Genomic DNA, 72,089 nt, shown 5'->3' on the forward strand with positions numbered 1-72,089 from the left:
GCAGAGAGGCTATTTCCTTTACTGGCTCTTTCATATTTTCAGCGCACAAGCTACCTCTGTGTCACGTCAGTGCTTGATATTCCTTAAATGTAGTTTCCCCTTTGGTGCAGCACTCCTCATATCATTAAGCATTCTGAATTGACTTCCATTTTCAATACAATCACCTTTATATCAAAGTGTTCCTTTAGTTTTGGGGTTCAGTATGTACCCTTATAGCATAAGGACAGAACTTCTTTCCTTATTCTCTTTTTAGTAATATGACTTTAAAAACAAACCAAAAAAATACAACCCCACTAGATTAGCATCACTCACAATGCCCAAGTCAGCCAACTTTGGCTGTTTGACACTATTTAGACAGAACACTTTTACCCTAATCGTTTCCTCCCCCCGCCCTCACTTCCAACTGCATCTTCCCTTTCCCACTCTTTTCCCTTCACCCCCTTCAATTGGGCTACCACTAGTAATCTTTATGTAAATAAACTCTAGTCTCCAGTTCTCCTACTGGTGCTTCTTTGTATGTCATCCTTCAGAGATGACAAATCCCATGCTGCTTCTGCCAAAAGAAAGACTAGATGCCTCAGCATAAACATTTCAAGCCAGACTTTACGGACTTGCTCCCGCTATATAATGCCAAGGGGTTTTTTCGTTTTTTGGTAGATCTCAAGGGAATTTGCAAAGATTAGTTTGGCTGTGCCTGTTCCACTGAAGGGGAAATTAAGGAAGTGACTTGCTGAAGTTTAGACAGCAGATAAGTAACAGCGAGGAAGAGCACACAAATATCCCACATTTGCAAGTATCAACCAGCCAATACTGCCTGAAAAAATTATTTTTAAATGATGCTATCACAAAGTAATTTGCTAAACAAACGTATACAAGAGTTTATTCATTTTGAACCATTATTAAGTACAAATACATGTGGATAACTATCTCCCTATACAGATTAAAAACCTCTCTCCCTCAACTAGGCTAAGGCAATGAGCTCTCATTGTCCCGGACGTGCATCATGACAGTGCAGCATCCTAAAAGAGCAAATCCTATGATGCTTGTATTACTTTGTAAACTTACAAATAACATAAGGTAATTCATAAATACATTGGGAGTTCCACTGAAGTATGCCAGGTAATTTATCATTAGAAAGCTGGTAGACTAAATTTTGATTATATTTCCTAGGAAGGATGGAAATTTTATCAGGTTGCCTCCATGGGAGACAAAATGGGAGAACAATCCAGGACACTGTCATAAAACTTGATGGCTTTTTCATGCTGCAAAAGTTTTTCTTCAGGAAGACTTCCTCTGAACTCTTCGGTGTACTCCTGATTCAGATTGTTGTATCTGGGAGGGGGGATGGGGAAGAAAAATGATAAAGCAATCATCATCCTTTCTGGGATTGATTTCACACATTGTTTTATTAGGTAATATTTTGCAAGTTGCAGTGTCTTCTCAGTCCTGGGTTTCTAGCAGGGTACCTATATGGACTTTCCTAGAATCAAAATCCTGAAAAGGAGTTAAGGATGAGAAGTGCTGAACTGGATGTAGGTATTACTATTAGTAGTACTGTGCAGTTTTAATAAATTTTAGAAAGAAATAGGAATTAATACCTGGATAGGAATTAATACCTGGGATAATGCTCAACAGTACTCAATGCTTTGCAACCATGATTTTCTCAGAGAGGTTTTGGTAAATTTTTTCTAAGTCAGAGTTCTGAAGGCTGATTTTTATCCCGAAGTTAGTGTTTACCTGAGAACCCCTCCTCCTTCTGCCCCCCCATGCAAAATGACAAGCAGGAGAATTTTATTTGGCACAGAGTTAAACAATTACATATGACCTCAAACAATACATTCCACATTGGTGTTGGTTGCCTTCTTGAAAAAAGGGATACATTGATTTTGAAGTGAAATGTCATTTTGATTTTTTTTTTTTTAATTTGTTCAGAAAGACTTAAGAGGAAATTTGGTAATTTTCAAAAACCAGTTAATTTGTGGCTAAATGTGTAGAATTCAAGCCAATTTCATGACCACTTTTTGACAAGCCAAAACTTCAGCTTTCAGCAGTAAGCAAGCCAAATGAAAGTTTCATTTTACAGAAGAATGAAATACCACTATATGAGAGGAAAAGACAAAGTACATGGAGGAGAAACAGTTCTGACCACGGCTCAAGTCACAGTCAAAACATGAAGGAAAAAAAAAAACAAAAACACCACACGTGAATCAAGAACTAAGCGCTGGAATAAGTCGATAGGGGTGTCTTGTGTTACATTCAAATGATTGACAAGATACTATGGTAATCTTTGCTGTTGCAAAGTTAAAGCAACACATAGTAGGGAAAAATCCCAATATTTTTCCTCAAAATTCCAATTAAATTTTGCCCTTGGAAATCCTCCATTTTGGTCATTGTCAAGTCATAACTCCATCAAAGTTTCTGAAAGATTTTCACAAAACTGCAGCACTAAGCCTGAGACAGAATGCCTCTTTAATATGCCCCTTTCTACCTGTAATGCTATCAGTTGCTTTCCACTCTGTTATTTGGTATTATATACACAACGGATAAAAATTAGCTGTGATTAAATATTGTAAGATACATTAGGCAGGTGAACTCTCAAACCATCCTGGATGTAAAGGTGATTGCAAATGTGAATCCTTGCACTATACAGTCTAAGCTCTATAGGTGGCTCAAAATCACTTCCCACATGGGAGCTAATAGAACAATGCCATTTTCTCCACCAGAAAGCTGCATTTATCTTAGCGTCCAGTATTGCATCAGGAAATATTTGAGCGTTATCCTGTTGAGACCACTGCATACAGTATTGACCAGTAGTGTTCTACTGTCTTCTTGAAATCCCCTCACCTGCTGTCCTATGATTAAGATGTATGATCTTGGGGACAATACCAATGTTTACCATGTATTTGTACAAAGCCAAGTGCAGTGGAGTTCAATGCTATCACTAAGATATCTTGGCAATTCTATGACAAAGATATCTTAGTGCTATGGTCTTAATTCCATGCCAATATATTTATGAACTTCCATAAAATCCTCTTTCTTCAAGATATTTTTGTATTAATAAAAACCCTTAAATATTTAAGGCTAATTACACAGTCTTTTTTTTAAATCTTACCACATCATTTTTACTGTGCAATTTTTCTCCTCAAGACAGAAGAAAAATACTGAAATCTGAAACCTGAATGATAATGTATGATCTATCACTACCAATTCTTCATTACATTAGCTTACAGGTTTTACAAGAATTTATTTCTATATCTGCAAATGAAACATCAAACTTTCATTTTCTCATACATACCTGTGTGCAATGGTCCAGAACCCCAGGGTGTTCACCATCATTAAGGAAGCCAAGAAGAAGAAAAATCTCTCCAATTTACCTTCATGCAACAAATGTGGAAACCAGTTGCCTTGTAAAGTAGACATTTGAAGCAGAATTAGTTTATCTTGCAGGATGAGATATGGCTCACATGAAAGACAGGAAGATAAGTTTGCATAAGAGACAACCACACACATACAACACAAAGCACAGTAGGTGCTTTGAACTCCTTCTGCATCTCTCCCCCCCCCCCACCAGCTATTCATTCAGACTTCATTCTCACAGCATCTATGTTACCTGTCTGCAAAGCAGGAGCTAAGTGCTACGCTTTAGACTCAGGAAATAGAGATCCAGAGAAACAAAAGAATTTTCCTAATAAACATGAAGCATAGTGGAAAACCTAGATTGGCACAGATATCACTTTAATGATGGGGTCATCTTCCCTCTTCATTATCCTGTGCACATAACTAAACAAATGCCAAAGTGTAAACATTAGGAAAAAGCAGAAGTAAGGTCACCTGTAGAAATCCTTATTCATTCTCCTCATGCTTTTAATAGGCCCTTTTTAAAAAAAAAAAAAGTTTTTTTCAGAGCCTGGGATGGTACCCAGTTACCAAGATGCTTATTTTACCTTCCTTCATGGCCTTCTTTAGCCATGAGTCTGCAACAAGTTATCATCAGACTTTTGGTTACCAAGACTTTTGCCAATAGAGCATCTGAGACATTTTGGCAGCTTAAAATCCATTCAGTAGAGGACATTGCCACCTATAAACACCCAGAATCTTTCATGCCTATATTCTTGCATGCTTCAATTTCCTACTGTATTGCTTTTGATGCTGCCCATTGCAAACTCTCTACAAATAACGAGCTCAAGTAGTAAATAACCAAAGTGATGGAAATCAAGGTGTTTAATGGGAAAGCAGGTCCCAGTCCCTCTGCATTGGAAGACTCAGTACTTGAAGTATCACAGTCTACCACAGCAAACACATAAAACCAACATGAAAAAAATTACAGTGTACATAGTAAGCTCTACAGTGAGATAACAAGCTCTTACACTATCTGAAAACATAGGCTGTGTATTGCCTTGAAGAAGACAGAAAGACTGTCTACGTAGCAAGTAGTGAAGTACAAGTACGTAGAGTGAAAAAGCTGGTGCTGAGAATCCAAGGCCCACACTATACACTGCTCAAGGGGGTTTACATCAGACATGTACCTCATGTGTTCCAGCTATTAATGGGGACTAGCTTTTTTTTTTTTTAAATAAAGTTTCATCCAAAAGGAATGCAGTTTTTGGGCTCCAAGATCACACTGCGATTTAAACTGATATACAACTACGCAGAGATGACCGGGAGATTCAATTCAAAAGCACATTTCTGGTCTGAACTAAACCACTAACACAGATGAGCCCAAAAGCACTTTTCTTGGCTCCCTGAAACTTCAGCATCAAATCCTCCCCCATCTAAATAGAGTAGCTATTCACCACTTGGATGGGCTAAAAGGAAGGGGAGGAGAATTACACTTCTTTGGCATAACTGCATGATACAAACCTGATAGTCTTAATTGATCATTAATCGACAACAAAAGCCATCCACTGCTATTCTTAGCTTCTCAATGTTTTTCTAATTAGATTTAGAGAAGAAACAGTTCCTCGACTCAGGACGGCCACCAGTCAAAGGATTACACCTAAGATATTTACGTTTTTCTTTTTCGTCCACATCTCAGAGCTGTCAACACATTTCTTCAACTCTCCTGGGATTAACACAGAATAACTGCCAGCAGTGCAGTAGTTTTCCCCAACTCCTCCAGAGTTTGTTCTGTGCCACGTTACCTTCCTGCCTGTCACAGCACCACCTCACCTCTGCATGCGCAGTTCCTTTTCCAGCATTATCTCAAAGCAAGTTTTAAAACTTATCATTTAACATTGTCAGTTGACTGAGCTCCTAGGTACTATAACTTCATTTTAGTAGCTTATAAACTTTTACTGTCATAATTCACAATCAGGTAGTTTTTCATTTTACATCCCCCAGTGGCCAGTAGAACTCAAGGAGAAGGAAAGAGTCTATCTGATGAAAGAGAAAGCAAGCATGGGGCTCTGCGCTACAGCTTGTCAAAGCAGAGTTCACACTGTCTGTTAGATTACTTCCATCAGCTAGTCTAACTATATGAGCAGCAGGAGTTTCATAATGGAACTCAGTTTACAATGGAAGCTGAACAGAAAATATGTACTTAAATAGTACTGAGCTGTTAAAAAAAAAATCTAGCAGCTACCAAGAGAACAGAGTAAAACAGACCTTTGAAACTGGCTTAATGCTAAGAAAGACACCATATTAAAGTGTCAAAAGTGGGATTTTTTTTTTTTTTTTTTTTTTAAATCAATCAAGGTTGAATGCCAACCTGGGGATCAGGAGATCTGGGTTCTGCTTTTACCATGAGCCTTCTCCACGACCTGGGAGGAAGATCATTGTTCCGTTTCCTCTCTTTTTAAAATTGGCAATGTTTAAACATTAAAACAAAGACAATCATACAAAGCCTTTGAAAAATTCAGCATTACAAAGCAGCAACAGCATAAGTAGCAGCAAAGATTTACTTGAGCCAGAACTAAAGTTGGCATGGTAAGATTCCAGCTCTATATCTCATTTATTACCCTAGTCAAGCAAAAGGTTGAAACAAGGCTTTCTTTTCCCTTTTGTGAGGGATAACGATGTGGTGGTAGGGTCTCCTTTCACTACAGGCAAGCAAGAGTGGCAGCAGTACTGAAGACACCCAGATTCTTCTCCTACTGCCAAAAACATATCTTCATGAGTGGGTACAGCAAAGATTAATTTAACCATTTCCCAGTTTCAACCAAAAATATTTACTTCGCACTATTTCTTTAATGGAAGCAGGGAAGACCTGAACTACATTTTCTTCTATTTACATTTGTTGCACAGGGAATCCTCCACTGGCATGAAGTTTATAGGATAAAAGCCACTGGTGCTGAAACTTCAACCGCATGTTTCAGGCAGTGTAAACTCCCTTTAGACACTTTAGCACCTTAGCCCACTAAAAGCTTTCACAAGCTGTCTACAGACTCCAGCACCTTGCGTTGCTTGGGTTTGGTTCATATTTTCAGGTTTTTACTCTCAGCCATGAATCCTAGGAACTTACTGGGCCAGTTTGTTTTTAATGGAATAAGATGCCCTGGGCACTACTGTTCTGAAGAGTTCAGAACTTTCTCATCCTTTAATCAGCCTGCAATACGCTAACAATTCATTTTTCCCCAAAAGATACTGCCTTTGGGTTCTGTCAATCCTTTACTTTTCTATGGAGATTGCCAATGGAAGTGTCAATTACAAGGTTGGTTTGTCACACAAATAATTGCTCACTGGGAATTAACTTTCTAAAACAAGCTCCTGATTTCCATTTTTATTCCAACAATGCAAATGCTGCATGAATCACCACAGGGAATCAGAAGCTTCCTTCAGCTGTGTATATTTTAAAGAGCCTTTAAGAAGCCTTTTGGTTAGAGGTGAATTGGCTATGCTTTTCATGGCAAATTTAGAACAGATTAGGAGACAAAGATTAGGATTGGTCTGAGGTCTTCTTCCAGCCTGCTGCATACTGCTGAAATAAAGCATCTGATAAACTTTCACTGACATTCTGCAGTCTCATCAGATTTGCAAAGATTCTCAGGTAGTATGAAATATTATAAAATTATTATAAAACACCCAGAGAGAACACCTGATCCTACAAACACAAGGAGAAAAGTAGGTGAAAAAGTGATTGGGACATGGGCAAAAAACTCTTTCCTGTGCTGCTCCTGGTGGATGACTGACGATGACCGAAAGATAGTGACAGTAGCCACAAAAGAGGATGTTGAAAGGATTGCAAGCCAGTGTTTCTGCATATGCTAGTGCACAGAAAGTATCTATTATTATGATGGCATCCTTAGAGTTCTCAAGGGATTCACAATGAAGCCCAAAGCTGCACAGGCAGGTGTTTGGTCCTGCTACCTAGATAACACCATAGTATGTTAGTTTTGGGAAAACACAGAAGGAGCACAGGAAGAACATCCTACAGGTAAGCTTATTCTCTATGAATCCCACATTTTACTGCTAACCTGCAACTATAGACTGTTCTTAGAAAAAAATTGTAATTCAGACCTTAGAAAAGGATTGTATCTCCTTCAGTCATTTCATCAAGTTAGGGGATACATATTGAGTGTTTAAATCATCTCCAAATTAAAAGCCTCAGTCTGCCTCTAATCCTTATTAGCTAAGTAGGCACTGGTGGACACTACCATCTGGACTGCAAGAAATATTCTTTAGCTTTATCATCTTTGGTATTTAGAATCACACAAGGCTCCAAACTGGAAGGAGGTGGGGAACACAAAAAAACCCAGTTCCCTGAAAACAAGCAAAAAAAAAAAAAAAAACCCACAAAAAAAACCACCCACAAAACCCATGTCTGGGGCAATTTCCTTCCTCTGACTTCCCCCTCCCTTACGTATTTACATTAATATTTTTAGAGAAACTTGTTCTGAAATGATTGGCATAGGAGGACAGGTTTTGCCTTGCATCTTCTTCAGTTAAAATGTTAGGAGAGGTAAAAACTAAAAGAAAGCAGTTTCCCAGCCTGTACTGAAAATATCACTGTCACCCATCATCTGTTTGCACTCGTCAGATTTAAAAAAAAAAAGTCTTATTTTATCATATTCACACCATCCTCCATAGATGCGTTAAGTGATTAATGCAGCTTAGACTGTGACTGATATTTGATCAACTTTGCCAATAAAAAAAACCAAACAAAACTCAAGCTAGTGACACGAAACAGGGTATCAAGAGGTTTAAATAAGTTTGTCAACACCCTCCATGCTTCAGCACTTCACAATGCACATTGGAGGGTCTACTTTACTGTATCCTGAACTGCTTCATGATAATCATGGTCCCATTGCTTAAAGATGGGAGAATCAGAAATAGTCTTGGCTCAAGTTCTAGAGAAACAAGTATAATGGAACAAGCCAAAAGCAACCATAGCCAAAGAGCCACACATTGAACCTTGTTATATTTTACAGAAGTATTACATAAACATTGCCTTCTTGTTTCAGCAAAATAGAAAGAACTTTGATCTTCAGGTCTACTTCAAAAAATTTTAACTTTTTAAGGGGGGGGGGGGGGGGAACGTTTCCCCCGCCTCGGCCCAGTTCAGGGAGGTTTGCTTTCCCTGCCATTCCATAAATTGTTCAGATACTGTGTGTTTTACAAACTCCTTAAACAAAGTTGAAAAAAAATCCAAACATGAGTGATGAGAGCTTAATCTGTGCCATTACCTAAGAGAAGTCATCAATCTATTCTCTGAAGTGCTGTCATTTTTAGAAGGCACAATAAGTAACCACCAGGTTTTATCAATTAAAAAAGAATTATGTTGTTGATTCCTTCCTTCTCTCCTCAAATCACAGAAACATCATGAGAAGTATAATGGAAAACTTGGAAGAAATATAGTGTTTGACATCACTAACAGAAGGGACATTATACAAAATTTTCTTGTTTTGTGTTAAGTGTCTGCTTTCAAAGCAAACAAACCCAAAACTTTTTTTTTTTTTTTTTTAAATAACCTATACCCAGCTTCAGAAGCCTAATCCCAAGCCTACTTTGGTTTATGACTCAGCAAGACTAAAGTCTGGCAAGGGTGGGCAGGGGAGAACAATATTCTAAGCCTTCAGCCTGAGGGATTATGGCAAATTAAGATACAGAAATATTTTTATTTACAAGTGTGCTTTGTGTAAATTATGGTAACTTATAAAAATTCATCTGGTTCTACCAGCAAAAACTGGGAAAGAGAGCGCCAGTGAGATGCCATATATTTGTAGAAATAAATTGTGAGGATCCGATAATACAGAAGGTAATCTCTAACGGTTCTAACTAGAGAAGAGACATAATTTTGAAAAAAAGACTTAATTTAAGCAGATAACTTTGCCACATAGCTTCTTAAAAGTTAAAGAAGTTTTCTGGTTAAAGTACTTCTCACTTAAGAATCTTAAGCTAAATAGGAAAGAACATGGCAACTCCAGCCTGTGTGGAACAGAGTTCAATGGGTATTTTTTTGTCCCAGCCAGGATAAGAACCTGAAGCCTCCAAAACAGTATTTCTGGTAAGAAACAAGTATTTTCTTTTTGGTCAATCAAATATTTTCATCCAGATTAGAAAAAAATTGCTTTGATATAAAATTAGAGAAAAAATTAACAAGTTACTGAATTGTAAAAAAAAAAAAAAAAAAAAAATCAACTTCCCATTGTACTTGGTATAAAACAATGCTATAAGGGAATAAGTGATATATACATATAGTGGCATGACAGTCAAAAAGTTTTGATGCTGACATTATGCGCAATTATATTCTTAATATTTAATTATAACAAAAGTCAAATTGAAGCTTATAGTGAAGTAAATACATCAGCTTTATCAGAACAAAATATTTCAGCCTCAAAATTAATGATTGCCGTACTTAGGGGGAATGGGGGGAAAACAAAAAAGTCAGCGATGCCTTGCTTCAAGTGTTAGTTTTGTTGAACTGTTATTTTCTGATGAAAAATCTGTTCCATTGCAGAAAATTCAAGCAGCTCTGCTCTCCACTATGATGTGGCAACTCATAGTTCTTTGCCTGATTCATTTGAGTAAATATTCTGCTTATTGTTTTATTTTTTTTTTCCAACCCATCTCTAGGTGAAACTTTCATATCTAGTAATCAAATTCTCAGTTAAGCGTTAACTTAAACAACAACAGCATTACAGATCAAAGGACCATTCATTTGTTAAGACCTTAGGAGAAGAATTTAAAATCTTGCTATACTTTCACTTTTCCTTGTTTTTCTGCTGCACTTTTTTTCTATGTAAAAAAACAAGCAAGCAAACAAACAAAAACAGAAAAACCAAAACCTAACCATGAGCAGTTCCAAATCCCTGCAGCAGTTGTAATTGCAGCTGTCTTGCATTACAGCCAGCAGTTGTGCTCTGTAAGAAAACAGAGCTCTGTAATGCAGTAACCATGAAGCTTATGAACATCAAGCATCTTTAGAAGTACTGTTTCAACCAGGGGACCTATATTTTACATACATAAACATAGGAATTCCTATGTTTTGCTTAAGTATTTTTTTCTTAAATATTTCATTTTTGCTTTTTACTTACAAAACATATTTTACATATTGAACAAACATTCGTCAGCAGAGGGGGAAAAAAAAAAAAAAAAAGGGAGTTAACAGAAGAAAAAACAAACTGACCTCTCTTTAAAGTTACCAGCCTAAAGAAATCGCCAGGTCAGGGCTTACACTAAATACTCCTCCTCAACAGACAATCTCAAAACTTGTTTTGAAAGACAGCAAGTTCCCTGGGAATCACAGTATTTTTTTGGAAAGAGTAAAAATACAGTGAAACTATATTGTCCCAGAACCTGAATGTAGGATTTGGGGTTCTTCCAGTAGCTGGGCAAAGGGGGAAGAGTAAAGAAGTAGGTCGAGGAGAGTAAATCCCTTTGAAACTCTCAATCCAACCTCCTTTGCCTTAAGGTACTGAAGAACATACTTTTCCTTCTATTTCACATTCTTTAAAACATCCTTTAAAATCTTGCTCTCATGGCCAGAGGATTCCATGTAAATGTGGATAAGGCACGTGTACGAGTATATTAGATGTTTTAGTGGGCAAAGGGTACTACTGGTCTCTCAGAACAGAAGTAGAGATTGGAGGTGAGGGCTTCCTGCAAGATGCCTTTCTCTGACTACTCTACCTACCAAAAATAAGACGACTCATTAAAATTGGATGAATACAGCTGCAAGTCTACCTCCTATCTTAATTGTGAAAGCAAATCGATAAAACTTTGGCATCCTCTCTTATTCTGCTACATTCTTCTCCAAATTAATAATTGATAGGATCAGAAAACTGCTCAGGAACACAGCTCATGAGCATATTCTTACCTCGAGTGCCTGTGTGGACTGTTTGAACAATGAAAGCTCCCACAAAGCAGCCAGCTCCATTGAAGAGTGCTAAAAAATGCATGGAAATTCCTCGAATTCTTTCTGGCACAAGCCGGAACGATAGTAAAGAACCTTTAGAAAGGAAATAGCTACAGTTACGTGTTTAAAAAAAAAGTTAGAGATGGCAGAAGATAGATAACATAGGAAAAAAATCCCAATGTGTCTGTAACAGGGACTTAACATATTTTAAACATATAACCTACTTGCTGCAGAAGGGTAACTACACTTGTTAGCATGAACCCTATTAACCATGAATTCTCTAAACTATTTAAATGAATCTCTCTAAAAATAATCCCATATAAAACTAGTAATATTCCACAAGTATGCAATGTCCTTCCATCCAGACAGTTCCTTTCACCTTTTAAAATCTCAGGCATAACAAGACAAAAAAAAGCCACACACACAGTAGTTACAGAGCATGAAGAAAGCAGATGTGATGTGTAACAACTGCAGGACAGTGGGACCTCATACGCCAAAGCCAGTGCAGCAAGGCCACTAATAAATACTTCTGAAATTCGGAGCGCTGCCTTAACTTGTTTAAGATTGGACAAAGCTCCTCTTCCCCAGAGGGCAACCCTCAAAGTCACTACCTAATATTGAAGACTCATTGTTTTCCACTTTCTTCCCGGAAGACTAAATCAGAAAAAGAACAAACACAGGAAAAAAGGAAGATGAAACTGTGCTTCTAATATGGGTAACTATAATCCCACCTGTTGCAATTTAGCTAATCTATCCTTCAGTAACAAGTATTTATAATAGCTATCTGTTCCCTGGCTTACTTTCCTGAGTTATCAAAAATCTCATTTTCCTAATGCAAGCATCTTGAGCTCTCATCCGCGCTAGTTCTCCAGGCTCCAGTGTCTCCCATTCTGCTAGATCAGCTGAGTTTGAATGACCTCCATGTTGAGAAACTTCTTAACAGAAAACCCCACTTGGATACTAAGTTGCATGAAGCATCACTGAATACAAACCAAAGTCTGAAAAAAAACATCTCCCACTCTTTAATCTGGAGGTCCAAACGAGGGCTTTGGAACCATATTAAAGAAATAAGGCGGGAGGGGGGAACAAAAAAAAACCCACACACAACACACACACCAACAACCCACAGTCAGCACTTTCCTCATTCGCAGTAGGAACCAAAAGCCTGTGGGCCATAGAAAGGAAGTGATCACCGGACACTCTATACAGAACTGTACAGTCTGAAGTGTTGCAGAGTCTGAAACATTGTGCAGTCAGTGCCCTAACCCCTTTTAGTCACTGCGAGCCTGTAAAGTTTTCTTCTTCTAAAAACAGGGGTGCAAAGCATGCATGTTGGCCAAATTCAGCCTGGGTAACCGTATCTTACTTACCTAAGTCACCCCTGCTGTTTCAACTGCATACTCTGTTCCTCACTTCTCCCAAAGTGCTGCTGTAAACTATTAAAGAGCTGCTGCATTTCACCCTGGAGACTATTGCATTTCACTGGTGAATGAAGTGATTCCCAATATATCCTTTAACTAACAGAGCTGTTTGTTACGAGGCTTCTAAGTGATCTGAAACATTTTGATGGGCAGAGAATATTCTTGCAATACTTTAACAATCACTGCAAATCTGATAACAATTTGAAGGGCAAAGCAGTTACAGTATACCAGATCATTTGTTCACCAGCAGTGTAACAAGCCTGCTGTGGCTGGTAGGCTGTCACTGACAAATTCATAAACTCATGCATTGTGGGGACATACGACTGCTAATATTATCCCACAGAATGGATTTTTTTTTTTTTTAAAGCATTGAGCTTCTAAGGAGTAATTTCCTACTTTAAAGCAAACTAGGGTTACAAATTCAAGCTGTCAAAGGCCTGTGCATTCTTATATTGGCCTTCAGTTACACTGTAGCATTGTGGGGAAAGCAGTTTATTATATGTACATTTTTAAACAAGACCTCATTCAGAGCTAGGGGAATGTTAAATGATGCTATTAATTATTTTTTATGAGATGCTCATGCCACCTGAAGCATATGTTTCTGTAAAAACTCTAGTAAAGAGATAATGAAATATACTATGTAAGTACAATTATAAGTATCAGGGCTCAAATTTAGATAAAGCTTTCAGTATACCAAATCTAGCTCTTCTAACCAAGCGCTCCAGAAGTGAGATACCTCCTCTCCTCCCTCCAATTACAAGTGTGAACATTTCTGTCTTCTACTTGACAGGACAGTACATGATCTGAGTTAATTATGCTAATCTGATTTGACCTTCTGCATAACACAGACAGTAGAATGTCAGCAAAGGTGAAACAACGATTTAGGTGTCTAAATAGTTTATATATTTAGGTTTAATGACATTTAAGTGTATTTACAGATTCTGAAGATCCACTGAATTGTTCCTGATCAGCAATTCGGTTCAAACTGAAGTAGAAATCTAGCGCTCAATTCAGTGGCCTGAATACTGATGCCCTGTATTACTTGAAATGCTCCAGTGCGCCTGCATGGAGCTGACTGAAAAGGGTGCAGGCCCTATGGTAGAACCATGCTCTTCTGCAGCAGCAGCTGGCGGCCAAGCAGGCCTCCTGCAGAGCCTGGAGTGCCCCCTCTGTCCCACATATCTTAGATACTCCATCACAAAAGGTGCCAGACACCGATGTGTGGGCAAACTGAGGCCCTGATCTCCACTGGATACCGCAGTAGCCTGCTCTTTTTGATACCTACCTTTATTTCTCTACTTGCAAGTCAAACTTAGTCTTATTTCCACTTCCCTGGGTTCTTGAATTGCTCCTGTTACTGCAGTTTTTAAATGAGGCACTTAGTTTTTATTTAAATGTGGCAAATAATGGAGAAGAGAATCTTTTTTTTTCCCCTCTCAGATATTCTAATGATAATCCTTCTTCAAGCAACCAAAAACAAAGTTGAGCCTTATTTCTTTTCTAAAGGCTAATGTCATCTTCCAGTCAATGAACTTCCATTGTGTTTCAGTGTGCTAAATTAGAGCCTTATTCTATCAGAAATATTCTTCTCATGCAGAAGCATAAGAAAGCTGTATGCAAGCCACCTCTTAAAAAAAAAAAAAAAAAAAAGAAGTTAAGCTAAACAGAAATGGTCACGTTTTCTGTTACACTTAGCCTGTAACCTAGAAACCACATAACCTGCCTAGAAACCTAGCTCTCAAGTACTTAACTGAGACATCGGATGAAGAGGCATTATGAAAGTGCTAAGTATTTAGAACTAGGGAAAAATTACCTTTTTAGTGACAGACCATGACCGACAGCTCTTATTAGTCTTAGAGTGTAAGAATGAGAGTTGAGACACTGAAGTTATTTCCTGCTCTTAAATAAAAATCTGAAATTGCTGGAGTGGTATTGGAACAATAGACACTAAACCTGTGGAATTAAGTGCTTGTAGAGATCATACTGGAACAATAGACACTCAACTTGCGGAATTACGTACTTGTAGAGATCAACTAGTTGACTACTTTACTTATGTTTCTTTAAATGAATGTTGATTTGATTATTCTAGTATTAACTTTTTTTTAAGCTCTGGAAGGTAAAATGCTTTGTGTGCTCCATATTAGAAAATAAGCCTCAGGGATGCCAGTATAGAAGTGGAAAGGTAAATTATGGAAGGGACAAAAGGTTCCGACTTGCAATCAAGAGTGTGTCTACATAATTTATGGATGGCAGACATGAGCTAAGCTCTGCCTGTACTCTGAGACACAGCATTTTTTTTTTTTTTTTTTTTTTTTTAAATCTCCAGCTCCATGCCACAAGCTAAGCCATAATGCTCTGTGCAGGCATGTTCACATGACTCCTGATTGGAGCACAAATAAAATCTTACATCTGCCTGCACTGTTCTTCAAATTAGCCTGTCAGTTGACTTGTACTAACTGCATGCATATGTTCCAAGTCAGCAATAAACATGTTGCAATTTTATTTAGGTGGACTCAATATAAAAATAGTTAAGCTAGATTGCCTCACCTTACTTTGGTTGTGGCCTAAAAAAGTGCACATGGACTGTGACCTGTCACTTGTGCATTTGTTTAGTCTCTAGAAAATCATCACGGAATTGTAGAACAGTTCAGATTAGAAGGGCTTTTAGGAGCCCATCAGGACCAGCCTGCTGCCGGAAGCAGGTTCAACATCAGTGTCCGTCATGCATCTGTGCCCAGAACCCCACTGGTCTGACCACCCCCTCCCCTGCCAAATGGGAGATTACTGAACCTGGTCATCTGACCAGGCTGTTTCATATTCTAGTTAATCTGGGACAACATCATTGCTCACTGTGTATTACAGCCAACAAGATCTGCTCCTTTGAAGCAGGTAAAGTATAGATCTGCTCATTAATACTGTTGAAAAGAGCCAGGGATAAAATATCTGATGACAGTAACTATTTTTAGGAAGCTGATACCATTCTGTACAAGTCAGAACGCTCTCACTTTAGCCTATTAAATTTTACTTACAGGAGGGAGTTACCAGGGCTTCAGCCACTCCAAGTAAAATGTACTGAGGAGCTAAGTGGAAACAAGGCATGGAAGAGACCAGGAGGACCTCCTTGGAAAGGGTTTGTTCCACCTGAGGGAAATGCTTTCGGTGTATTTCAGAGAATCCAGCAACCATCACAGAAAGCGCGGCACATAATTGACCTACAACTGGGTAGAGAGCATAGAGTATTCATCAAGGCTGTAGTTAAAGGATTGCAATATTTAGAAGAAAATGAAGCAGAGTCAATACATGCAAAAGAGTCATCCTATCAAAATGCATCCTTTCTGCACACACAAAAATGGATAAAAAGTACTTCCTACCCTGCAAGCTTAACTCTAAATAAACAATGGCAAAGAGATACCAGTTCAACACAGAAGAATTTAGGGATGAAGATTATATGAGAAAGAAAAGTTTTTCAGAAAAAAGTCATAAATGAGAACTTTTTTTTGGGGGGGAGGGGGGGAAAGCAGGGAGAGGTGAGGAGGGAGGGAAGAGAAGGCAGCTCTTCTAGAGAGTGCAAGAGATCAGGTAGGAATAAGACCACTAAGGGCAAGAGGAAATACTCCTATACAACCACCGAGGCGATTCTGAAATATACCTATGTGCTGTATGCTTTACCTGCTTTTTCTTGCATAGAAAACAAACATGTGACCCAGTAACAACCACGGGACTTCTAACATGAATTTAACATCTCTTGCGAACCAGGTGACATCAGTAACTCTGTCATTAACACTGCACTGAGCAAAAGCAGAGTGTTTAAACCAGCCATGAATCATGGCAGCTGACTGCCTGCAATTGCAGGCAACTGTACTGGCTTCAACTGTAAAGCAATGATCTCTCCTTAGCCACTGAACTGAGGAACGAGAACTTGGATTGGGAATTTTTAGCACTTCAAGTTTTATAGGTAGGTTTATATCCCTCCATCTCAGACAGCATGCCAGACTGGCATACTGTTACTACCCAGTGCAAGTCCTACTCAGTGTAAATAATAATAGCAAAACAGGTACTTTGGTTTCCTAGAAATTAGACAGAAATCATTCACCAGCTAAAGAAATTAAGGTAGTTGAAATGCTATATTTTTAAAGCAGCAGGCTAGCATACATGGAAAAGAAAGAGATCACCACTTCAGATCTATCTTAGCAAATGAGGCCTTCCTATACTTTTCCTTTCCCCTACCCTATAAAATTCTCCTGACCTACTTTTGAAAGTTCATTTGCTAGACAGTAGCATTTGCTAGATTGTTCAACATTTCAGGATTAGATGAGCCGCATTACTGGAAAAGATAATCTTCTGCTTAAATTTTTTTTTGGGGGGGGGGGCAGGGCAATAGTGAAACATGATTCTCATTTAAAAAAACCAGATCTTAATTTTCTTCTCAGTTCCTAATGAGGGAGAAATGGCATAAAAGCCATGCTGTGGACTTTGGAAGTTTGCAGATACATTTCTAAGTACTTCACATAAGCCACTGGGTGATTACAGTTGCCTCCTGCATGTCCTGAAGAAGTAACACTGCATGATTCATAAATCATTGCTCAATATATCCTGGCACATACAGTGCATGAAGTCCTACCACCTGCCTGCACAAGTCTGTACAGGAACACAGGGCCATGAGGGGAGAAAAAAAGTCTGTATCTAGCCTTATCATGCAAGAAAAAGCTTCTAATAAACTTAACTGTTTTAAATATCACAGATGTCACCACAAACCACTGCAAGAAGAACATTATTTAAATGTGTTATTTTATGCTTTTTGATGTTGACAGTATGAAGTGATCATAACTTCTCAGAAAGGCAAAGAATCCAGAATTTTCAAATAACTCTACTGAACTTGAAACATTTATACTTCAAATGTTTTGAGCTCTCATTGATTTTGACTAGCTTGCGACTCCTCAGCATTTCTAACCTATAATGGAAGTACAGGTGTGAGAACACCAGGTGTGTAAGTACAGGTGTGGTTTCTTTTAACAGCTTTGGCTCAAATACCGGCACTGCTGTGCACTGTTTCCTCCTTGTCTTAAGCAGCCTCACCTTACTTCATGAATGGCAAGTGCCTCACTTAAAAGATTTGACATGAACAGTCAAAGGGTTTTGTTATATATGTGCATATATAAAAAAATGTATACACACATATACACACACCTATCTGCAACAACAAAATCAAACTTGTGCAGGTATCACAGACAACAGCTCTGCTGAAAGACTTATCTATCTTTGTGCCATCGGAAAGCCTTCCCCTATCAGAAAGGTAAAGCAGTGCTAGTACTTGGCTACTGTCTAGCCGAAAGAATACATTTTACACTCCTTCCAGCCTAGTGCAGTTGCAGGCAATAAATACGAATGTGTGTGCACACATGTGTAATGTGTCAATACATTATACTCTAATTAAAAAGAAAATTTCTAGCTCCACTTTAAAACTAGATTGAATTTTTTTGTTCCCTCTGAGACCTTTACAGAATTTTATTGCTCTATTAAAAGCCTTCTGTTTTATATGTATGGAAGTGGTCAAGGTATACCCATTATTCTGTACCGGTATCACTCTTAGGTAGAAAAGTTCTTTTGCTTTCCTGTATGAATCCTTGAAGGTATTCATAAGCAGCAACTACAACCTTTCTGAGCCTCTGCTTTGTAATCCTAAATAAACCAAGTTTTCCCTCATAAGATAAGTTTCCTTACGTGCATCCAGTGACATCTGAGCCCTTCTGATCATGACTAACAAGCTGTGCCCAAGCTTCCAGAGGAGAGTTTACCAGCTCCTCAAGAAATGATGCTTACTTGCCTTATTGTAGCTGGAAATACCTCTTTAATACATATGCTCTTCGATCACATTTTTTCCTCGATAGTCAAAATATCTGCTAATAGATATCATGTAAATAGTTTAGATTTGTAGGTTTCCCTGCTTTTCTCTCATTTCCAGCTGATGAAGCCCATAGTTCCCATAGCAGAAATTGTGTAAGACTTCTCGCTTTGTACTATTACATGTCATCCACTCCTTTCCTTCCCCTCACCCTTTTTTTTTTTCTTTTTTTTTTTTTTTTTTTAAAAAACCTGTCCAGCTTCACAGTCAGCTAGCCATTCCTGCCTGCTACTCAGGGAACAGTTGTGTCCTCACCTACCTCAGTCCTAAATTAATCCCTCTTTTCACTTACAACATTTTCTCATGGTATTTTCTAAGCAACCTCATTGCAACTGAGGGACCACTATCCAGTCAGCACAAACAAGCAACCCTCTTCTGAATCTTCTGTATTTTTGACCAAATCAAGCAGCATAAACAAGTATGAAACTGGAAAAAAAACCCTCTTTAAATTTAACAAATGTTTACTTTTTTGGTAAAGTGGTCCAGACAATATATTTGGGACACAATTAAAACTCATTTTAAGAGTTTCATATATTTTACATCATAACTAGTTTACAAAAGACCCAACAATTATAGAGGAAGTAATATAGCTTGGGGTTTTCTTGTAAATCCTTACTACAGAGTGAGCACAGATATTCTAGTTCGACATTGTCTATATGGTTTGTCTTTGAAAACTGATATTCTTAATACACTGAAAATTAGCAGAAAATGATTTAAATTTTTTCCTCTTACAAGACTGGCATTAAAATATAGCTAGAGGCTGGCTTAACACCAGCAGCCTATTTATACCTTCAATTTTGTTCCTGAAAATAATTGTGAACCTAATTAACTACTGGCAAAAATATTGGTACTTAGAGGTCTACCATATTTGCAGGTGCAGTCATATACTTGTATATCTAAAGCCATCGTCTCTACTCACAGGCATTTTTGTGCTTCAGGTAATTTATCATCCCTAACAGGAGACTATTTTCATAAATGAAGCTATTAAGAATGAACCACTGTATATATTCCATTGCTGTTCAACATAACAGGATAGAACCTTAATACTAACTTGAAATTTCTGTGGTTTTAAGGAAAACTATTATCTGAATGTGCTTTTTGTATTTTAATGCAGATGTTATTTTAAAAACTAGGGTAATTGCAACCTGCTGCGTTACATGCATCTGGTTTGTATAAAACCCAATAACACTCTTAATTAGACTAATTTAATCAGATTAATACCTCTGTGCGTGTGTCAGTACTCACTGCTTGCCATGGGGCACTGAATTAATAGTAGCACACAGAGAAAAATAGCCATTTATAAATATTTTGTCAGAGGTTTGTAATGCAGGCTGGGTGATACAACATATAGGAGAAGTAGTTCACTTTTCTAATGGGAATATCTGTGAAAGGAAGTAGTTTTAAATGAATATAGAACAGAAGATACTTTTCTGGTGTTACTACATGTAGCTGGTATCAGAAGAGGATTGCAGAGAAACACACTAGATCCCAGGACATAAGAGGTTTGGAAGATTGCGGGGGAGAGGGTTGGGAGGGGGGGAAAAAAAAAAAAAAAGTGATGCCAATGGAGGACCTCTAACTTCGTGAAGCCCAGTCTCTGCTAAACCCATCACTGCTTCTAGGCTATGCATTTGTGAGATAAGCCCCGATCTTAAAGTCTGAAATCACGTGCTTAGTGACGAAAACGTTCAAACTCATGACAGAGAAGACTTGTTTGTACCACTTCTGTGAGAAAGAGATAATACATCAGTTTTGGAGATCCCTCTTGGCTTCATTTTATGTAAGTGAACACACGTTAAGGCATTTTTCACTTTAGGATTTTAATAAATAAGACAATTGTTCAGGTGTTTGTTAATTTTATATTAGATATTCAATTTAAAAATCTAATACTAGAGAAGAAACCTGTACCTCTCCAAGTAATCTACTTGTGAAGTGTTCAGCTTGCTCACTGAGATTAGCAGTCCTGTGAAAGAGATCTGTTTGCGTTCCGTAGTTGTCTACGTGTTTTCTTTTGCTTGTCAGTTCTAGAAACACCTATTGCAGATAGAATTGGACCACATACTTTTATTTCATGTGGGTTGCAACTGCAGAGTCTGAAAGAAACTACACTAGTGATAATACAGTAATCCTCTTATAAGCTGCACTCCTAATATAGATGTAATTACAGTATATGAATAAGGGGGGGAAGGGGCCTCTATTTATAACCTAAGCATTTAAATCCAAAACCATTATTTAGAACAACAGAACATTTCTCTAGTGTCAGAGAACAACTAACTGGAAGACTCTCTCATCTTAAAAAGAGATTTCCAAAGTAGATGAACTTTGAAAAAGTTAGTGGATAAAGAAACAACCAGAAGATAACCAAGTCAGCATAAGTCTCAAATCTAAATGGTTAGCACAAGTTTTCCTCACTAATTTTTCAGGATTCCTCCTAGTTATTTATGAGCATTTATCAGCATCTTCTATTGGACAGAAGAGGCTCAATAAATTCCCTAAATAAGTGTTGGGCATTTTTTTCTTGGCATCTAATCTAGTACTTCAGGACTGCCTTTCCTGCAGTATCTCTGAATTGTATACATCTCTGAGAATCATCTCAAAACAAGTTTATCTTCATTTTTATAGTTTGGAGTAATTAAATAGATGATAGGTGATCCTACACAAGTTTCTTTTTCAAAAACAGAATACACATTAAAACTGTGTAAATACATGTATTTTATACTTACCAATGTAAATTGTTGGAGAATGCCTACTTTCTTTGGAACTAAAGAGACATGAGTTAACGCATTCCAAAATAGGCACAAGAATTAATAATGGTACAATGCTTATCACATTCATTGCTGCAATTGGCAAGACAAATCCACTGAAATTCAAGTTGGAATTCATGGTCTGGAGATAATACCCTGAAGGAATCTGTATTACGGAAAGATGCATTTCATTAGTTTTCCAGTTACATTTAATGCATTAAATTCTACTGTATTTGGAAAATTCTCCAAGTTTTCATTCTGCTTTCCTTCTGAAGAAGCCACAGTAAACCAAATACCAACTGTCCTAAAGAAAACGGCTATTCATTATAAAAGCGTTTTGGATTGTTACATTCTCGTTCTTTGCCAAGATTTAAAATTTTCCTTCTACTTCTTTGCTCCTCAATTTAACAAATCTAAGCAACAATCTAGTAGCTTGCACTAGTTTAGTTGACTATCCCTACTTAGTGCTATGAGTCAACATACTAAATAGTTCTGCCTAATACTTTAGTCACTTATATTTCTTTACAGATAGAACAGAACTCCCTTTTCATTTTACAATAGCAAGATGCAGAGTTATTTTGAATTTCTGATAGTGTGCTCTAGATCGGAGTAATTTTTAAAACACCCTTGCCAGCACATAACTCTAAAAGCTACATGGAATGAAGATTTGGCCACAGTCTTACAATCAGCTTAGATGTGACTGACAGCCTTATAAAGGACTTAATTGTACTTCTGGATATAGAAAGCAGAAGAAAAATCAGTAATCAGAAGACAAGCAACCCATCAATAGCAGTCATTTGGGTATGAAATTAAAGTAGATTTATAAGACAGTCTTTCACCAAGAGCAAGCAATTCCTCCTCTTTCTGTGATGAACTTAAAAAAAACCTATTAAATTTATTTATTTAAAAACAAACAAATAAAAAAAGCCCTCATCACACTGGCTTCCACCAACAGGTTTTTCTGTTTTTTTTTTGTTTTTTTTTTGGGGGGGGGGGGTGGAGGGGAAGGGAGAAACTTTTGATAAATTAAGCACTGCAATTTCATATGCAACAAACTTACAGTCCACTCCATTTTACAGACTGACAGGAAGAGAAAGGCAGCTTAAGCAATTCACAAAAAAACAGTCATGACAGAGTTAGATGTAGAATTGTTTTCTTAAGTCTTATTTTTGTACATGAATGTTATGCTTTTAGAGAGCTCTGGATTCCTGCACTACCCCACACAGCTCTTCAATATGACTGGCAATGCTAAATCCAGGTAGAGTTTTACTGCTTTTTAGTCGTCCAAAAGCACTAAAATACAGTTAGAGACCTAACTCAAAGGTTACTCATCGAGGGTTATAGTTAACCCTGTTCATCAAAAATCCATTCAGCCCTTAAGAATTACTCAGAATTCTAGCTCTTAATACAGATGCTTTCACCTATATTTCACCTCCAAATGAGGATATAAATTGCAAAAGGGTGAATAAATGGTGACTGAACTATGAAAGATCAGAACTAAGCCAATTTTGCTGGTTCCTAGTTTCCATTGCCTATTGCAAATCAGAACTGACTTATTAATAGGAATTAAGTTATCATTAACATCAATCACAGGCACTGAAACCTGTTAACTTAATATGGAGAAAATACTATGAATCCTAAAAAAGTTAAATTATATATATTTACTTACATATATATATATAGATAGATATGGGGATGTATCTATCTATTACCTACTCTTAAAAAAAACAACTTTAGACTTACCAAAGCTTCTACTGAAGGAATAAAAAACACAAATACTTTTCTCTCTTCTGAATATATACCTGAATATTGCAACTCTGATTAATAGAACCTGGCTGATTTTTCATTTCCATCTGTTAAAAATTTCTAGCATCAGCTACATATGGGGAGGGGGTGGGGGGGCGGAAGGAGGAAAAAATGAGCCAGAGATGGAAACGCAGAAGGATGTCAAGAGGAATGTTAATAAAGAAACATACTTAAGCTACCTATTTGTAAGAATTTCCTTAAGCAGGTTCTGCGCTCATTTTAACACCAATAAGTAAAAATAAATTCCCAGGCTAGCTCATAATTTTTTGTTATGCCAGTTGCCAACGGGTAAGCTACCTGAAACTCCTGCTCAACCAGGATCATCCAGTCAGAAATGATTCTGAAGTGTCAAAAAGCTACTTAGGCTGACAAGATTCCATTTACGTTTATATAACATATACAAACTCAGAAGCAGAAAGAACTGCATAGTCTGATAGAGAGGCTATGAAAGGACTACTTCTTTCTACAAATGGAAAACCACCCATTTCTGGTGTAGGTACACCAGCCACATATTCCTTCTATTGATTTGACAGGGTTAAGCAACTAAAACAGCAAAGAGATTTTCTACCTCTCCCTACAAGTGAGTAACCATTTAAGAAATTGGAAAATCATATTTTTTTTCAAAAGAATGCTGAGCCAGTAAGTGTGACACACCAGTTTGAGGAGCACAGAACTACCTGGCACTACATTTCTCAACTAGTAAGGATTCAGAGAAATGAGTAGCAAGCAGTCACTCAAGTTCCTTCACCAATCAAATAAGTAAAATTGGTTTAGTCAAGACGAGACGAGACCACAGGGTATATTCTCAGGCAATTACAACCATTCAGCCAGGTTGCGCTGCTGGTAAAGCAACTGTTAAAAACCATGCCTAGAAATGTAGTAGTAAACATATCACAATCTTTTTCCAAGATTTTCATTTAGAAGCTGTGTACTCACCTGCATAATACACGTTCTATATAGAATTTGGAAAGCAAACAATGGAAAGAGCCTGGCAAGTGATTTTGTGCTTTCCACCTGAGTTTCACTGTACTGACCACCATAGTTTTCCTTGGCATGATCTAACCAGTTTGTCACACCTCCACTAAAGTAGCGATAGCGGACACAGCATGTTTTCAGTGCACTAGCAATGACCCCAAAAGTCATCAGCAGGGAACTGTCTGTAAACAATCAGAGACATTAGGCATTGGTACATTTTTACTTGCTGCCAAAATTAACAAGCCAAGACACATTCTTTTAGGAGGGAAAACCACAACCTGACATGATTACCCTTATTTCCTTCTCCCTCCCCAAAAAGAACATAACAGGCTACATTTGCTCAAAACCAATTTTTTGGAGGCCAACTAGTACACAACCTAATTGTTACAAAAGCAATCCAGCTGAACTTTGACAGAAAGAGGTACCTTTTGCTACCAGTTATTTAACCGTGAGAATTTGTTGTTGTAGTTGAGCAGGTAAGGTATTATTTTCCTTTGCTTTTTGATCACTGAATGATAGTTTTCAATTCAGGACAGTAGTGAAATCTTCCAGTTCTATTGAAGTCCAGGTAAGGAAGGGTAGTAGTGAGGTGAGAAGGAAAGCAGGCTCAGAAGAGGGCTGCTGCATTAGAGAATTTTCATGGCTCAGTCTCAAAGCCAGAACTATTATCTTAGGACTTCTCATCTCTCACAGCGCACCACTTGGGAAGTTTTCAATGTGGTTTTTGGCATATTAAAACTTGCCTACTGGTTACTGGGTTCTGGAATTGCTAACTCGGTTCTCAGAATCAGATGAAACAAAAAATAAAGTGAGGATGGAAAAAACAGGCTTAGGGCTTGGAGATGCCTATTCATTTATCTTTGGTTTGCTGTCCAACCTTGAAAATAGGGGTTACATCACTTCTCTGCTTTTCTGAAGGGTTGAGGAACTGCAATAATAGAGGGTTTTGTAAACAGACACCGTCCAAAAGGTAAGGTGAACCGAGAAGACAGTAGAGGGGAACTTTGTCTCTCTACTATCTCTGATACGGAAAGTATTTTCAAGAATTGTGCACCTATTGCAAGTATTTACTGTAGACAGAGAACTAAGAAAGAGAATTTTGTTAGATAACTACCATTTAAAATTCTCCACTGACTATTTAACATTGACCTGTAGACTGTTGGCATTGCTGAATAATCTCAAATATTACATATGCAGCATTGTACATAGAGATTGGGTACAGCTTTAAGTGTTCATTATGACTGCACCAAGTGATCATTCCTACCATATACCACAAGTGATGTTTAAGTTTAAGGTCTAGAATATTTTAAGACCAAATATGAAGGCTAAAAAGAAAAGCTTGCAGACTTCCAGAGTGACTTCACTAAAAAATTAATCAGAAAAAAAAAAAGTACAACTTGGGGCTTTCTTGCGAAAGATGAGTTATTTTCAAAAGTTGAAAAAAAAAAAAACTTGGAAGAAAACTCAAGTCAGTATCAACTCAGCTCACAGGAAGAGCTATAGTCATGTTTTAAATCAGAAGTGATAATTTCTTGCTTTTTCCTGTAGGAGAGTCTGGACTTTCATGAGAAAGGAATTAACAGCAGTTATGTGGTGTTATTACCACTCTGCAGGGGTTTGGAAAACACACAGTGTTGAAATCAATTCTTCAGGAGTTGCTCAGAATACGTTAGGATCAAGCCACTGAATAGCTGAAAGTGACGACATGGATGCTTTCTGGTTTATCTGACCTTTTCCTTGAGTATAGCCATGGCCATCATCTTTTCTTTGGAATGTAAGATATAGGACAGACTCTTTTTGCTTATTCTCATTAAAAGAAAGACTAAAATAATAAAAACATCCTAACATTTCCATGCCTTTCCTAAAGGATCAGCCGATACCCACCTTAATATAATCTCCACCCATTACCTATAAAAATGTCGTTTTGCACTAGGCAAAACAGGCAAATACATCATTTAGTTGTGTTACTCCGCATGAAATCCCAAGCAGAGTCTAAGCTCTAGTAAACTAGGAAATAAAAGCTGCCTGAAATTGTTGTTTTAGAAACATCTTGGGTGATACATAGACCTAATTGATAACAAGAGGATTTTGCCAATGATATAGTTAGAATAAAGACCTCACGCCTTTTTAAAAAGCAAATTAATAAACAAAACCCACACAACTCCATCGTGATGGATTCTTCAGATTGCAAATCTGATCAGTTATTAAGAGATATATTTAGAAAACATAAATATTTATATTGGGACACATTGTATAGATCAACGTCATATATTCTACATTTTTATTTTTAACATTTTCTTAAAAACATCTATCTAGATAGAAATCTACAACTTTTCTGAAAGCAATTTTTCCTTTCCTTTATACTGCAGTCCTTGGCTCTAATGTTCTGCTGCTTTGACCTTGATCTAATCATGAATATCTATGCTATTTAATTACAATAAAAAAAAGCCTACATTGCACCCTAGATGGTAGATACAAATTTTTCCTCATCTTTGGTCACCTGCCAGTCCCCAAAATTATAGCAGTGGGAAGAAATGCAAATGAAATCCATGCTTGACAGCTAAGCATAATTGAATGCATGTTCCACATTTGAAAAGTTACCCTAAAATAAAAAGGTATCATATATAAAAATAATTTAAGGTCAGCGATGGATTTGAATTACAGTTCTGAAGAATTTCCAATTTAGCCATCTCATTGGAATGTACAAAGTACATTATCATTTATTTTGACTAAGGAGATGAAAAACTTTGCAGATATTAGCCTAGAGACTTGCATTCTGCAAAGACTTGGAAAACATATGCTAAAAATATCAAACAACACTCATAGGAAAAACACTTAATGATACAAACAAATACTCTGCTAGTTTTATGGAATGGCCAATATTATCATAAATGCGCAGATTATGCCTACTTACTTTAGCTTAATTAAACTAGTTAGATGATAAAACACTACAGATTTAGCCCATACAAAGCGGTCCAGCTCAGGGGTGAATATGGAAGAACATTTCCAGGCTCTCGATTAGCTTTTAACATCTGTAGTGCAGTCAACCACCATTCTTGATATAAAGAGCTAGCTGATCTGATGCCAGTCTTTGCAGACCTCAGTCAGACGTTAATGTGATGTTTTTGGGGCTGCATGGAGGGGATGTACTTCTTTAGTTCTGTTTGTTTTGACTCGATCACTAGGATATTCCCAGGCATCTGGCTTAGGCATTAATTTCCTCAGTGCTAATATATTTTTCAGGTTTCAGGTTACATTTATAATAAAAATAACAAAATAACAGAAAAATTGCTTTCAACTTCTGGAGTCTACTGGGAAAAGATTAGCAAGGTTTGGGCACTTATAGTCTTATGCAGATCACCTAGGCTCCACCTACATTTCTGCGCGTGGTCAACAGAGAGGTAATTGTCATGAGAAGATTTTGAAGAGCTAAGTAAGGTACTAACTGGTGAGATTCCAAAAGTGTAAGAACTTGTATTTTAAGATATCTCCATAGTCCGCCCAGCCAAACGCTATTTAGAGCTATTCAGAATTTCTAATTATTTTCAGTTATGTACAAATGCTTGATGTGGTATTGGCAAGCACTCCGAACTAAAAATATGCAGCAGACATTCTGCGAGATAAAGGATATTATAGAACAGCTTTGCTACTAGCTTATCTACATTGGCAATTCGGTTTAATTCCTATCTTGCTTACCAACCACATTGCTTGGTTGCTCAGGTGCAAGCTCAGGCCAAGGTCTGAAGCACACAAAGGAGAAAACAGAAGTGTGCTTGGTGCCTTAGCATAGGTCCAAACTCTGCTTCAATTCATCTAAACTCATTGGGCATACTTTGAGCCAAGCGTGCTACAGTAAAGTCCTCCAGCAAGCACACATATAGTACCTCTTCCCGCACAGGCAAGTGCTTTGACCTAGGAACACGATAGAGGATATTTGTAAGCTTACCAAAGGCTGCTTTCAATTTTTCAGCCTATCCAAAATCTACAGGTCTAGCTCCACAGGAGATGTTCCGTCTTACACAGATGCCCCAGAGAGTTAAAATCCCAAGCATCACCAACAAAACCAGTTATGTTGGGGAAAAACACTTGTTTAGACAAGCAAGTTGATCTCTTTCGTGAAAATAATCTTTAAAGACATTTCCTATGAAGTCATTTCTTCTTACCTGTTTTGGGTTTGTAAATCATTTCACCACGCACCATGTGAATTGTGATCATAGCCATAAGCACAGATACAAATGGGATAAGAAAACCAAGGTTCCTGGCCACAGATTGCTGGATATAAGAAATGCTGACAAAGACAACTGCTGAATTTAAGTTAACCAGCCAATAAAACCTAATACAAACAAGAGAGAACAGTGAAGAAACTGAATAACATAAATTCTTTACAAGAGATATAATTAAAAACATTATGAATTTAAAAGCACAGTAAGCATGGTCAGCATCAGTATCGTGCACACATCAACACAGCAATTAACATCAGATTTCACTTGGATGTCTCAGCTCCAAGAGGTATATGATTAAACTAACTCTACTAAGGCAATAGAGCTGAACAAATTATCAATCTAGTACCAGAAATATTCTGTAGTTTGGAGTAATTAAATACTTCAACATTTATTCTTTCACATATTAAATGTGTAAACTATAAGTTTTGAGCACTATCTTACTGCCACCACCCCTTTTTTTTTTAAAGATTATTAGAATTAGATTTATGGGAAGGAACGGCATTTCCGTAAGCTGCATGGCCTGTTAGCTTAGCTGGAATTTTTGCTGGCTTCTGGAAATATCTTGATAAGGAAGTTCCCAAATATAACTTGCTCTGAGACCATTTCTAGCAATAGAGGTGCTTCTCACATAAGTGTTGAACCCTTCCCATGCACAGGAGACATTCAAATGAAATTCATATACTCCTGGAAGCAGCTGATGTATCACTAGTGGTTGGCCTAACAGTTTGAAACCTTTGATAATAGCACATTAGATATGCTTAAAGAAATTATAAGCATAGTAGAAGGTAAAACAAAAAACACCAAAACAATGCAGGTCCCCCCTAGGATGAAAAAGGGCAAATTGTTTGTTACTTTATTCTAGCAAATCACTTTATATCTGCACAATTAGGATTATATTGTCACCATATCTTTTTCACTGGAATTTGACTCCTTATATATCCCATTAGTTAGTACTTCTACAATCCACCTTTTCGTAGAAGTTAGTTAACGGCATAGGTATTAATAACACAGTGAAACAAAAACTGCACTGCTTATTCTTCTACTGCATAGCCCTCATTCCTCTTGGGACTGTTCGGTTTTTACTGTCCCATTCATAATTATAAGCATTTCAGCTATAATCCCTCTAACTCATTTTACATTCCAAGGTGTTCCCCACAAACTGTTCTTCAGGCCATTTGCATTGTTTTTGCTCTTCAGCAAAGCTTTAACTGAGACTTCCTTTAAAACACAAGTCTGAAAAAATCCCAGGGGTTTGAGACTATACACCAGACTCAGTGAATATTTGGAGAGCATCTCAGTGTAGAGAAACTAGAGTTAGGCCTTGGTGGAGTCACAGTTTCAAAAAATTTTAATCAGCAATCATTTTAATCAGGGATCAGTATAAGAATTCATTTGAATCTCTTGCATAATACAAACCAGAGACTCTCATTCAGTAATCTTTGCTTCAACTTTGAATGTCACTTTCAAAGGCTGCCTGCTTAGCCTTTGAAATTTTACATTAAGACTTTTACACTTGACAAAACTTCTAAGTTTCAAGTTGTCTTTAAAGGCAACAATTATATTTTAAACAAACAAGAGCAATCAGTAATACTATCTCACGATATCATAGCTTAGATCTGTATGATATGTGAGATATTGCAAGATATTTTAACTACAATAGGAGATTCCTTCACCTTAAAAAAAAAAAAACCTCAGTTTCACTCAAAGGTGAAATATACATCGATACATATGTATATACCTCAATATACATTGCTTGAGGAAGCAAGAAAGCTTTTTCTTGTATTATGTCACTTCTGTCCCATGCATGGTATTAAATTTAAGTCTCTGTGTCTTCCAATTAGTACAGAAATCAATTGTCAACATTTAGACGAGTCTAAACGCGTTTTAGAAGACCAGTTATTCTTTAGCAAGTCAACTCTTAGCTTTCTGGCTTGTTACCTCAACCACAAAACAGCTGGTAGAGCAGGAGCTAAGTATCAGTCTACCACAGCTCCCTGTATCAACAATCACAGGAAAACATTTTGAGCTGCAGACCTTAAGGGGGGACCTGCAAGTCTCTCTTGACATCAAGGACCCTTCACTAACCCCGTTTCATCCATTTTAAGTGACTTCTGGCTGGCCTACTGAAATTGCCAGGAAAATCATGATCATACGACAAGTTACAGTGCTGAAATCATTACTGTAGTGCTTTTGACTGTTCTGCCATTCCCCTTTACATTATATCTAGCTAGAGCCAAGAAAGTGAAGTCTCTATCATGTCAGAAGCAAGGACCTTGAGAATGAACAAACTTCATTAGCATTACCAACTAAATGATCTCTCACCTTACTAACGAGGGGAAGATTAACACAAAGGCTGTGCAGCAGTAGACACGTGAGCATGGCTAAGCAGCTTGGCCAGCAGAACACAGAGGGCAAGGAGCAGAAGAGTAACAACATCTTCTACTTAGGTAAACTCAACACTGCTGAGAACCACACAGCATCTCTCATGAGGCTAGCAAACTAGGCACAGCAGTCAGCAGGTGCTCTCTCTGCCTTCATATATTTCTCTGAAGTCACACCAAAACACGTCTGAAGTTTCAACATCAGTCGCTGCTTCCTTTAAATCATTTATGTTTTCACAGGATGATGCTCATCCAAAAATCACAGACTTTTCTCCTCCCCCAGGAAGCCATCTCTAGGCACTTTTGAATCATGCTATTATGGGACAACGGTAGAGTTGGAGGGATTTTGTACATAGTTGTGTATGTATTCTGCTAAGGCTTCTTAAAAGCAAAACAAAAAAACCAAAACACTTACACAATTGGGTCAGTTTAACTTGGGTAAATGTTTTAGAAGTTTCTAGTTAGAAATTTTTTCAAGTTAGAAGTTTCAGCCCATTTTCTAAACTTTCTACAAAATGTGCCCGAGCTACCTAAAAGGCCTGAAACTCCTTATGACTCTGTTTTAGCAGAATTAGGAACCTTCAAAGAAAGCCTTTGAGTGCAGGAGAGTGTTTTGTTTTTTCAGCAGCTAGAGCTCATAACAGCAGCATATCTGGACCACTGTATAGCAAAGCACTGTAAGACTGAGATGTAAAGCTCCTGTTCTCTTGCAGAAATAAGAGGAAACAAAAACACAACATGTTCCAGCAATTCCTACGGATTAAACACGACAGACAAACTAATCTCAGTGCACACCTTAGAATTCTAGGAGTTGCTCATATCATACCGGCTGCACCGGCTCAAAACCTACACAAACAGAAACACATCTTGCTGGCTGTAAAACACAGCACAGATATTTGATATTGAGATATTTGGAGTAAAGCATCTAAAAGATCCCAATAAGACAGAGCTGAACGCACTGAATACATCAAACTGAACATTTTGTTCACAGCTCACTCCTGGTGCCTGGTTCCTTTGGACACCAGCTGCACTACTTTAATGAGGAGTGAAAGATTTTGAAGGATACAAAGCTTGGGTCACTGTTCAGCATCTCCTCACATTTCATGTTCTAAACTGGAAAGTGTAATCATCTCTTGATAGCATAATAATAATAAAACCAGCTAAGCACTAAAACCTAGACAGGATCTATAAGGCTGTATCAAACTAGACTCAAATACGTAGCATGTGAGTGCATTAAACAAAACTCAGCACCAACATCATGAGATAACTAAGACCGTTAGCTGTTAACCAAGGGAATGTTTTGATTATGCAACATTAAAAGCTTATTGTGTATAACAACCTGTCAATTATTTCTTCTGGTGTGAAATCAAACTAAATATGTTATCTTAATTCTTATTCTAAAGCGTATTTGTACAAATAGTGTTCACTACAGCAACAAAATAAGATCTCCCACTTCCCAAGTAAATGCCTTGGACAAAAGGCTTAAGATAAAAAGGGTGTCTTTCTGTAGCCTAAGAATTATTTTGATAGAGTTTAAATAAAAGAGATAAAAGTCTCATTTAAAACGGCCAATGAGCCATTCTTACCTGGGGCATGAATTCCTGTGTAGTTCTAACTTAGTCACCTAGATTAGGCAGAGCAGAGCCCTGAAGCGTGTACCTTAGCTTGGTTCAGTGGCCAAACTGGGCAAGTGGTGTAATCACTAAGGAATAGTCTTTCACCTTTCACCCGAGCAAACTTGCCATGTGGAATGCTTTCATTAAAATAGCTTGCTCGTTCAAAAAGCTTCTGTTTTGAGGAAATCCCTCTTCAAGTGAGATACTTTTTTAGAACATTCTCAAGTGTTAGTGCAAAAGATTGTAGTGCAATATAGCTTGTGCTAAGGACCTACTGTCCACATTACATGAACTGAGGAGGAGTAGTTCTGTAGTTCATGTAGTTCTAGTCTGGTCCTACAGGCCGCTAGTGGCTTGTGACTCAAGCCCTTTGGTGGCTTAAGTGCATCAAATACATATCCGTTATGTATGTTAGTTATTTTGAAAGGAACCCTGCTTATGCACTTTGAGTTCTCTCCACAATGAATGAGACACACATGCAGACAACTGGGAGGTTCATTTCAAGAACACAGCCCTAATATAAACTGAAATGCTATTGTGACACACAAAAATCCAGTAATCTTACTAGAATATTTTATAGAAATGTATTCATTATGATCACTTTTAAGAAAGCAACAACTAGATGACTTCTCATTTAAAAATACTATTGATGCTTACACAGTACTTGAGAAGCTTTTACTTAAAGTAATCATCAAAATGAACTTGCTGGATGAAACAATCTGTGCTCCAAACAAAATCTTTGAAAATATTCTGAGGCTGACCTTTTGTCATTTTTTGGATTAATTCTGAAGAATCAATAGATTTCCTATCACTTGAGAAATTATTTGCTCTTTTTTTTTTTAAGCACAACTAACTGACAATGCAAGTTCTGATTTTAACCAAGTTCAGATCCAGATCCTCTGAGTACATAAGAAAGGACCAGTCTCCATGCTATACAGATATACTTTGCTGTATTACAGCTTTGTACCAGAAGGAAAAGTTTTTCAGAATTTCTACGGAGCTCAGCTCTGGTTCTCTGCAAAGACAAGGTATTAAAGAAAAAAAGAACAATTAGAGGGGAAAAAAAAAAAAAAGGTCAGAAAATTGTATCTAGGATAATAGTTGAAACTTATTTACAGTAAACAAAGGAAAAAGATTAGAAGAAATGCAAGATAGAAAAGAAGGAAGGAAGAGAAATACTACTGTATTATCCCATGTTCACTACATTTTTACAGCTGAACAATAAGACAAGATACAAGTTAACACTGCTAACTACCACGCTTAGTCTAGATTCTACCCTTTGCTCATATCCTCTGCTCCCTTGGACAGGATTTACTTCTTGAGCGGCAAAAGCAGTACCAGTCCACAGCCTTAGCCTTCATAAAGCAGAAGTCCTTGGGAAAACTTAGGCCAGCAGAATTTAATTCCCTTCTTTGTTTAATATTGGTATATTGTGTTTATCTAAATGGTCACAGTCATGGCAATGCTAAAGGTTAAAACTTGGCCCTATATGTGCAAAGAAGCCTTCTTCATGGATTGAATTAGACATTGGGTAGCTACAAGGTTATATTTGGAAACTTTTTAATCACCATCCTTCCTTAATCCAACAAATCTGATTATTTAAATAGAACCTGGCTAAGAATGCAGACACTTACACACCAAGAGTATGCCACCATCTATTTTAATATATTATTTTGAAATTCATTCCTGTGACAATAGCCTACCAAGAGCAAATGATTACATTTTCAGAGGTTGTAACAAGATTAATAATGCTAAGAATGAAACCTCATTTTTAAGTCTTAAGATTGCAATCAAAAAGCCCCTCCTTGCATGCCATTGCAGATTTTTTTTTTTTTTTTTAATTGAACATGTGCCTTTCTTGATACTTCCAAAGCCCCAAGAACTGACCCATCTGGATTCCCCCAAGGAACTGTTTTATTCATATTATGTCTCCTTTGTAATCAACACTGAGAAATGTCACTTTGATTAAACACAATTCTGAATGGCTAAGACCACAGGACAATAAATTCTCCAGAGCTATCTTTCAGAACAACTGATTGCTCTCCAGTCTTAATCCCCTAGAGTCTTATTTAATCAAAATGATGTTGCTAATTAAGGATTAAAACTCCGAATAGAATAAAAAAGAAGGGTTTTTTTCTTCTCTCCTATGGGCAGGTCAAGGAGGCAGAATCCGCTCTAAGGAACTAAACAGTCCCATCCACCTTTGGTAAAGCAGCCTTATTCACTGAAGTTTGGATTTAATTCGAAACTCTTTGATATCAACATAATTGCAAGAAAAATAGAATAGCCAGGAAAGCCATTCCCAATGGAAAAGAGATCTGATTCACTAAGATCTTCCTTGATTCTTCAGCATTGCATTGTCAATATGCAAATGTGCTCAGTTTTGATTTTAATAAGTGGGGGGGGGGAGGAAGTGGGAGGAAAGAGGGCAGTTTAGAATTTATTCCACCTTGCCTTGAAGCAGCAATCTGGAGGTTTCCACTGATATTTCTACAGTCCTCAGTATTCCCCACAATTTAACTAGAAATGTATAGGTGAACATACATAGCGCTTTTATAGTGCTACAGTGATAAATAAAGGCAAGCATAATCAAAATCACCCCTTGACATACTGAAGAAGAAATAGTTAATATGAAAAATATTTGCATTTTAGGACCCTTCTGCTCCCCCAGAGTTTTTGTGAAAAACAGATAAATATTTAAACTGAAACACAAATGTCAAGTGGTTTATCTGAGGTGCCAGCCTAACAGTGACAGAACTGAAACAGTACAAAAGATCCCTGCCTTTAAGATTAGCAGTAAGAGGCCACTAATAAACCCTAGTACTAGCAGACTCTGCTGCCTGTCATTTCTAGAACGCTGTTCTGAGATTAACTCTAACACAATATTGAATTTTTGCCACCTTTAAGGAGCAAAAGCAAAATATCCTCAAGGCATCTCCATGTTAAAGAGAAGAAACCAGTCAGAATATGTTGTTCTAACAGCAACTAAGTTATTAATTCTACAAGCATTTGGGTAAATCAGTTGATGCCACTTCTGATTGAAGATTTCTGCAGGAGGCCAACACAGGTTATCACCTACTGGTCATAGCAAACCCAAAAAAATAGGAAAAGTTTTTACTGAAAGAACAATTCTTGGAAACTCTTCTAAAATCTGAATGTTACAGTTAAAAACAAAACAAGAAACCCACTCTCTGTGGAATCTGTCTTACAAATTAACAGTGAAATTCAAGACAATGTGCTGTCATCTCCAACAGATATTTAGTTGATATTAGTTACTAACCAGTTGAAAAAAGAAAGAAGCTCCTTTAGTCCACAGTCCTCAAGGTTGTATGCACTCAGTGGACAAACTATAGCTCTTATGCCTCCGATTCCCAGGCTAGCTGTTAATAGTGCGAAGTAGAACACTATTTTCTGCTCCTTTTTGGTCAGTGTGTGAAGAATATGGCGTCTGTCAATGTAAATATCTTCAAAGGGGAATGCCACAACAGGTAGCAAGGCTGTGCCTGGAACGTGAAAGAAAATTGACATCTGAAATGAGTTAGAATAAGGTCACCGAATAACCTTTTTTTTTTTTTTTTTTTAAAGCAGCTATGTTGAAATGACTGACAAGGAGCGAAAGATCCATGACACAGATGAGCGCAAAGAGGGGGTTCTTGACTCTCTAGATAGCTAGAATCTGTTTGAATGTTGCTATAGAAAGGGAAGATCAGTAAATGCCTCTCAGACAGTGTAATTTTTCTCTGAAATCCTTGTAAGGTTTCAGGTCCTTCAGCTGAAGGGCTCACACCTGAAACCTAGCTCCTTTCACTGTGCCTTCCCCATTTCCTGCATCTAGAGGGTAGTGGCTCATCATGTGCCTGAGGGCACGAGCTAACGTATGTAAATTTGCCAGACAAACAACCAATCAATCAAAAATAAAAAGTCCCCACTCTAGAGCATCATCTTGTTTTCAATCATCTTTAAATCCCAGCCTTCTAAAAAGAATGATAATTTAGCAAATAAATTTGCAGCCAAAGTTTTTTTGTGATGAGGTTTCTTGTTTTTTGTTGCAGATGTGTAATATATATGCTTTTCAGAACTTCACCTTGCCATGAATTGCATTCACCAGATGTAGACTGCAAAGAAAGTCTTTCAGATTTGATCAGCTACAGATTCTCCAAGTTGTAACTGGAGACTAAAACCAAAATATATTGTTGTATGTACAACATCAACCTTAGCCTTCACTAAGGCTATGATAGTTCCTCAAACCCCAACAGATCAGGAATGCTTAATGATCTCCCCCTGCCCCCAAGAGTCCTTTTGTACTGGATTCACGTAAGAGGTAGCCACATGCAATACCGAATACAACAGCAGTGTTCAACCATGATTCCAACAGAGTTACCTAAATTCCTCTTTGGTAAATGTTTTGTGATACTGCCGGTAGTTATCAAGGCAAGCTCTAGCCATTCGGTTTGCTAAAATGAATAGGTATTTGACAACTGGTTAAAACAATACCCAAATACATAAAATTCAGTTTGTGTCACCTATGTCCTACTGTAAGATTCGTGTTAAAAGGACAAATGCTAGAAGGGGATTCCAAACTAGAAGTCCATGGGAAAAACAACAGAGCATAAGAGTAATCATTTTCCAGGCTGTTCGCACAACAGTTTTGCGGTCACTTCAATAACGTTTGGGAAGCTAAAGAGGGTGATTTCAGGCACGACTGCTTTTTCCTTACTTTGCTACATGTCTAAATAACAACCTGCCTGGCTCCTGCAGAAAGCAGACTTGCATATACTCAGCTCAAATGCTTCTGCAAATAAAAAGTAGCTCTATTTGCTTGGTTTAAGTGGAAAAAATAATCCCTGCCTGTGAAATTCACTAATTATCACACAACAGTCATACTTAGCCTGAACAGGGCTTGTATATAATAGGTCTCCAGAATAACAGGTGGTCAAAGTTTCAGAATGTGCGAACCGGAAGCAGGCTCTAAGAATTAGGACACAGCTTTTGTACTTAAGGCAAAGATTGTTTATAATGATATGTACTTAACTACATTTTTCCCATAGTAGTTCTATAGTTGTCAAACTATAAGTCACATACCTTTACGTATAATAAACTCTTACTACCAACAGCTGGGCTATAGTTTCCAAATTATCTCACAAAAATGCCTAAAATCTCACATTTCTGCCAAACACTAATACCTTCGGATGCTTGTTAAACGGACCAACTTCGAAAAAGAACTGATAATCCATCTTCTGAATCACAGAGCCAAGTAACAGGAGTAGATTTTGGGCACTAAACATCCATAAGTTGTAGCATGCAAAAGTTCCTTAGTTTTGCTCAAAGAACCATTTTACCAAACTACATGGGTAAACATACTGCAATACATTTTGTAGGAAAAAAAACAAAATATTGAGCTATCAGAGAAGCTGGCCACGAAGTTAGGGAAAATTGCTGGCTTCCAACAAACGTTCAGTAATGCATTTCCATAACAGAATTATTAAAACATAACCACACATGAAATAGTCACCAGGTTGTCACCTACCTAGGAAGTGTAGAAACATGCAGATGCACACAAGCTTGATCCTCCCCACAAGACACTCTGCAAGCCAGCTGACCAGTACTGGTGTTAACATGGAGGTGCCCACAAAGCTCATATTGACAATAGCTGCCTGGTAGTTGCGATAGCCAAGTTTGACAGTACAGAAGAGGATCATGTTGCAGACAATGCCAAAGAACGTGAATCTCTCACACAGCTCCACAAGCAGCAGACAAATAGCCGCTTGGAGTTTCTTCTCAGACGGAGACCGAGACATGTTTCCGGTAGGATTGCTTCTCCTGGGTAACAGTCTTTGCTCCTCGTCATCATCATGGTTCAGAAGTTGCTTCTCTTGCACATCTCTTCCATCTGCTGACATGCTTAACTTTTTGGAGTGAGACTGGGTAGAACAGCTTAAGTTACAGGTATACTTCTGTTATCCCACACCGTAATTAGCAAACTGGTAAGACTCTCACTTTGAATTCCACACTTCACTACTACAATTTCTCAGGGCACCTGCCACTTTTGTGCTACTACACAGAGGATCAAAGAGTATCAAAAAAAAATCAAGCGGATATACGAGCGTTTCAACTTTTGACTTTAGCAACGTTCAGAAACTCAGTCTATTTACTTAATTTGTCCATTTGGGGACAAACAAGATTTTCCTCCAAAATTACATTACCTATTAAATTAGTGCTTCCAATACAATATGTGCAACTGTATCTGTATGTTAAAGATAAAGGCTTAAATACACAGGAAGGCTAATCATTCTGCAGTAGAATTCAAGAAACAGATCAGGAAAATAATCTGATACTTTAATTAAGCAACAAGTGAAAAACTGAAAACAGAGATAAAGATTTTTTTAAGGTTAACAATTTCTAATCATTATTATATTTCTTGTTATTTTTGGTTGAAGTTTAGATAAGAGTTAATTATAAAGGTAAGTAATGCTTGTACATTTAAGTTAGAAAGGCAAATTTTATAAGAAAGTAACTTGAGTGTACTAACAAAGACAAAAAACAATCAGAGAGCACCCTAAACCAGAACTGTTTCTCCAACTAGATGTTGTGCCATAGCTAAAATGCATCGTGAGGGACAGGAATATAGATGACTAGTTCTCTCATATCCACCAGAAGCAATCACCAACTTGAAAAAAAAATTAGAAGAAGCTAAAGTTATACTGCTTTATATTGGTCTGGCTGGTACCTTATCCACAGAGAAGTTTATACATTTCCCAGACCAGCTTCCCCGTTTTGCAGAGCTCAAAAAACACCTGTCCAAAATATTGCTAAATAAGAATGAGAAGTATTGTGCATCTATTTTGCACAAACGTAGATGTATACATGATACAAGGTAGTGGAAATCAGGCCTACTTTCTAAACAGAGCTCTCAGAGCCTCTGATGGCTTTTCCTGAGATACAGGCTCTGATGTTTGTTTCCACCTGTCCATTAAAATTACTCCAATTATATCTCTTCAAATTTATTTGCTACATGAGAACTACTATATCCTAAATCAAATGCACAGCAGTATATAACCAGTACGGATAAACACAGATTCCAAGATTACCTCCAAAATCCTACAAATACTGCTTGCAAGTTCAGGGTTACTTCCTTTGCTCATTTCCAAAGTAACTACTGCTGAACCCAAAACCCAGAAACTCTGACACCTAAGTCTAAGTAGCAATAAGATTGTTGCCTAAAATAATTCAGAAATATATGTATATATTTTATCTAGCAAGAATCTAAAGCCAGAATTCAGACATCAGAGAACTGATATTTTTCAGAGAGGTCCAGCTGGGGATGAAAATGGCTGTGACCTATAGCTTACCAAGGATTATTTCTGTCTTCTTATCTAGGATGGGCTAAAGCAATCTTCATTTGCAGCAACTATCCAGTGAAACCCAAGCTGGAAATCACTTATAACTCCGCTCCTGCATCAAAGCCTAATGAAGCCAACCACAAATCAAGCCAGGAGAGAGGAGACTGCATTTTGACTAAGAAAAGCATACACAACTTCCGTTGCATGAAGGTACTTTTATCTAAACGTTAATGAAAAGAATTATTTTTTTTTTTTTAAAAGGAAATATGACCATATCTTACAATCAGATAGAAAACATCAGGATAACTACATTCTTACTCCTATAGACAGTTCAACATGAAATAGCCCCTGTTTTCCTATGAACTATTTTTCCTTAAAGAGCACAAACAAAGCTTACCTGTTTTCATGGGTACTAGCAACTGAAAGTGAATCATATCATGGGAACTAGTACAGAAAGCAGGGTTACTAACTGAAATGGCTGTATCTGAATCCTCATATGGTTTCAATTACCCTAATTTTGGGTCGCAAGCTAGGGAAAAAGCAATAATTGACTGAGTCTTATAAATGCCATAGAGAAGAAGGAAGTGGGTGATTTTCATTGTTGTTTCCTTTAAATTGCCTTTGCATGTGACTAATATAGGTGTGGTGGTTTTGATGATCGCAGACCATAATCAGTAAATGAGTTAACATGCTCAGTGCTAAGAGTATATACAACTTCATATAACAATGTGGCCTTTATTGATTTTTTTTAATCACTTCTGCTGCAATAATGTTTTCTATCTAGTTCCTTCAGATAGTTTTAGTTGAATTTGAGTTTAATCAACTGGTGCTCCCTTAGCTTATCCTTAAAACAAAGTTGATAAGACTGCATAATCCCTGACAAGAAACTCTATTGTTTTTATTAACATGTGCAGTCTTTTACACATATGAAACAGCTGGAAAGTAACTGCACCAAATAATACTAAAAGGGTTTCAATATCAGGCCCTTCTTCTGGTAGTACCTTTGCCTCTCAGTAAAAAAGAATTTGCATTTTTTTTTAAACAAACCTTCTGTAAAGGACAACTCTCAAAATAGGAAACTGAGATCTTGCAGAGAGGTTTATAAAAACACTTGCTCTCTGACACGATAGCGTCAGTTCATTAGAGCACTGGTCATTAATAAAAGGGTTGTTATCTGATAGCTCATCAACTAAGGCAGAAGGTTGCTTCTACTCATGCTGGAACCTATAAATTAGCATAGGCCAATTAATTAACTTGGACAGGCTGGTACTAAATTACTCTCCTATTCTCTCTCATTCAGTGACAGCTGAGTGTTTTTACTATGGGATAGTTTATTGAAGTGGAAGAGTTAGAACTTTAGTGTCCAGAGCAACAGTTCCTCTGGCTAAAAGGTAATGGTTCTAGGTCTGTACTTATCTGCTGGAAGGGCCAGGCTCTCTCACGTGTTAGCAAGTTTAATTGAGCGCTAGCCTCCTCTTTCAAAGAACGTGCAAGACATGTTACCCTTTGTCAAAGCAGCAGCTGCGGTTCCTGCTAAATACCTTGCGGGGGCGGGGGGGGGGTGATAAGTGTAATTGGCATGGATGGATTGACAATGCAACATAACAATGTTGACATTGTAAATAAAAAATTACATGGGTCAAATCTTTCCAGTCAGTGCCTAAATTCCCATTAACTTCCCTGGGTTGAGAAGCTGGCTCAGTGATCAGTGACACAGGAACTGCAATTTCCAAGCCAGAAGAAAGGCAGGACATAAGTTCTGGGTGCTGCTCTGAGGGGACTATAAATAGGGGCAAACGTGCTTGGGGTTTGCTGCCTGATGACATGAACACAGGTCCACAGTGGTAGGTTGAGCAGGGGCAGCTGCGGGAAATAAATACAGCCCACAGTTGGATGGGAAAGGTGGAAAAGTGGGAAGTGTCTTGCTACAGCTGTATGTGACTAATTCTTCTAGAGGAGTTATAATTTCTGTGACAGAAAATAGAGGTGTGGTAAAAGCACAGGCTAAGATTTCCTGCTTTTCAAAGGCTTTATATTTCACAGAATCACCAGTTTAATTTACTTCTCTCGTATGCTTATGAGAAATGCTTAATTCAACACAAATAATAGCGGTGACCAGCCTACCCTGCTGCCACTGCAAATGCGAGTAAGATGTGCTTTGGCAAGGGTAGCTGGCTGACTGCAGCTTTCTGCAGGCGCCGCTCAGGCCTGCTGTGGTCTAGGGCAGCACGTGTAGCCTCAGAGAAAGGGTCGGTCGCTCTGTTATTAGGTATGTCTGTCTGCCTGTCTCTCGCTCTCCCCTCCCACCCCAACCAACTCCTGCAGTTACATCAGCAGTGGGGGAAAAATAAACACAGGCAAAATCCAAGTCTTTCAGCCACAAATAATTGCTGGAAACAATGTATAGGTTGAAGATGACCTGCTACTTGTGAATGTGCTTTATGGGACTTCAAAATGGCTGTGAATATAGAGTTTAATTACAGATAGGGTAAAGCAGAGGCTCATATTCAAAACAATAGATTTTGCTTCCAAACTTTTTTGTCTTTTGCTGTCACCCTTTTTTGTTCTTTTTTTGTCACTTTTTTGTCTTTTGGTGTCACTTTGGACAATGTCATATAACTCTGGCCTCTCCCTTTGCTAAACAAGAATGATAGTTCTACCCTATTTCATGGGGAAATAATGAAACCGCATTTTTAAAAAAATTATTATGACAGCTCCTGAGGAAAGGAAATAACATAGGTTAAGCCCATCAGCAAAATAAGTATCTTCAAGGTCTTACCTTAGACAATCATTTTAGAGCTTTCTGCACTGCCTATCACCGCAGTCTCTCAGTACTCTAGCTGCTATGCAGACAGCCATGAATGAGGACTGTGATGAACTAGAATAAATTCTAGAACATGATGGTGTTTTTTTAGGTATTCACACCATTTGAAAGACATATCTCATGCTTCTGAAAGAACTTCGTCAGCATCAGTAAAAACGCTAATGTTTGTCTGACCGCAAGCCAGAAGAACAAGTAAAAACAAAACCTAGGTGCTTTGCAAATAATGTAAAAGGTCAATGAAGAAACTGAAATGCAGTCATCAGGAAGCTGAGAAAGCTTATTTGTGAAATCTGTTAGATTAGCAAATCTACTCAAAGAAAACTGTTTTCTAGTCTATAAACACCTTTTAAATATGATAAAAGTACACTTTGAAGGCTGGAAAATAGCAGGTACAAAATAAACTGTTATTAAAGTTATTTGATTATGAGAAATTCTCTGGAAAGTTCTGGGACTATGTTACCACATCATGTTTTATTAGTTTTATCCTCCCTTTCATAAGCATTCTTGCATAACTTTCAAAACGTTAGCCAGATGTTAACTGGGAACCTTAGCTCAGGTCTGCCTTGCAGCAGGATAGATGTAACTCTTACTGTCTTGTACCATGGAAACTTTTGTCTGTGAAAGTGCAAGACCAGGGTGGGAATTTTAATTTGGGGAAAAGCTTTGTTTTAAGAAACATATTTGTTTATTTTTCTTTTTGTAGTCATATATTAAAAGGAGGTGGAAAAGCCAAATTCTTTTTCATTCTTCTAAAAGGAAACGTTCAGAGAAACAGAATCAAATCCTTCTTTCAAGAATGTCTAGGAACTGCCAGTGGGGATTGCAAACAGCAGTTCTTTAGGAAAAAAGTTTGTGTTCTCTGTTTGTCCTATGAAATAGTAGTATAGCCGCTTATCCCTGAGATCTGCTTTTTCCTCTGTGTGTTTTTTTCTGTCTCTTCCCTCTACTCAAGTGGTAAATGTGGCAAAAGCATAGAACAGTTTTCCCACAGATTGCCTTTGTGATTGTTTGTGTCATGTTAGTTGCTTGGATATTTCTCTCTCCATCTTGAAAACAGAAAGAAGATTGAATTAGTTCACAGGAGTGTCAAGAGATTAATTCACTAAAATGCATAATGGTCTTCTAATTCTCAGATAAAAAATATTACAGAGCAACAACACATTTTTATCAACAGACACTCTTAGGTCTAAGTTGCAGAGGTACTAAAACATAGGAGAATGCATAACATTAAGTACTTGAGCTAGTGTAAGAAAGTACAAGATAAGGCCATACTGGCATGATTCCAGTGAAGGGCCACAAAGATGATAAGGGATCAAACCACCCAGGATATGAGAAGAGGCTGAGAGAGTTGAGATTGCTTAGCCTTGAGAAGCGAAGACTCAGGAGGATCTTATCAATGTGTATAAATACCTGAAGGGAAGAGTAGAGAAGACAGAGCCAGATTCTTCTCAATGGTGCCCAGGGAAAAGGCAAGAGGCAATGGGCACAAACTGAAATACAGGAAATTCGATTCAAATGTAAGAAAAAACTCTTTTACCTTGAAGGTCATCAAACACTGGAACAGGTTGCCTCAAGAGGCTGTGGAGCGTCCATTTTGGAGATACTCAAATCCTGACTGGACATGTCCTGAGAAACTTGCTTTGGCTGACCTTGCTTTCAGCAGGGGATTGGATCACCAGAGGTGACTTCCAACCTCAATTATTCTGTTATTCCAAGCAGCAACATGAAGTACCTTGCTAAAGCAAAATCTAAGCAAGAAGGCAATAGAGGAAAGAAAATAGTTTCTTGTCCTGCTGTCAGATATGCCCTCTAGGAATAGAGAGAAAGGTCTGCTAATTTACTGCTATACTTTTTTTTCATGGAGTTGATTTTAAAATTACTGATTCCCCAAACCTTTGCTATAAATGAAAATTATTTTGGCATAATTACTCTGTTCCTTCAAAGTGCACATTTTATTTTGAGGTATTTGTTCAAATATATATAATTATCTATGCTAAGCAGTTTTTCATATGTTCTAAGACTCTTATCTTAGGGCACCTATTTGACCGTTTTATAATTCAGGAGTAATTGAATTGCAATTATTTTTCATGATACATGGTACAGTTTTATATCACATTGTTGGCAGATATTCTTTATGATGTCATTTGGTCTAATGGGAAAATTAAAAGTAGTTCTATCATATAGAAAGATGGCTTTTTTGTGTCATGTTATAGTTTGTAGATGGCACTCAGAATATTTTCTTTTGACATATAGATTTTTAGGTAGAGATTGAAATGAGATTCTAAAGCAGGGCTTACAATGGAGACAATATTATCTATCCATCCAAGATGATTTCAACTATTCTCCCATGGTGACAGTTCATTTATATTCAAGTTCATTTAGTAGACTGTGTTTTGTTTTTTTAAAATACATACAAAGTATTGGGGGGGGGGGGAGGGTTCTGCTCTAAATTCATCCTTGATCCAACTGAACAAGTTTCAGAGAAGCCATGAAAGGGTGTCAGCGTCTCTTTCAGAAGCAAATATTCATCACAACAGAGGATCAATAGATGTCCCACTTCACTGAAGAACCTTCCAACCACTGCACTAACCAGACAGTCTCGTACTCTCCTGCTGGAGCTGTAACACATTATGCTCTGAGCTACAGGGAAGCTGACTTTGTAGACCAGAGATTAGGGCTGTTCTCTTGTAATGCGGGGAGAGGCAAACTCAAGGCTCTGTGTCAATGAATAGTTAATTCTGTCTATGAAACAGATAGTCTGCAACAGATAGGAGTGAGAAAGCACTATGTGACAAAAGCATAGTTTGGTACATTGGATGGAGGAGAATGGCATCAAATGGGATTCGAGCCCAGTTTTCCGCTTTTCAGCGGAATAGTAAAGACAATGTAACATCTTTTTACAAAAGGGAAAAGATTGGAAATTTGAAAGGTTTTCAATTTTGTCCAAGAAAGAATGTTTGAAATCTCACAAAGTTTCCTGCGATAAGAAAATGATCATATGAAACACCCAGCTCATCTGTCAACGTGACATTCTCACAAACAGAAGATCAAATAAAAGTTGATAACAGAAAGTTCCAGACAGCCATCTTGAAACCTTTTTGATATCCTCCTCTGTTCATATACATTCCTGCCTTTAAAACTGGTACGGGAAAGAATGTCACATTACTTATTTATTCAACTGTGAATTTGAATGTCCAGAAGCTGAAGAGTGTGTAAATTACTATAGACTCTGTCTACAGTACCTTGTGTAGCTTGCTTGAGGGAGAAACCAGCGGAGTTGAAAATGCCTCTCCTTGTATTGACCAACACTTTCTTATAAAAATTGTTCTGGAGAAACAAAGCTTTTATTTTTTTTAAAGGCATTAATTCTGAAGCAGAATGTGACATTTTGAGTCTAGAATTGCAATTCAGCAGGGTAACAAAGCTGTGTTCTCTCTTTTTCATCCACTCTCTTTTATGCTTTTGGTTTCTTCTTGGTCTTTAGCTCCAGAGTAACTTTCTGTCACTTTGCAGTAATAGCTTGTTCAATTGATTTGTGATAATTTATTAAAACACAAAGTCTCAGTCTTCTTGGACAGTGTTCTTGCTGGAATACAATTTCTCTATGTTGTATAAACTCTTTTGAAGACAGGTTCCCTGGACGAGAACTTCTTAGTGAACAATCAGTCATATACTTCTATTCTCTGGCTTTCATTAGTTAGCTGGAGTAAAATACAGCATTAAACCACTGTACAGCTTTTAATAAAACACCTTGGGTTGTCTTTTAGTATGATAAGGCAGAATGTATGCTATTGATTACTGGAGACAAGACAGATTAATTGTTGTTGTATGTTCTAAGTGATTTGGCCAGCATTTCAAACAAATCATGCTTTTTCATTAAAGTTCAGTTCCTTATTTTAAAACCACCAATGAAGAGAAAAAGGAGAAGGATACCAGGCATCAAGTTAGCAGAGAGGGAAAATACTATGTAGCTATCCAAAAAATTGTTTTTTAAGAGCATGGCTGGGAAATCATTATTCCAGAAGTATGATTTTAAAGGCCCACTGACACTTCAACAGAGGGTGCTCAGCTTAGACAGAATAGGCGCTTGTAGAAATCAACGGACATTATGATATTCAGAACATGTTCAATGGCCTGTAGTGATGACCTGTGAGAGTAAGAAAATATATTTTGTTAAATTGTAAGTGCAGATAGTTTTTGTATTTAACTTCTCTGGATGGACGGACATTGAACATGGCAGGTAAAAAAAAAAAAAAGATAATTAATTTCAACCTAAATATAGTGGATTAACTTTTTCAACTTCAGCTACTGTTTAACCTGAGCGATTTTGACTAAAGCAGTTTAAAGAGGGCTTACATAATCCTTTCCACTGATGGAACTGGTGGGTGCTGTGATGTCTGTCCCCAAGTAGTGATGTCTTCAACTGCAAAGGTTTATGAAGAGAATGTCTGCCAAAGCCCAAAATGCTGAGATAAACAGTTCATGCAACTCTATAGCAGGCTGTACTTCTAGACTTCTGCTATCTGATAATCTGTATGCATTTTTTTTCCTGAATACTAATAGCAGTTAGAAGATCTCATTGAATTTCTGAAAGTATAGTTATTTCCCACCTAAATTCCAGTCTAGGAGAGCTGAATTTGTATTTGGAAATATTTTTTCATTTCCTGCTTTAAGAAGATATTACAACCATCAGTGCTTGTTACAGCTGCTACTCAACGCTCATGCAGAATGTTTTTCATGTCTAATATAAGAACTGCCTGCAATATCCGTCTGTGCAGTCTTTAATGCATGGAAGCAATCTGGGAGAATGAAAATCGGAGTAATTATTATTAACCTTCTTTATATTTGATATAACCTTAAGATTATGGGTTGTTGATTTTTAATCATTGGAATTTAAATTTCACTCTTAATTGCTGACATGTCAATTTCAAGAGAGAAATATAATTGCTTACATGGAATTACACAGTATTTAAAAATAATTCCCCCTAATTCCCTCCCCCCCCCAATCTGAGACATGCAATATACCACATTTTGAAATTTTCCTTTTTTCAGAGAGGTATGCTTGAATGTGCAATTCCAAAACAATATAATCAGACCAAATAGCTTTATCATAGATAGCAATTCAAAGCTTTTAGTACAAATGCATCACAAATGCTTACACTTAGAAATTCTCTTTGTAACATTGTGTTTACAGACTCTGCCACAATAGGTAAAGGAACAAAAACATCTTTGATGATTTAGCAGAGAAAAAGATAGTACTGAAAAAGAGATGAGAAAGTGTGGGATGCAAGACTATTGAAATATAATTGATACTGTTATAGGAACAAAGACTAAACTGAAAAAGAAGGACAAACAGGGAATAATAATGAAGTACATTTGGTATTAGGTGTTCACATTTTACAATTAGATACATAAGCATTTGTGCATCAGTAAAGCTCTGTCACAGTCAAACTACAGGTTGACCTAAAACTGCATTTGAGGTTCTCAAATTTTCTCCCTATTGCTTTCTCCCTGACAGACTTTTTGAAAATCTTGGATATGAAATCTCTTAACTGAGACATACATCAACTAATTATACTTGCAACAGAACAGATGAATGTGGAGGGATGCAAACCAGGTTTTGGTTATCACATCAACATCTGACAAGAAAAGAAAAACAAAGAGACACCGTTGTAGCTTCATCTAGTTCCTCTGGCCAAGTAAGAAAAGTGAAGGAGACACTTAAGTGCGGTATGATGCACAAAAGAAATACATAGGCCGCACTGTTTAACAGTGATACAGCCATATGACTAAAATGATTTTCTTTCTCCAGGAGAGGGAGTGTAACAGTGGGCATGAATCGTGAAGGGAAGACCCCAGGCTGTAAGACAAAAACGTCTGGAAGTGGCTCAAGAAATCAGTCTGCATGCATGCAAAAAGGAGAGGATTCCACAGCATCTTTGCACACACAGTCTTACCAAAGATCACACTTTCATTAGCATGGTATGTCTCCATCTACAATACACAATTCCTTTCCTCCTGCAACCAAACAACACACCACAATACACTAGAGAGAACAGTAAGTCTTTAAGGCAAGTACTTTAAAAATAGTAAGTGATTGACTTTAGATGACTTGTGCAAAATGTGATCTTTTTTTCCCTGAATTGTGAATAATGTTTAATTAAAAAATAAAATTATTCCTCTGCAGAGAGCAGCAGGAGCTTTCTATATCATTATTCCTCTTCAGACCATTCCCAGACTCCTCCTTGCTTTCTCCACCTTTTTCTTCATTCTGCCTTCATCAGGCCCAATACTGCTGCCTCTTCCTTGAGAGGGATGAGAGACTAAAAAAAAAAAAAAGGTAAAACTTAACAGAAGTTGGTGAGAATTTATTTCTCTTAGAATATGCTATTTTTTTTTAATTGAACAGTTATACCACATGGATCCTTATTAGCTAAAATCTGACAGAATCCTGCTTTTCAGACAAGCCTCTATCCAAAATGCCTGTCTTCCTATCCACCACTTCTTTGGTAGCCTGCTGGCTGGACTGCCCTCAAGTCAGGAATGACAGAAGCTCCAGAGCCGACATCTCTTTAATCAGCTCCCAGGGTTGGGAACCTCAGGCCAACAGTCGGATACTGAACAGCTGGAACACCCCAGAACTGATCTGCCTTTTCCATCTGTAAGAACTTAGAGATGTTTGTCTTGTTCCAAGCTGTCACAAACAGAACTATGAAATATGGAGAACCTCCATGAAGTTGAACATGAAGTTGAATTATTATTATTATTTACTGTTCCCCACTCTGAAGGCTGCATGGGACAGTTGGGAAATGGGGTTTTTCTCTTCTGTGTTCCAGTAGCCAGAAGCCCAACAACTTCTGATGGCCAGAATCACTAAAACCAGCAAAAAGATATGCAGTTGCCATATGTGATTTGGTACATGCTTAGGAACAGGAGGGTACAGGGTAGGTGTTTAGCGAATGGAATCATCTGAAGACGCAGGTGCTATAAATCCAGTAAGTCCTTACTGGGCATATGAAACGGAGATTTCAGAGGACTATACACTTATTAAATAGTCACATGTTTAGCATATTTGGCAAGTATGTCAAGGGATGAGAAAGGAACCTTTGATTCCAGTGCCATTCTGTAATTTCAAACCCATGTTCCAAAGTATGATATAAAAGACTTAGCAAGAGCCCGTACCTCCCAGATTATTATAAGTCACTCCATCAAAATAAATGCTGAATTCAGATTCATTCATTTTTGTTATCATTAATAGAGCACAATGGTTTGGCTTCTTCCAGGAGAAAAGAATCAGACTTCTTACTGAAAATATGGCAGACAGATTTTAATACGATTGCAAAAAACGGCTAATATTCAGAGAGTTGATGGAGGAAAAGTAGCATAGTTATTGAGCCTCACTGTGGAGATGTTATATTTGTAAGATAATCTCCAACATGGGGCTTGCAGTTCATGTTTGTTCACATACTTGAGAGGAATGTTTTCTAATCATCCAAAAAAGTTTGCACTGTTGTGTGGAGTTGACACCCGTTGAAATCAGGTCAGCAAGCAAGAGATCCATAATGAAAACAGCTGTATTGCACTTGCATGTGCTGTGCAAGTAGCTGCTACTTCCAGTTTTGTAACGAAATCATTATGTGATGAATTTTATTCACAATGAAAAATTCTGACAGCCATGCAAGCATGCTTTTATAGACTTGTCAAGTTCTGAGAAGACTTAAGTTTTGCAACTTTTTCTCTCGTCGTCAGCGGTTTGTTTCATTTCTGGATTTTGCAGTTTATCCTCAGTAGGTTTGGCAGAGTTTGCCCTCTTTGACAAAAGATCGAGAAAATGGGATAAAACAACCAAGAGCAGGCAGAGTTGTAAGTCTTTGGCACGGAGAAGGGAAAGAACAACAGTTAGGTGTTAGAACGTGTATGAAAGTAGCCATTAATCTCTTTGCCACAGTATGTAGTAGTGTGTTTAAAACATATCTTATCAGAGCACCAGCTGCTTTTCAACAACTTACTTGTGAATTTTCAAGTGTGAATATGTGTCCAGAGGCTCAACCTGATAGTCTTTAAGAGTCTTAATTTTCACAGGATGTCTTTTACTAGTCACTGTTGAAAACATTGTCTGCTGCTAATTAAGCCTGGCATGTTTCTGTCAGATAGGCAGAGAATGTTATTTCTCACACTATAGATGGGTTAACTATGATACAGAGAATTTGTGGAGCTTGTCCAAGGTCCCCTTGCAAATCCACAGCAGTGCCAAATATATACATGAAGAAGACTAAATAACATGAGAGGAGAAACAAAGATTCTAAATAATTATTCTACTTTGCATAAAAGTGAAATCAAAGTCATCCAAAATTTAACATGGTAGTGAAAAAAATAATGTGCTAGACATACAGTTTAAAGCCTTCCTGTTTCTCATGCAGAGCATTATATTGATATCTTTCATTAGGAGAATAAATTCCATCTTGAACCCATAAAACTTTTCCAAGTGGAGTTTTTCTCTCAATTGGTCTGCCTTGTGAAAGTTTAATTATAGAGAATCTGCATTTTCCAAAATTAGGTATTAAAATAATTCTTAGCTAGATGCAATCCTTACTGGAAACCCTTTTCTAAAACTGTTTTTCAGTTTTATTTGAAAGTTGAAAATAAATACTATCCTCAAAGCATTGCTAGGTATTTAGCAATTTTTACAATGGCATGAACTTTTCTTGAGTTCTAAGGAATGACTTTTCAACATGGTAACACTGTAACTTCTGAAAGTTAGCAGGTGTAAATGATCTCATCCTGAATATCTTGATGTATGAGAGTTGGATCTTGAGAAATTCTTCCTGCTCGCAGTCTTTCTGATTTGGGCCTTCTCTGCATTTAAGACCTTTGCCAGCATAACATTTTGGTTAGAGGCATGCCCTTTTTCCTTCTAGCTGTTACAGTAACACAAATAAAAACTTCAGTGCACATGCAGTATAAATCCACAACAGTTATGTTCTCCCAGCTATACAGGGACAACTATATGACTAAATGCTGTTTTACAGGGCTGCAATAACAACCAAAGGATTGTATTACTTTAACTATGGTGGTGTATTCAAAGTGGCACAATTTTGGAGCACAGACAGGGCTCTATTTGCTACTTTTGGTATAACAGCTGCATAAGAATTATGCTCCATACATAAATCATCACCTGATGGTGTCACAATACTGCATTTAGCATCTCGCTGTGCCAATAAAGAGACCGAATACAGCTTCAGGCCCCTGCTGATGGAAAATGGAGAAATTGTCTATTTTTATTATTACCTTCAGATTTTTGGATTCTAAGTTTGATATTTATCAGGAATTACAGTATTTTTTCCTTGTAGAAACTCAAAATTTGCTGAAAAACAAAGAAAAAGCTTTATAAATGTTATCCCCATTTTTAAACAAGCTCTCAACTTCTGTATACTCTATTCCAAAGCTGTGCTGGCCGTATCTCAGGACACATTATTATGGAAAGAAATCTCAAGCTATATGGTCTGCACTGAGCGGACAGAGGGACAGGGTACTTGTCACCTGGCTGCTGCTCCCTGAGTGTCAGGTCAGGGAGATTCTATGTTCAGTCTGGTTCCCAGAACCTCCTAAAGTTGAGGTCATGTCTGCCTTTTGGGAACACCCAGTGTATAGGAGTATCTGGACACATTCCTTTTTCTGGAAAACTTACACAGGATATTGAGGTTTGCTGGAGATCCAGCTTCTTTATCTACAATCTGTGCCATCAGTTGGGCTTTTAAGCAGCTCAAACTTAAGAAAATACTGGCCCAGCATGTTTTTTTTTTTGATGCCTGCATAGACTACACTTCATTTCCCACAACACATTAAGGTAAGCTGCAATCATGGACCATACTGAAGAACATAATTTAGCTTTTTCTCCACACTTTCCTATTCTAAACTGTTTATGTCCTGAGGCTATTTAGCACTTATTCGTAAATACACACAATATATGTGAGAAGGAGAACTAAATGGAATCAAACCAATAGTGCTACTATTTCTAGAACTTCAACTTGGCAGGAATTTATTTCACAGTAAGCAAGCGCATACAATGGCTTGTATTCTTATGGACTGTAAACACATTCTGAGAAACTCAGCCTTACTCTATCAAACAAACAGGAGGGAATTTTTTGACTTTTGATAGATCCAATATTGCTTCCATGTCTTAAGCATTCAACTGATGTCCCACTGAAAAAATCCTACTCATCCATTTGGCAGGAGTTTGCCACATATGCATCGTACCTTTCTATACCTGCACAGGGAGGGCTGGACGCCTGTGGAAGAAGCTGCAACGGAGTCCTTGGATTCCATAAGACACCACTTCAATGCTTCCAACTGGGCAATGTAACCAGAAGCTAGTGCTTTAAAATGACGTACACTTTCAGAAAGTGAGGCTAATAAGCAAAATTACTGTAAAGCTTTGCTAAAATTTTCACTATACTTTTCTGCTCAGCTGATTCTTCTTAATTCAGCTGATATGGAGGATCCAGTGCAACTCTAGCCTTGAGACAGAAAAATACTGACCGGACAATGAAAAGCTATCAGCCTCAGCAAACCTGCAGATACCATGGTTCACTGGCTATCTAAATTGCATTCATACAGCTCTCGTCATAAGAACTATGCTGGGTAAGTTCAGGGATAGGTTAACCTATCACTGGTTTATAAACTTTACTAATTTTTTCGTTCTTTCTTTCTTTCTTTCTTTCTTTTTTTTTTTGCCTGAAACAGTTTCTAAATAGGGGTCTGTCTGTATTTTTTTATGCAATTCTGAAGTAAGCTAGATATCAATGGATGCTGTCAAATACACAGTAATGGGATTCTTTTTCTTTTTTTTTTTTTTAACAGAATAGGAAGAAATAAGTTCTCTGATAAAGCCCCATTTGGTGTATCTAAATGCTGGTCAGGACAAGCCCTCTCCAAGAGTTTAAATTTCTGTAGTCCATTCAGTCTTTTGACTGTTGGCTGCAGCTACCAACAAAGGCTTATTTAATGAGTGCCAATTGTGATGGTACATTTTGCAATGCTGAAGGACCAGAGGGCGCAAAACTTGCTCTGAGAAAAATGCCTAATCTCACTCAGGAAGAGCGTGAATGCAAAAAAAGAAAGAAATTTTAAAAAAAGGCATTGAGGAACTTCTGCCTGATTTTAAAACTCATTAGAAAAATAAAGTTGGCCTATTTCTCCTGTTTCATACACCATGCAGGCAATGAACACATATGCTGTCACATTCATATTTTAAGGGCTCTTTTTTTCCCCCAAACCTTTGTACCTCAGACTTGAACTTTAAACTTGTGACAGTGTTATGTTCATTAGAATAAGAATCACTTGCTATTTCTATTGCAAAGCTCCCGCCCCAGAGGTTATCTTAGCTGTTTTATAAATCATATCAGGAGGAAAGCTGGCATAAAGGTTGACAGCTCACTCTAGATAATCATTTCCCCTTCTCTGAAGTGACTTTAAGGAGAAAGGAGCATGTAGCTTTCCAGTTCAGTTTTTAGTGGTCAAGCATCCACATCTAACCACCACGAACATACTGACTAAATTAACTTCAAATTTTACTCAAATACAGGAAAATCAGAATCCTACTTATAAGGGGAAAGAAACTCCGACATTCATCAACCATCAAGCCTTATTAAGAGCTCATTACACAGAACGGTGTGAATTCCAAGCCCCTTTGACATAGGCTCTTGAATGCAGGAAGGGGCTCAGATTTACTGTTGATTTATCAGCTACCTTAGAGTCAGACTGATTAGACAAATGGCTTAAATGGGATATGATCTCAGTAGAAAATGCCGGTATCATGGAGGAAGACAAATAAAGCCAGTTAGTTCATGTAGGAAATAGAAGCTACATCTCAGCTAAAGGACTACTAAGTAAAACTTAAAGGGAATAAACTGAAGGCACTGAAAGAATCCTTGTTTTAGGAGAAAAGGTTACCTTATGTGTTATACTTCTTCTACATAAACTAATAAAACTAAATATTGGCCAAAGAGACTGAAGCAGAGTCTGGAGACAGTGCCAATTCTTCCTAGGCTGAATTAAGGGGGGAGGGGGGAAGCCAGTAGTCTGACCCTTTAAAACTGTACTTCACCAGGACCTGCTTCCAAGCTGCCTGAAATCAACAGGAATCTTTCCACTGTCTCTACTGGACTTTTAAGCCAGCCGCATTGGAATAGAAAGGCTCCCTACAGCAGGGGTCAGTGACAGTAGATCTAAAGCTTTCCTTGCAAGTTGGAAGTGATAGCAACAAATACAGGAAGAACAAGAACTGACAATATTAATTTAAATGTAAGCATGATTTGTCTGCCAATCACTGCATCTCTCCCTGAAATTGTTGCCTCTTGTTTCGATAAGGATAATAACTATCCTTTATAAAATGGATAATCTTGAAAGTGTGTCTCAGTAACTAAGACAGAGGGAGCTTATTTTCTCACTGTCTCATAATACAGAATGAGAAGAAAAAATTCAATTAGATGATATTAGGAAGAGTAGAAACCACCCCTGATAAAAAACAATACCTTTTTATACAGCATATAATTGGACATTGAAATTAATTTCTCTTGAAAGCCAAGAACTTGACAAGATACACAGAAGGACCAGATATTTATGCAGACAATGAAAAACATACAGAATTATTAGTTATGAGTAACAAATGTTTGGAAAAGATGCTAAACTACATAGTTTAGATATTTAGCAACTGTAAATTGACCAGTCCAAACTGACAGAGACAGTAAGAAGTTCAATTTGGTTAGCTACAAATAAACAGTTAATTGCATCGGTGAGGAAATAAAGGAACTTTAAAAAGCAGAACAGAATCTGAATCTTACGCAATAGCTTGAATGGAACATAGCCAGTTAAAGAGATGTTGCATAAAGGTCACAGATATTACTGCGTATTCTTGTACCTTTATTAAGCTGATCTCACCTAGTCCAATATCGCCAGGAACCAGATTAACCTTGTATCTAAGACATGGTAGTAACACATGGTAGTTACAGAGGTTGGCAGCCTATTTACATTGAACAAAAAGTTTACTATTATTACATAGTTATTATCTTCTTGCACACTTAGATCTTAAAATGCAAAGGATTACATGAGACGCCACCCTGTAAGTGGGTCAGAACAAAAGGCATGTCTGCGGATCAGCAGGACACTGAATAGCTTCCACTATCAAATTCCTTGCTACATAGTGTGGGGTCTTTAGTTTCCAGACCTGTCAGCTTCCCATCTTTAAGTCCCATATAAAGAAGATGTTTCAAAATTCGCTGATTCCTAGTCTGGTACAAAACCACTGAAGAATGTTTACCTGATCTTTTTTCCTTTGTTAATGGCATAAGGAGTTTTCATTACCAGCAGCAGAGAGAGGTGTGTGCTTTCTGTTAAGCAGGTATTATTCCTACCTCTCACCTGTCACTGGGTTAAATGCCAAAAAGCAGAACTCGGAGACAAATCCAAAATCAATACTGTGTTTGCTCTGAAGCAAGGAGGCCAGGAAATTCTAAGCTAAAGCTGCTGCATGGCATCTTTGATTTAACTTGTTTTCAGTGTTGTAACATGTACTGCACTAACTGGTAAATATAATTATATAGTTATACATAAGGGTCATTTCATGCTCATTCAATGCAGCTTCTCTGGATGGGAAAAGGGAACTACTAAACAGCAGCCCAAGATTTGGGCCAGGAAGTGACAAATCTAACTTCTAGTGAAACTGCTTTAAGAAGATAAGTAGTCAGAACTGGCTCAGTATACAACTCCACAGGCAGAGACCCATTAACTTTAATGAGAATTTGCTCAAATAAACATGAAACTATTCCAGAAGCTGGCCAAAAGTCATTACTGCAATTAAGACTGATGTGTGCTTTTACCTTGCCCATTGTGATAAAAGAAAGGCGTTGCATCAGTAGGAGCTCCTGGTAACATTTCAGCAGACTCCTAGAGATTTGTTCACTGTTGCCTTGCGACCAGTGTAGTCAGAGGGAACATGGCAGTATGCATGCACCACGCTTACTGATCAGAGCAGTAGGACTGTACACCCAGCTGGGTGCTGAGGTCAGTGATAAGCTTAGGATGCAAAATTATAATCACTTGGACCAATTGTTCCCTGGAGCCCAAGTGAGGTAAAGCATGTTTCAGGAAGAAGCAGTATCCTTCTCCCACTGGGAAACCAATTCCTGCCTGCTCTACTGCATGTTTTTAGCTCTGGTTAGAGACATGAAAAGGCTGGGGTGGTAGTCACTTCCTCCTTCGCACTTTCCTGAAAGTTTCTAAGGACGTAGCTTCATTTCACCTGTGTATGCTTCCTGAGAGAGAAGCAGATAAAGAAAGATCATTCAAGTGTGTTAGTAACTTTTTGGGACAAGAAATGCCTGTGAAAGAGGTATATGTATGGCGGTCCATTTCAATTAGAATTAAATTTGAATGCATCTAGAAGGCTGTTTACATTTTCCTTTCATTTGGACACTGGCGATAATCTTATTCTTATAAAAACATAGCTTAAGCAGAATTCATAACAATGTCTGATACAGTTGGAGTTACATTCAGCATTCTGAAAGCACTGGGGTGTGGTGTGGGAGGAAAATATTGCCTTGTTTACTCCTGGCTTGTCTTAAACCCCAGCCCAGATTTTACATAGCCTTTTTGCATTTTGCTATTATAGGTGCCACGCCACTACCGTACCTTCCCTCTTCTACTAAACTGAAATTAATAAATAAAATGTTTATTACTATGACTGTATTTCATTGTTTCTTGAATGGAGATAGTTCAATACAATTTCTAACCTGCACATGCTTGCAGCCTCGGGGCTATGAATCATGTTTGTTTTAAAAGAGGCAGCATTCACAGACTGTCAGTCACCTGGGTTATTAGAAACAGAGCACTTTAAGAATTACTCTGCCACCTCCTTGCCTCTAAATATAGCTAGTGTGCGTGGGTCTAAGTGAGATAGCTAGTCTGAGAAAAGGTCTCATTCCAAATAATCAATTAAAAATCCATCATTTTAAGAACTATGTGAGCCTCAAGCAAAATGCATCTTGGATATAATACCTTTGACTGTTTATTACTGGTATTAATTATTTGTATTACAACTCCACTGAAAGTTCCTAACTAAGAATAAGATTTCTTTGCACTAGCAGGTAACAAGACCTGTTCCAAAGAGCTAACTGGTTAAAGAGGTACAAAGAGTGGAAGAAGAAAATCATCTCTAACCCCTGCTTCATGGATGGGAAACTGAAAGATAGATTCAATGATCTGCCAAGGGTCACAAAAGAAAAAACTAATTCATAAATCCCAGCACAAGGTCCTAAGCCACAAGATTTCCTCTCGTTCTTTAATCAGTAATAAAATACCACAGATGTCTAAGAATCTAATATCTACAAAATTGCTTCAAGGTCTATAGGCTCCATACGATTAATTTCCATTACGAACAATGGAATGTGAGGGCACTCTGTACTGACCAGAAAAGTAAACTTTGCAGATTTTGAAGTCTTTTAATATTCTTTTAATAGAGACTATAAAAATCAGGAATTGAAATAAAAATGAGGAGAAACAGCTGCCAATCCTTTGATCCAAGCTAAAATCAAAGTAACTCATTCAGGAAGCAAACCAATTTTTAAAATTTTTCAGGCCCATCAAAAGCAAACTTTAAGAGTAAAAATATTTAGAGCAAATTTTCCTTTTTTAAAATTACAAAGTGTTTTTTTAGTCTTATGTGTTTTGTTGGCTATGTGCTTTTAAGCTATATTTGGTCACATTTTTAAACTCCCTATTCCTCCATTAGCACAAAAGACTACCGAAAGAAATTCCCACAGAATCACCTGCCTGAAGGATTTGGACTTCAGATATCAAAGAACTTGCAACATGATACATTGCTTAAGTCAATACCTGCAGGTTGTAAGGAAGAGGTTAAGCATTGTGGGAAAATTTCACCCCTACAAGCCCCCAAAAGGCCAACACAGGAAGCTTCCATGAATAACTGAACTGCTTATGTCCAAACCTCTCTGTAATCTCTTCAAGATTTTTCCACAAATGTAATAGGAATTATCATTACGTTGTGCTGTACAGAGGCATCAGCATGTACAGAGTATAACCCTTGAATCCTCCCACTACCCTCTCTTGTTAAACCAACTTTTTAATATCACTCAAACTTAAGACTGCAGCCTTACAATGTGTTATGGTCATGCCTAATATACACACTACTGACATTAATGCAATTGCACAGTTAAGCATATATCCAGTTTTAGGTTTTGTAACATGTCTTACTTTTATATTTTTAAAGCACCTAGCTCAATTAGGATGTGTAGCTACTGATTCAGTTAAAATATCAAATAAGAGTACTCATGTTCTTATTAGAGCGTGCTACATTTATAGCATTGATACTGCAACAAAAATTGAGATATTAAAGAATGTGTCATTACATCCTATCCTGACCCTCCATCATCGCATGTATGTAAATCAAGTAGATAAAAGACTCTGAGAAAACACGTGGTTAGTACATTTTAACCACCCTTCTTTCTGCTGTAAGATACGACACTTCAGCATCCTCTATATGGATTCCTTTCAGTGTGATACAGTGAACTTTGATTCTCTAAGGCATTCATATAGGTAGCTTACCAGCGTTCTTCACTGAAACTTTTGCACAAAGGTGCAAAAGTTAAAAGTAAGTTTGCTGCTTTATAAGACATACAGAGATTCTTGGCTGGCACGGACTCACTAAATGAGAACTTTGTCCCATTAGTGTTTACTCTAAGTTATCTCTAACTGTTGTAGGGTAAAGTTCTTAGGAAATATATCCAGTTGCTATCACTCTCTGTGCTTATGAGAGTCAAGCTACAGATAGACCTTACTCATTTCACATCCAGTCTAAGATGAATGAAAGTTAAGGTCTAAAGGAGGTGCCACTACATGTGACTGGGCTTATTCTTCCAAAGCATAAACATAATTGAAATCCTTGTCAGCCGCTTACACTGAGTGTTAGCCGTGTCCCACAAACCAGGAAACCACCCCCCTCCCCCCATAAACTGTTGGCTTCAACGGGATTTGGATCAGCGGAAGAAGAATCAAGTCCTCCACAGTTATGGCATCTATTATCGCCAAAGGTAGCCCTAGACCCAGATTAAGATGCAGTACAGGTAATACACCGGATATGAAATAATGACTTACAGATGCAATGAATTAGAACTAAGCCCACAGACAGACAGCGTACAATACAAATGATTGTCACTCACATCACACTGGTAGGGTGAAAGGACCTTTAATTAACACTAGGGACAGTTACCAGTCACAGAAACTTCTCAGCTACTTTTGTGGATGTGTTAAGGCCTCCTGTTTTGGCCAGAATGGTAACAAAAGGGCTTGAGTCTACTTAAGTGCCAGCCCATTAAGCAATAACTATATTTCACATGTTTCTGAACACACATTCTGTAAAAGTCATGAAACTTTCTAGGTGACTTGTTTATTCAGTAAAACTTGTACTGATTTTCCTAACTGAATGGAGAGCCCACGGAGTTTAACAAGACCTTCTGTGGAAGGTCAGTAGCAGAAAGACCACATTCAGGCAAATCAGGCAACTGTAATGTGCCCTTGACCTCCCTCCTGTAGCATTAGTATCAATTTACCTGCCTTGTCACTGAAAGAATAGAGAGAATACTGAGTGGTAGGTAGGGGTGATCAGAGTCCCTGAACTGTCTTGAAAAGTAGAGCGGGTACAATTTCAGGAAGGCTTTTTAGAGCCTATAAATCAAACAGGGCACCTGAAAATTCAGAATTAAATGACTAAAGTAACTTCATGAAGGTTTAAAGAAAACATTGACAAAGAGTAATGGTGAACGTACACATAATTTAAATATATGGGGCTAGAATATGCCCTTGGGTTATGAGGTTATGTAGGAGGAACAGAGAGGTTCATTTATGTTGCTGAACAGCTGCTAGTCATGACTGGATGTAGACTAAGAAGGCAATGCAGTGGCTGAGTGCATCATGCCCCCTCCTTCTAAGCAGGTGAATAAAGAAAGGGGAGTAGGAAGGGTAGGAAGAGCTTCACGCTTTGTGGCACCTGCTAGTAAGGCTGACAGCGTATATGGGAAAAATGAAACAAGGATGGGAAACAAACTACATCCCCAAACAAGAGATAGTCACTTATCTCTGCTACAAGTCTAACAAGTAAGGGGCAAATCCTGCAGCCTTACATAGAAAGAACAGTTCATTTCAGTGCAAGGGAGGACAGGATGTGGCTTCTGCCTTAGAATAAAAGTAACATATGATGTTTTCTCTCCAAAAAGGTTGCCCTTTGATAGGAATAGATTAAGTGTTCTCACAGAAGTTTGTGATAAAAGCAGCCCTGTGACACCTGGGTGTGGTCCTCAGTAGCAGGTTTCAACAGAGCTGTTCCGGTGAGACAGCTGTGGGTTCTGGGTCACCACGGTTCAGAAGATGGAGCACAAGGAGTTAGAAGGAACCTGTATGATTCATGGACTTGAATTTAGATATGGAGCTTTTCAAAGAAGAGACAAATGGATATTTAACATTTACTGAAGATAAGGTCTAAAATAATTGGTCTTTTGGTTGACTTTGGCAGACTTCGGATCACAGCCTGAAAGATCACAAGCTACCTTGTTCAGAGACATTTATGAAGTCCACAGGTTAAAAGGGGAGCATGAAATCTTCATTCCTACTACGATAATGTCAGGATTGCTCGTGACCAAAAGTCATCGTCTAACAACTAATTGTTCAGTTGGCTGTTGAAATAAGTTCAAAATCTTAGTCTACTTCCCAGCAACCAACAGTATGCGACTGTCTCGCCAGCATTTTTGTCAGGCTTACAGGAGAACTCAAGCTCAGAGCTGTGGTCCTCCTTGACTGGTCATTTGCTCATCTTTTCTAGTAGTTCAGTCAGATTATTGCTGAGGTGGGTATAACGACCCTTTCTATTCCTGTCCTTAGAATAAGCAGGAGGGAATTACTTATTAAGTAATATCTACCCATTTAGGAAGATTGTCACTTGCCCGCCTCAGCTCAGATTTAGCTATCTGCTTAATCAGGTAACCCCCCCATCAGTACAAAGCATTACAAATGGAACTCGGCCAATATGGCCCATATTCAACCTTTCATGTGTTTGGGTCTTACGAACTGTACTGTACTGGTCTCAAAGTGACTGTATATACAGTGCTTCACACTGTGCACAACTGAGCAAGATAATTATCCTTCATGAGCTCTTGCCGAGTTTGAACAGTACAGCACAAAACATGAAATGATACAGACATCTAAAGTCCCTAAAAAGGGGTAAAGGAGGCTTTGAAAAACTTCTGTTTGGAAAGATCTGTTTGCTAGGTGATTTCTCTGAGTTCAATCAAGCTATAAAGCTTCAGGAACAAAATATGTAAACGGAATGACTACAACTGCCGTTCAGTAAGTTTCTGACCACTGCTGTCAGTAAGCTGATCTGATGAAACAGAAGCAAATGAATTTCTTAGGCAAGGCTTTAGGAAATGGATTTTCACATACATGACTACTTACTTTTTGTTACTGAAAGCACCGTTTTCAAGCAGACTTCCACAAATACTAAAAGCATGCATACATACACATATAGAACCTTGAGGGGGCAGTGAACAGAATATTAAAAGCACCACAAAGTAAATAACACTTTTAAAAGTAACAGTGATACTAGAATACAGATTCACCAAAGCAAAGGAATTAATTCTGAAATTAGGCTGCATTAGTACCTGGATCTCTATTGGTTTGCAACGCCCAAAGATGTATCAGTCGAAACATAGTTTATCTGATGGTAGTCATGCAACCTCTCTGAAAGTAGTGAAGCAACATTACTACGATTTTCCCTTCTCCTCTCAAAATACATCCTATCACTTCTCTGACTGCATTCTAATTCAGTCTTTTTGAAAGGCAAATTACATTTGAAGGACACTTCCTAATAGCATTAACAGCAGGGTCCGTATGATTGATTCCACTTTTTGTGCTCCATGCTCCCTCACAAGATACAGATCCTCTGTTTGTATAAACACCTGTAGCTTGTTTACTTCACTAGAGCTAAAGGTCTAATTCATGATCTGCATACTTCGGGACACTCTTGTCAGGACAATATGACATGGACTAGGAGGAGGATGTTTATCAGACACTTTTGCTTGGTTCTGTTCTTCAGGCTACAGTCAATCACATTTCTCTTGCTCGCTCTTCAATGTGTAATGCCACCGAAATTCCTTACTCAGCTTCACAAGAAAGTAATGTTCCGTTTTTTCTTTAATGTGAAGATAGTTCATGCTAGGGGCCAATGATCAGATATTGCCTTTCGCAAATATGCATCTGTGTGGAAATTAGGATGAGCAGAAAGAGCTCAGTTCCCAACACTCTTGCTGTAGCTGAACGGATATACTGGGCTGGGAAGCCAGTGTTCCATGGAAAGGGACAAAATCCCTCTTTCTCAGAGGGTGGGAAGCCACATATTTTTCTTTTAAGAACACTTTATCGTTCTCACTTGCTGCACAGCTCCCACAGCCATTTTATATGTCTACATATTGATGAGTCACTCACTACAGGCAGTGTCAAGGGCATTTTTTCCCCTCAGCTTCAATATACCCAAATATATAGTAAAATGCCTTAGCCAATAGGAGACTGGCTCATTACTCTACTGCTGAAAGAAGGCAAGATTATTACTTTGCAATCCTTCTTGAGTAAGGAGGTACGTATGATTTTGCATGGCTCAGAAAAACAGCAGGGAAAAACTGATCTTGCTCCATGAGGAAGTGACCTGCCCTGGATATATGCCATCTGAAAATGTGATGACTTCTCTCCCCCTCTGAATTCGACAGAATTGGTCAGAATGTTGGAAATGGGAAAGGAAGAGGGAAGGGGGTGAATTCAAGATCTTTCCCCACTGCATGGCAGACAGAGGCTGCTTGCCTCCACTCCAGACAAGGCCCTTGGAAAACCTTGCCTGTAGAAGGGCATCAGGGAGTATTTCAGAGCTCTTACTGCTCTGCAGTGCACACAGGTGAGAAAATCTTAACACTAAACGTGAAAAGAAAGATTACAATAGGGAAAAAACTACTACCCAACAAAAAACTTGCACAGCTACCAGAAATGTGTTATTAAAGATGCTATTTGTCATCTGCTGTATAATAGAGCATATATTTTGAAACTGGCTGGCAATTCCATTTCATTCACTTCTTCTCTTTCCTATTCCACAAGTGTCATTGAAAGTAAGCAGCAAAGTCACCTTCTTCATGAATTTCTCAACCTGAAATGCTCTCCTGAGGATGGTTATCCTGCTACTAGGTGATCTAGGCTAGGAGTCTGCACGTACAGAATTCAAGAGAACTCTATGAATCAAAGCTGAGACTTGATACTGAGGGATATAATGAACGCAAGAGCGTCTAAGACTCCATCCTGCTCCCGGGAAAATGAGCAGCGAGGGTCTGATTCTGATTTTGCTTATCTGCCTATAAATCAAGAGCAGCTTCACTGAAGTCAGAAGAGCATACATCAGTAAAAAGTGAACAAGCAGTCTCTCAGTATCAAGCCACTAAATTCTCAACATAGCATGCACTGTATTTAGTACAAAACACTGTCCCTACTTAACATTGCCTGTAGGGTCATTCTGGGAGAACATGCTGGAGGGAACGTTTAAAGTGTCCCTCGGAGAAAAATGGCTCTGCTGCTGTGGAGGAGAGGGTTAGCAGAGCCTACTGAGCCCCTACCAACTGTCCAACTGCAGGAAAAAATAAAAGGATCTTTCTCACAGCCCCAACCAAACAAGAGTACTTTTCTCCCTGTGCTGTACTGTCAGCTCCCTTTTGAGTCCGCAGCTGGCTGAGTTCTTTGATGAAGAGATAGCTATGATGAAAGCTATTAATTGCTGCCATAAAATTCAATGCATGTATGAGTACTCTTTATTCAAGCTAAATAGAAGGAACAGCTGAAAATCCCTTTGTACAGCGAGACTTGAAACAATATAGACCATCGAACTAAGCCACAACTGGGTTATATAGACCAATGGATTTTCACAAGGACTGGTTAGAATTGCAATGGCAGATAAATTAATTAGTTGCCATAGGGTGTAGCAGAGGGATACTAGTAATCATAGCTTGGGGGGAAAAAAAAGAAATAGCATTTTTGTTACGGCATAGTACTCATCAGAATGGGAAAGTTGAAGTTACGTGAAATAAAAATGCCCACTTTACCAGAGTAAAGAATACATGATTTTGTGATGTTCTTTGTAAATGGTATTGCTCCAAAGAACATCATCACTGCCAGACAGAATAATTGCATCCCTACCTTACCACCTCTTCCTCTTTTTAATGAGAATTGCCTGGCAAAGCACCATACACTGAGTCACAACTCTGCCCAAAGAGGATTTTTGTTTGGTAGTCATTCAATATGAATTAGTACCTATTATTACTGGGCGTTATACGGACCACTAAATGAAAAACGGTCCCTGCCCCAATTAACTTTTAAATCACTTACACCACTCCTTTTTTTACAAGCTAAAAGACAGAGCAAGATGCAGACTCTTGTCTTGCTGCTTCGGTTTGTTTGTTTTTATTCCCCATCTGAGGGCTTTAGGGAGTGTGTGTCTGCTAAGTATTTCTGCAGCTGTTCAAAAGCAATCTTATTGCACAACACAGTGTCTGAATAATTATCCCAGGTGACTATTAAAGTCTACTGCTGCGCCATAAAATCATGAGGAGTAATCTTGCACCACAGCAGAAAATACCCAACAGCCAGCCCTGCAGAGTGTCATTCCTGTTAGCAGAGAGCTACTGCAACCAAGTAAAGATTCAGGAAGACAGAAAGAGCACAGGGAAGGCTCTACACCTTACTTTGTTCCTTTTCCTGCAAACTAAGCAAAAGTTGCTGATTGTTAAATATTGAATTGTCTGTATTCATCCCTAGCCAATTGAAGTCAATGGGCTTACATCAGGGCTAACTTTAACCCATTGCCAATGAAATGTTTGTCTTTCCCTTTCTCTCTCCCTCTCCCTTTTATACACTGCAGTAGAGGAACCCCTTTAAAGCCTAATGTATGGTAATACAGTTTAATTGTGGTTGGTTGGCCCATTGAGGATAAACATACTGGTTCCAACTCATTTTGCTGACTTTAAGCTTGGCTCAGTACAGACAGCTGGGGGACACGAAGTTGTCAGTAACCGTACTTACCTGGGAAGTCTCTGTATACCGCAAAGGTATAGGGCCTCTGAGAGTAGGCCCTATAATTATAGATAACTGGGTTTTTTTTTAAAACAATGATGTTCAGTTCACACTGACTACAAACTATGCACCTTAACTGTTAAATAAGAACAACCTGGAAACAAGTTTAACTCCCAGATAAACAGACTATGGGCACTCATTCCTCATGAAACAGGAGGTACTAACTTTGCCTTATAAAACTTCTTTTCAGTTGTGAGTTGGAAAGAGCTGAATTGGTTAAAGCAGGAATCCCCAATCTTCATTTCCTTTGGCATGACAACATGCGAAAGCAGGGGCCTCTATTTCCTCTTCCCATATCCTCTTATCAAACGCTTCTACAGAATCCCACCCCACAGTCCTATCACCAGATCAATGATACATCCCTGTGCAGAGCTGGCTACCCATAGCTCAGGACAGTAGCTAATGACAGATGATTACTATCAGAAATACCTTGCTTATATGGAGCACTTAAATTTTTTCTTGCAGATAGTTACTCCTCAATAATAACCACCTGAGCAGCAGTACACCTTTCCTCTCCCTGCTTCAGCTCAGGTAGGTATGTCCAAAGGGGCAGACAAGCTGCTCTTTCTATTAGCTAAACGTAATTCACATCCCATTAGTGACATACAAACAATGAGTTAAGAAAATTCAGCTTTAGGTGGTTAATAATGAGCAACAGGTCCATTCAGCCTATTCACATTCATCTGTGATATGAACCCGGTTAAGATTAACAGTGACCAACCATCGTAGAGCTGTTTAGCACTGCCATGGAAAAATGAGCTTGCTTCAGTCCACAGAGCCTAGTTCTTTCACTGTCTTACATAAATACCTACATTTACGTGTGTATAAAAAAGCTCACAGTATGATTTGGGAGCACTTTAAAAGTTAACTTTACCCAGCTGCCCACAGATATACAGGTATAAGGCAGTAGGCCCTTTTGTAACAGCAGTTATTAATTAGTGTTTTTAGTGCACCAGCAGCCAGTCCTGGGCTACTGATTTGAAATCAGTTGAAACTAGTTTTAGATTCTACCTTGTCGGAAAGGTAAGTCTGACATGTAGGATTGCTTTTTACTGAAGTATTGCTCATGTTCTTGGGTTTTAACTCATCATTCTGAATTTCAGAAACAGGATGATAGGACACTCATTCATGAGTCTAGGATTATCAGAGCTGAATAGCACTATGTAATGATTTTCCTGTGTGCCACTCAATTATGCCTTGGTATCATCCTGTGGAAGCTGATACTTGTGTTCTGGACAATGAGGAAGAAAGCTTGGACGGGAGTTAGCAATGGTGCAGCTGTACTTGTGCAGATCGGTTTTATGAACAGATAAAGGCTTTCAAGTTTGCAGTTGTGCCAATCACAAAGACTTGAAAATTCACTAAATTCTACACAAGCATCTCCTAGTAACCTCGGTTTTCCAAGTTCCAGTCTGCTATGTAGTAGATACTGTAACGGCCACAAGTGACATCTGAAGAAATCACATACTCCTGGTAAAGTTCCAGTGTGGCATAGCCACATTCTGCCCACCTGAAATACTGTTTGTAATTTAAGTTTCAAATGTTAGAGGGTTCTTCATTCCCCTACCTGCAAAGTCTGTTGTCGAAGCACAAAACCACTAATATTTTCTCCTCCTCCTCCTTGACAGTAGCTCTATTTCATCAGTAATGATGACGTAATTATAATCGTCTATAAAACAATGTGGGGTTTGTGATGGGGTGCATCACAGATTCTCTCTTAAAGATTTACAGATAACAGCAACAATGGAGCTAACAGACAGAATTGCTACCTCCCCACGTAGGGCTAAAAAACTGACTAGCAACAGCTCTGATAAAAGGCTGCAACCCACATAGCAGTGAGGTGGTTGTTGTCGCGGCTAGGAACTACTTCCTAATTTTTGTAATTTTTTGCAGCTTAGCAAAAAAGTACCTATGCAATAGACCTAGAAACCCCACCATACAAAAAGTGAGGTAAATCTGATGGGGTTTTATGTACCTTTCACTCTGTGCAAAGAAGACTGGGCTTTTTGCACCCCTGGAAAGTTGAGTAACATGCACAGATTGGACTATTAGAAGACTGTAGTCTTAAAGAGCTAAAAAACTTTTGACAGTTTTTTTGGAAACTAAGATTGTAGATCTCTCTCTGCGTCCTTCCTGGAAGGTTTTTGTCGGTGGAGTTTCTGAAAGTGATAGCAGCCAGTAAAGACTGACCATGATTCCAAGGTCACGATCTGACCAGGATGAACTTATATCTGGATCTGGGAGAGGAGGGTATTCAATAAAAGGACATACTAGTTTAGTTGCAGTGTAATTTCCACAAACAAAAACAGAAGGTTTTTCCTTGCCTCCATCTAGGAATCTCTCTTCTGCAGAGATACTTTGACAGCCTCTTGCTAGACACTGTTTACCAGATCTGTGCCTCGTCAGTAGCTCACTTAAATCGATTTTAAGCCATCCTTGGGCCTTTGAAGTAGAGCAATGACATTGTAGCAAGAAATATTCCAGTTTGGTTTACAGTTTTATAATTTCCTTGTGCAGCTAGAACACAGCAGTGGTACTACAGCAAGGAAAACCTATCTTTACTCAACAGTACCTTTGATGAGTAAAACCTTAATGTCTTAAAATCCATTTTATTCTCTGTATTTTGTCTTCTTTCTGGAGCTTGTACAACCTGTGATATGAAACTTGACAGGTCATTCTACTTTCATAATGAATATTCTTCTCTTTCTGCTTCTTCTGTGTTATTTTACCGGTCAGATTTTGCTCTGCAAACTGTATTTAATGTTTAACAAATAACTCTTCTCATTGGATTAGTTTAAAAGTAACTTACTACAGTGTTTGCAAAATCTGTCTTATCGGTACATCTGAGCCTTACAATGACTTTGAATCTCTCATGGCCTTTAATGATATGAAATATCTTGCTTTCCTGATAAAAACAGTTGTAAAAATGGAGTAACATCGCAAGGGCTGAGGTTAATGCCCTTTTCTGTTCTCTTCAGGAGAGCGTGGGACTTAAAACACCTCACCACATATGTGTTACTGTTAGCTGCAAAGGTGGTTCTGTGCTGCTGACATGTTTTCAGAAGCAAGACAGTTGCGGCAATATGCACAAGCAGTGAAGCAGTAATCGAGACAAACAGTATTCCATGATGTGCATACATAGACCTATGCAAGCCAAAATCCCTTTCTGAGTTTTTCCTCAACTAAGCCTCTGGGAGTCAAAGTCTGTAGGGCATCAGGCTACAGAGACGTTCATTGTGCTGGAATATTTCTTATGATACAGCCATGCGATGACTTTTGATCCTTGCATTACATGTTCCTCTAGCAGTGCTGCTACTTAATGGAAGACAGCAAGCGACTTTAGAGGGTAACCTTACTCATTGACTCTTTAATTGACTAGCTGATGAGCTTTGTGACTTTTTAAAATAATGTGTTAAAGATGTATAACTGAACAGAAAAATAGTTCATGTGAACATATTCTTGTGGGGATTCTCTGCTCTCACTGTTTGTTGGTCACCACCTCCTGAAAGTGGTTGAATAAATTATACGCTATTGTTTCTGTGTCGTGAGTGAGTGAGCGGAATTTTATAAACAACCTGAGGTCCACTACTGAGAATTGTTGTTCTCCAAACAACATCATTAATAAAAACGTATTTAAACGAATACTTGATAAAAAAAAAAAGCAAACGTGAGAATAGCAAATGTGCAAACCAAATACCTACTAAACAGCTAAACAAATGCCTTTGAGTTTTTTATTACTATTAGGTAATGACACTGTCTGGGAGCCCTAGTCTTGAACCATTTGAATACAATCTGGCTAGTTCTGTGCAAACAAGGAGCACTTCCTGCCTTAGAGACCTTACAAGAAGAATGCTGTTTTGTGCTGCAGCTCTTAAGTTTGTTACAATGAAAAACAGTTAAGATATCTTTAATGAGTTAAGGCAAATGTAATTGTGTTTTCATGAAACTGTTAATGATTTATGGTTATGCTGCCTTAGTTGTTATGTCTGTTCTTGAACATATTATCTCCCTAGCTTAATGGTAATTCCTCTCCATATTGAAATCTTTATTTTAATCAAATCCATGTCACTTTCACATGTCCATTTTTTTTCCTTCTGTATATTTGGGATTTCAATTTTGGTTTTGTCCTTACAAATCATGATGATATGGGATTTCAGTCTTGGTTTTGTCCTTACAAATCATCATGATCCTTACAAATCACCACCATGAACAAACTAGAAGAGAAACACTGGATGTATACAGATTTTGGAATTACAAGCTGAACCAAAAGGCTGCTTATGCCATAAAAGCCTTCACTCAGCCAGTAGGAAGCATTCCTAAGTGAACAAAGATCCTTTCTGGCTGTTTTTTGAAGCGATTCCCCAGAGAACCTAAATAGCAGTTTGAGATCTTCTAAAGTAGAAGCATGTGAATCACAGTTAAATTATATAGGTATCAACATTTGATACAGCAAAAGTACTTACTAACCAGGGGGAGTAGGTTTTAATTGAGTAGCACAAAAACTGACTGTGGTCTGTTATACTAAACATTCTGTAACACTTTCCTTCTGGCATTTAGACTGTATGTCAGATTTTAAGTTAAAATATGTACTGAATCTTACAGTGTTCATGATTTGTTTTACTTTACAAATCATTAGTTGATTTGATGCAGGAAGCACTATTTGTCAATTTTACCAAACAGCTGTTGTTTGAGGAAAAAACTAATTTATGTTAGCAAGGCGGTGATGAACAGAAGCTTCAGGTGTTGAAAATATATTTTTGGTACACTCTTTACCAGTTTAATAATAAATGGAGACACAGAAGGAGACAGAATGGTACATAGGTAGACAAAAGGGAACGATTATACTTATCTGACCTTATTGAGCAGTATGTGTTCCTTGCTGGAGGTTAAACAAAAAACTCTTATAGTCCTACTTTTATACTGACCCTAAATTGGTGTCCTGATTCTACTGTCTCTGGCTGTATGGACAGTTCTTCAAGTCAATGGGAAAACTGCCATGAAAAAGAGTTGCTCACATGAATGCAGTTTGCAACATCAAGCCCTTCATGATCAGTATAACCCTGGGCATTGGGCTGATATGGCAACCTTGATTTACAAGAGTAATCCTATTAGCATTAAAGGGACAATTCACATGAATGAGGACTGCGAGAACGAGCCCCTTAGGAGCAACTATCACCACAGTTATGTATATAACCTCACTTAGATCACAGCAGTTTTCAAATGTTGTACAGACACTTTATGCCGCTACTGAACTTTTAAAAGAAAACAGACCTTGAGCACAAGTTCACTTCTGCCTTATTGACTACAGCCCTGGTTTTGCACCCTACTTACAGACACTTCCCCTCCCCTCCCACATCCTTAAGTGGTTCAGGGTTTGCAAGAAATACGGGCTTCAGCTTTCCTTCTTTTTTTTTTTTTGTTTTCCTTCTTTCCTCTCTTTGCTTTCTCTGTCCTCCCTCCCTCCCTCATTCTCTCCCTTCCTTAGAGTTGGGGGAATTAAACAATGGTAGGAAAAAATTAGTAAGGTGTTGGCCTCAAAACTCTAAGGCTCTGAACGCATAAGCTTTCCCAATTTCAAAAGTTTGTTTAAGATGGCATATATCAACCTAAAATTCTATAATCCATAAAACTGAGAAATCCAGAGGAAAGGATGATTTCTGTAGAATGTCTGGATGCATTTCTGCTTCTTTTTATATTTACAAATCTAATGAAAATGGTCTTTCCCCAGGCTTCTCGGTATTTCCAAGTCTAGTTCTGAGAACTGCATATAAAACATTTGTTTTCAAGTACAATAATGTGAGTTTAGTTTAACTCTGTTAACTTACCTTCTTTTTATACTGGCTTCAGATACGAGTTAGTTTGAAACAAAAAAAGAAGGTAATAGAAAATAATTATTATTTATTGCAAAAGCACTAATTATGCTGTGTGAGGGGCATATATTATGTGCTAGGTGGTGTACAAGTAGGTATGAAGATACAATTTCTGCCTTGAAATAACAGTTATGAGCCACAGAAATGTTTCCAGTTTTTTTACAAATCCATTCCTTGGGAAAAGAATATCTGCAAAATTCGCACCCTCTTGCCCAGTGTTGTTACTCAACTCATCTGAAGTTGTTCCACTGACTTCAGCGGAAATACTATTTGCTGTGTGCTTAGGGAGAACAAAGGTTGCAGAGTTCAGGTCTTATAGTCAGGCTTAAACACAGTGCCGATTCCAAAGTCCTTGCTCGGGTGCATTGCCCCACGTCGGGAGATTAATAAGAACAGTCACAAAAGGTCTGCAAACACAGGCATTTACCTGGTGGCATGACGCATGCAAATGGTGCCCATGATGTTGAA

General features: G+C 38.0%; 2 protein-coding genes across 3 annotated transcripts in view; one reads left to right on the plus strand and one right to left on the minus strand.

Annotated features, from left to right (window-relative positions):
• Positions 1-856: 856 nt before the first annotated feature.
• On the minus strand, positions 857-38,678 carry SLC15A5 (solute carrier family 15 member 5). Its single transcript, XM_009671942.2, has 9 exons — positions 37,889-38,678; positions 35,642-35,864; positions 28,305-28,474; positions 24,103-24,323; positions 21,340-21,526; positions 15,744-15,932; positions 11,255-11,386; positions 3,296-3,404; positions 857-1,332 (listed from the first exon to the last, which is right to left on the minus strand). Exons 1-9 carry the CDS (start codon positions 38,259-38,261, stop codon positions 1,188-1,190), a joined length of 1,749 nt encoding a protein of 582 aa, XP_009670237.1. The 5' UTR covers positions 38,262-38,678; the 3' UTR covers positions 857-1,187.
• A 33,257-nt stretch (positions 38,679-71,935) lies between these two features.
• Positions 71,936-72,089, plus strand: part of MGST1 (microsomal glutathione S-transferase 1) — a 78,463-nt gene continuing 78,309 nt past the window's right edge. Inside the window, exon 1 of one of the 2 annotated variants that reach the window (XM_068948316.1) lies at positions 71,936-72,026. The gene's annotated coding sequence lies outside the window, so the exon portion shown is untranslated. The other variant, XM_068948298.1, reaches the window with a different exon arrangement.

The sequence above is a fragment of the Struthio camelus genome, chromosome 1 (assembly GCF_040807025.1).
Source record: "Struthio camelus isolate bStrCam1 chromosome 1, bStrCam1.hap1, whole genome shotgun sequence".
NCBI lineage: Eukaryota > Metazoa > Chordata > Aves > Struthioniformes > Struthionidae > Struthio > Struthio camelus.

What these genes read in the sequence shown, in the direction of transcription:
- SLC15A5 (XM_009671942.2), bottom strand. Translation starts at nt 38,261, where the DNA reads ATGTCAGCAGATGGAAGAGATGTGCAAGAGAAGCAACTTCTGAACCAT. An exon ending in CTTCTTTCTTTTTTCAACTG is followed by an intron (nt 28,475 to 35,641) that starts GTTAGTAACTAA and finishes TGTTTGTATTAG; the next exon opens with GTTTTATTGGCTGGTTAACT. An exon ending in TTCTCCAACAATTTACATTG is followed by an intron (nt 15,933 to 21,339) that starts GTAAGTATAAAA and finishes CTCTCTACCCAG; the next exon opens with TTGTAGGTCAATTATGTGCC.